This window comes from Schistocerca nitens, chromosome 9, assembly GCF_023898315.1.
Source record: "Schistocerca nitens isolate TAMUIC-IGC-003100 chromosome 9, iqSchNite1.1, whole genome shotgun sequence".
Lineage (NCBI taxonomy): Eukaryota > Metazoa > Arthropoda > Insecta > Orthoptera > Acrididae > Schistocerca > Schistocerca nitens.
In genome coordinates, this window is record NC_064622.1 from 4,193,751 (window position 1) to 4,257,380 (window position 63,630).

The window sequence follows — 63,630 nt, forward strand, 5'->3', positions numbered from 1 at the left end:
ACACAAGGCACAAAGTGTCAAGAAAGACATCTCTGTCATTCCAATATTCGGTATAAGATAATTAGTCCAGTCAACGAAGGAAAATTAGAGGAAGAAAATTTGTGGACTCGCAACTTGTTGTACAGCAATATACGCGTTGCAGGGGATGGAAAAATCGCGATCATTAACAATAATTTCTTAGTGGTATAAAATTAATGTTTATTGTTAAATGATGTGGTTTAAGAACAAAATCCACGGTTAAGTGAATTAGAGCCAAATTAAGGGATAAATTCTGTTCTGGGGTGGAGGGTGGAAGCCTGAGAGGTGGTAGTGTAATATTTCTGGCTATGCAGCCATCATATTCAGCTACTAGAAGCTCCTCTTAGAGCAGTTGAGAAGGTAAGAGTGGCAAGACGGCGTAATGAGGTGTGAGGCACCGATGACAAAAAAGGTTCTCAGCATTATGGGACTTACCATCTGAGGTCATCAGTCCCCTAGAACTTAGAACTACTTAAACCTAACTAAGCTAAGGACATCACACACATCCATTCCCGAGGCAGGATTCGAACCTGCAACCGTAGCGGTCGCGAGGTTCCAGACTGAAGCGCCTAGAACCGCTCGGCCACTCCGGCCGGCGGTACCGATGACAGCTGGTTCGTTAGGTACCAGTATCGCGAGAAGGACTGCCTAAATTGTGGTCCTTCTCCACGACTGATGCTGCGTTCGGAAGTTGCGCGCCAAAATGATAATCTACTATTGTTAATATTAGGAAAACTAAACAGCCTATTTACTTGCATTTCATATTACAGAATTTCTGAGAAGCGTGCCATCATTTCTTTATTTCACGAGCATTAATAACCAGCAGAATAATAAACAACTGCAAAACGAAAAGGCAGGCGAAGCACTTCGGTGGTCTTCGAATCGCGCCTAACTTGGATGGCGGGCGAAGTGGTTCGGCTGCAAGATCAGAGCTGGTTCGGCAACCTCGGAGGACAGACATGTCTGCCTCGGTCGGCATCAGGTTAAAACTTTATTAGCAATGTATGCTTATTTGGACATGTGATTGAGAACAGTGTGATAGCAATTACGGAAATACGCACTTCATTACTCTGTTGAAGAATGGAAATTATTTGTGACTCTAAATTGGAATGTAACTGTGCACTTTCTCGTGTTCTGCTAATAAAAAGCGAGTAGCATCCCGTATAAACCAAATAATTGAAAATATAATTATTCACACAGTATCAGTTGTTTCTTAATCTGCATATCTGCTTCATTAGATGAGAAAAAATGTTGCAGTTCAGCCATGATTCTGCCATTCACAGTATTGTCAATACACGCTGAACGTCTGAGTTCAAGCACTGATGGTTTGACAAAATTATGCATTCAGATGTTGACAGAGCTTCATGAAGCAGCCACACGACGTTAGCGTGCACTATTTATGTGCGTGTCATACCGTTGTTGTTGTTGTTGTTGTGGTCTTCAGTCCTGAGACTGGTTTGATGCAGCTCTCCATGCTACTCTATCCTGTGCAAGCTGCTTCATCTCCCAGTACCTACTGCAACCTACATCCTTCTGAATCTGCTTGGTGTATTCATCTCTTGGTCTCCCTCTATGATTTTTACCCTCCACGCTGCCCTCCAATACTAAACTGGTGATCCCTTGATGCCTCAGAACATGTCCTACTAACCGGTCCCTTCTTCTTGTCAAGTTGTGCCACAAACTCTTCTCCCCAATCCTATTCAACACCTCATTAGTTATGTCATCTACCCATCTAATCTTCAGCATTCTTCTGTAGCACCACATTTGGAAAGCTTCTGTTCTCTTCTTGTCCAAACTGGTTATCGTCCATGTTTCACTTCCATACATGGCTACACTCCATACAAATACTTTCAGAAACGACTTCCTGACACTTAAATCTATACTCGATGTTAACAAATTTCTTTTCTTCAGAAACGCATTCCTTGCCATTGCCAGTCTACATTTTATATCCTCTCTACTTCGACCATCATCAGTTATTTTACTCCCTAAATAGCAAAACTCCTTTACTACTTTAAATGTCTCATTTCCTAATCTAATTCCCTCAGCATCACCCGATTTAATTTGACTACGTTCCATTATCCTGTCATACCACAGAGTCGATTTTTCAAGTAGTTTTTTAAAAACAAAACCATTTTAATACGCCAGTTGAGGATGGTCAATGGAGGATTCTGTATGACGCTGTTTACTTAAATAATTTGAAAATATAGTATACGTTGGTGAATTCAACAGCTGTTGGGGGGAAAACCTTACCACCTCGAAAAATACGTAAGTATGATAACTGCAGGGAAAAGGGTCCAAGAAGAAAAGACAGTGCTTGTTTTCCCAAACTTTTAAGGAACAGTTTGAAGAGCTGAAAGAAAGGTTTAGACGTCATCACAAATACGCCAAATTAAGAGAACTTCACAACTGCACTGTGTAAAGCAAGTGAGGATGCTCCGGGTTCCCGGGTTCGATTCCCGGCGGGGTCAGGGATTTTCTCTGCCTCGTGATGACTGGGTGTTGTGTGCTGTCCTTAGGTTAGTTAGGTTTAAGTAGTTCTAAGTTCTAGGGGACTGATGACCATAGCTGTTAAGTCCGATAGTGCTCAGAGCCATTTTTTGAGGATGCTACTGAGCGACCCGAAACGCTGGCACTCGTTCGGAGACTCAGAGGAGCAGAGACGTTTTGAAATTAGCTGAAGGTAACGCTTTGTTTTGTTACTATTGACGATGGGTCTTTTTCTGACACAAGAATCCTGGTGTTCAGTTGTGAAGAAGCGGAGATAATCCAGTGTGAAAACTAAACTGTCCTTATGCACGGGACATTTGACAGTTTTTTGAAACAATTCGGACAACTGTGCGCCACTGCTATTGCTGCACAGAGGAAGAGACGAAGACATTTCCTGTTTTATTTATTTTCCTCCCTCCCAGGCGAAAGTCAAAATACACGCCAAACACTTTTCTCCCGACTGAAAAATAAGATGATTAGGTGGTCACCGAAGATTCGCTTTGAAATATCTACAATGAAAACAGTGTTCTTCGAAACTTCCCTATCTTGCTGCAGTTTTCACTTCAACCAATTGCTGTGGAAGAAATTAAAAGAACTAGGATTAACGGAGGAACACAGAGACAGAGCTGAAGTCCTATTGTTTCGCCGCATTTGCCAGCAGTGATGTATCATCCACCAAACAATGTTGATGAAAAGTGGATGGAAATATTGCAGAAAATGCTCAGTGGAGGAAAGTCATGAAATTTGCAGACTATACGGTCAATCAGTGGATGGAAAATCTTAGTATACCAACTGAAATGCGGAACGTAAAAACCAGCGGCACAGGACCACGAATTTTTGATGAGGATCGGCATAGAAAACTAAACTCATCCTTAAACCAAAAACACCCGAACGTATTCTTTCTGATAATTAATAATAAGGTCGAACTAATAAATGCTATGTTTGATATTAAGAAAGATTCCATTCCCCATTCCCCTTGAAAAATAACAAAATTAAACATCGTTCTTGACAAAAGGTTAAAAAGGCATAATATATAACGAGAAATTGAGTGAGAAATTGAAAGTCATAAAATAAGAATTTTAATTATTTGCGAAAGTAATGTTGCAGAAAGAAAAAAAAGACAAAAAGAAAGAAAGAAAGCAAAAATTTAAAGAGAGCATTTAAACGGGCCTTTGTACTATGTGCATAGCCACTCCTAAGCCCAGGTAAAATGCGAAGGGGCGTTCTTATCATAAAACAGTCGGCAAAGCCTCCCCACCAGTTCGGCTTCCTTTCAGGGGTGAGGCGATATGCGAGCCTGACGCCAAGGCCAGTGCCTTGGCCGATGTCTTTGCGGACAACTTCACTCCTGTAGAGGATCCCATTGATGAGGAGCACATTCGTCTAGTGCAGCAACGGCTCCCAGTCTTCCTCGAAAGTGATGCAGGAACAGACATAGAAGACTTCTCAGAGGAGGAAGTACACGCACAACTGAAGCAGTTAAACCCGAGGAAAGCGGGGGGGGGTGCGACCAGCTAGAAAATGCAATACTACTTCAGTTACCACAAGCAGCCATTCGCCCCATCACCGCGATCTTCAATCGAATCATGCAGACTGGCAACTTCCCCTCTGCATGGAAACATGCAGAGGTGGTTGCCATATCAAAACAGGGCAAAGACACCAGGCTTCCACAGAATTACAGGCCGATCAGCCTTTTACCAGCAATCTCTATGGTATTTGAGCGCCTGTACTCTAAAAGGCTAATGCTTCACGTAAACGCGGAGGAGCTGATCCCGCCGGAACAATTCGGCTTCCGACGTGGACATAGCACAGAGCAACAGCTGTTACGTCTTGTGGAGGATGCGATGGGTGCCCTGGAGAGTCGACAGTACGCCGGGGTAGTGCTGCTTGATGTCTCTGGGGCCTTCGATTGTCTACATCTACATTTATACTCCGCAAGCCACCCAACGGTGTGTGGCGGAGGGCACTTTACGTGCCACTGTCATTACCTCCCTTTCCTGTTCCAGTCGCGTATGGTTCGCGGGAAGAACGACTGTCTGAAAGCCTCCGTGCGCGCTCTAATCTCTCTAATTTTACATTCGTGATCTCCTCGGGAGGTATAAGTAGGGGGAAGCAATATACTCGATACCTCATCCAGAAAAGCACCCCCTCTAAACCTGGCGAGCAAGCTACACCGCGATGCAGAGCGCCTCTCTTGCAGAGTCTGCCACTTGAGTTTATTAAACATCTCCGTAACGCTATCACGGTTACCAAATAACCCTGTGACGAAACGCGCCGCTCTTCTTTGGATCTTCTCTATCTTCTCCGTCAACCCGATCTGGTACGGATCCCACACTGATGAGCAATACTCAAGTATAGGTCGAACGAGTGTTTTGTAAGCCACCTCCTTTGTTGATGGACTACATTTTCTAAGCACTCTCCCAATGAATCTCAACCTGGTACCCGCCTTACCAACAATTAATTTTATATGATCATTCCACTTCAAATCGTTCCGCACGCTTACTCCCAGATATTTTACAGAAGTAACTGCTACCAGTGTTTGTTCCGCTATCATATAATCATACAATAAAGGATCCTTCTTTCTATGTATTCGCAATACATTACATTTATCTATGTTAAGGGACAGTTGCCACTCCCTGCACCAAGTGCCTATCCGCTGCAGATCTTCCTGCATTTAGCTACAATTTTCTAATGCTGCAGCTTCTCTGTATACTACAGCATCATCCGCGAAAAGCCGCATGGAACTTCCGACACTATCTACTAGGTCATTTATATATATTGTGAAAAGCAATGGTCCCATAACACTCCCCTGTGGCACGCCAGAGGTTACTTTAACGTCTGTAGACGTCTCTCCATTGATAACAACATGCTGTGTTCTGTTTGCTCTAAAAACTCTTCAATCCAGCCACACAGCTGGTCTGATATTCCGTAGACTCTTACTTTGTTCATCAGGCGACAGTGCGGAACTGTATCGAACGCCTTCCGGAAGTCAAGGAAAATAGCATCTACCTGGGAGCCTGTCTCTAATATTTTCTGGGTCTCATGAACAAATAAAGCGAGTTGGACCTCACACGATCGCTGTTTCCGGAATCCATGTTGATTCCTACAGAGTAGATTCTCGGTTTCCAAGAACGACGTGATACTCGAGCAAAAAACATGTTCTAAAATTCTACAACAGATCGACGTCTATAGTTTTGCGCATCTGCTCGACGACCCTTCTTGAAGACTGGGACTACCTGTGCTCTTTTCCAATCATTTGGAACCCTCCGTTCCTCTAGAGACTTGCGGTACACGGCTGTTAGAAGGGCCTCCTCTGCAAACTGTTTGCAATGGGGGTACCTACGCCACACGTTCGACTCATCAAGTCTTACCTTAGTGGACGAACGTTCAATGTCCGTGCGGGAGCGGGTATATCCACAGCAAGGCCCATACAGGCGGGAGTGCCACAGGGTTCTGTCCTTGGCCCCCCGTTGTACTCCTTATATACCTCGGACACGCCAAAGGCTAACAGAGTCTCGATCGCATTGTACGCCGACGACACCGCGTTGTATACCAGAAGCGCGAACGTGAACCTCATGCGCCGCCGCCTGCAGACGGCATGTGAAGCTCTAGGTACATGGGCCAGCAAAAGCCAGGCAATCATCATTACGAGGAAAAGAATCCCCATCGACCTACAGCCGGTGCGGATCATGGGAGGCCCCATCACATGGACCCGCACTGCGAAATACCTTGGGGTGACCCTGGACAGGCGCCTCACGTGGGGACCACACATAAGGGACATTGTGGGTAAAGCCTATGGCAGATTGAGAGCGCTATACCCAATCCTGAACCCGAAGACAGCCCTACCCACACGCTGCGGCATTACGCTGTTTCTCGCCCTTATAAGGCCGGTGGTGGAGTATGCGGCAGTAGTGTGGGGCAACGCGGCAGACTGCCACATCCGGAGATTACAGGGCCTCCAGGGGAAAGTACTTAGGATGATCATGACACTCCCCCGTGAGTTTCCCACTAGGGAGTTGCATACCATCACTGGAGTGCAGCCAATAAAGGAAAGAATAAGACAGACCGCTCAATTTTTCTATGAGAAATCACAGCAGTCAGAGAACAGACTGGTCTCGAACCTCGGGAACCAAATACATAGAAGGGGCACCACAAGATGGCCCGACCGGCTACGGCAGTAAAAACCACTACAGTAACGATTATTAACTAACATAAAATGCTCATCACAAAATAGGACCAACACACACGATAGGCCCACTCAAAATACATATTAGGAAACGCAGGAATAGTGCAAAGCACTTAACTTGCTTAACCTAGAGATAGTCAGGCACTATCCAACTAGGTAAAGAGCGGTGCGCCGGCCCTGCTACTACAGTACAATGCACAATATGGGCTGTATAGTTAGTGCGAGATTCGTACGCATTGTTTTGTTGTCAGGAAGGTAATGTTCATACATACATATGCGAATACTTGCTACATCCAAATTTTTAGCTGATTTTGGCTTTTACGTCATAATCCGCAAGCCACCTAGTGGCGTGTGGCGTTGAGTACTTTTTGTGCCTGTAACTGAGCCCTTCGCTCTGTTCCACTCGCGAACAGCGCGTGAGAAGAATGACTGTCGGTAAGCCTCTGTACTGCCTCTAATTTCTCGTATTTTCCCCTCACGGTCATTACGCGAGACGTTTTTGGCGGAAGTAATATGTCGTCCAACTCTACCTGGAAACTGCTCTCTCGAAATTTCTATAGCAAATCTCTCCGTGATGCCTCTCTTGTAACGTCTGCCAATTGAGTTTCCTCAGCATCTCCCTAACGCTCTCGTGTCGACTAAAAGATTCCCGTGACGAAACGTCTCTCTCTTTGTTGGCACGTCTCTATCTCTTCCATCTGTCCTACCCGGTAAGGGTCACAGGTTGATGAGATGTACTCAAGAATCGGGCGAACAGGGCCCTTGCAAGCCACTTCTTTCGTGGATGAGCTACATTTCCTTCAGGTTCTTCCTATGAATCTGAGTCTGACATCTGCTTTTCCTACTATTTGTTTAATGTGGTCGTTCCACTTACGGCCGCTCTGGATAGTTACTCCTAGGTATTTTACGACGAACAGGCCTTCTGCTGCCAGGAGCTTTTCATTAGTATTGTAACTATACAGTAGTGGATTTCTTTTCTAATGTATGCACAATATGTTACATTTATTTACGTTCACTGTCAACTGCCAGACCCTACACCGTTCATCCATTCTCTGGAGGTCATTCAGCAAAATATTACCATATTCTCGCGTTGCTACTTTGTTATAGACAACCACATCATCTGCGAAGTCTTAAAGCCGCTACTTGGTCATTTATATACACACATCAAAAAAGTTTTGCATCACCCCGGTTCCCAGAAATCCTGAAGATAGACGTTGACTGTGGATATTGTATCATAGACACAGTCCCTTTCACTGTTCAGAGATGTCACTAAACCCGCCCAAAGACGTAAACAACCATACATGAGCAGCGCCTATTAGACGGAGGGTGTACGACAGCCGATCAGTTCCAGTCATCCCACAAGGAAGGCGGTACACGGTTCGTGTTGTCTGTCGTTCAACCATGCCTAGACGGTAAATACCGCGGATCGATCGCGTTCGCACTGTTACTTTGTGAGAGGAAGGGCTCTCAACAAGGGAAGTGTCCAGGCGTCTCGGAGGAAGCAAAGCGATGGTGTTCGGACGTGGAGGAGATACAGAGAGGCAGGAACTGTCGATGACATGCCTCGCTCGGGCCGCCCGAGGCCTACTACTGCAGTGGATGACCGCTATCTATGCATTATGGCTCGGAGGAACCCTGACAGCAACGCCACCATGTTGAATAATGCTTTTCGTGCAGCCACAGGACGTCCTGCTGCGTGTCAAAGTGTTGGTTGGTTGGTTTGTGGGATTAACGGGACCAGACTGCTACGTGTCAAAGTGTGCGCAATAGGCTGCCTGATGTTCAACTTCACTCCCGATGTCCATGGCGAGGTCCATCTTTGCAACGACACCTTGCAGCGTGGTACAGTCGGACCGCTCAGGATTAGCATCACGTTCTCTTCACCGATGCGTCCCGCATATGCCTTCAACCAGACAATCGTTGGAGACGTGTCTCGAGGCAATCCGGTCAGGCTCCACACCTCATCCACACTGTCCAGCGAGTGCAGCCACAACCAGGTGGAGCTTCCCCTTTGTTTTGGGGTGCCATTATGTGGGGTCTAAGTACGCCGCTGGTGGTCAAGTAAGGCACCGTAACGGCTGTACTTCACGTGAATGCCATCCTCCGACCGATAGTGCAACCATATCGGCAGCATATTGGCGAGGCATTCGTCTTCATGGACGACAATTCGCGCCCCTATCGTGCACATCTTGTGAATGACTTCCTTCAGGATAACGGCATCGTTCGGCTAGAGTGGCCAACATGTTCTCCAGACATGAACCCTATCGAACATGCCTGGGATAGACTGAAAACTGCTGTTTATGGACGACATGACCCACCAACCACTCTGAGGGATCTACGCCGAATCGCCGTTGAGGAGTGGGACAATCTGGACCAACAGTGCCTTGATGAACTTGTGGATAGTGTGCCACGATGAATACAGGTATGCATCAATGCCAGACGACGTGCTACTGGTTATCAGAGGTACCGGAGTGTACAGCAATCTGGACCACCGCCCGTGAATGTCTCACTGTACGAGATGCAATGTGTGGTTTTCATGAGCAATAAAAAGGGCGGAAACGATGTTTATGTTGGTCTCTATTCCAAATTTCTGTACAGGTTGCGGAACTCTCGTAACCGGGTGATGCAAACTTTTTTTGATGTGTGTATGTTATAAACATGTACCACGCTTCTTTGGGTACTCCGGAAATTACCTTCACGTCTGTCGATTTCGTTCCGTTAAGAGCGACGAGTTGAGTTCTGTCTGCAATGAAGTCTTGAATCCAGTCGCAAATCTGCTCCGATACTCTGTAAGTTCATTTTTTGTTCAGTAAACGGCAGTGCGGGACGGTGTCAAATGCCTTGCTGCAGTCAAGAAACACGATATCAACCTGAGCACCATTGTCTACGGCACTGTGGGTCTCATGGAGGAACAGAGCAAGCTGAGTTTCGCAGTAATCCGTGTTGATATTTATAGAGGAGATTTTCCTTCTCAGAGAACGTCATAATTTTTGAGCGTAAAACATGCATAATTCTAAGACATTGGCTGGTAACAAGAGAAATAACACCGCAATTTGAAGATACAAGGCTACCAGATGATTTGAGAATGCAGAGTTATCTGACGTTTTCTGTTGCCAAGAGTTTAGAGCAGGGCTTAACAACTGGCCGGTTCTGAGCGCGAGTACTCGCGTCTGCTCAGGCGCGTGCTCGCGAGCAGGTGCAAGGTTGCGGAGTAGGGAGGGAGGGGAAATGCGCGCGCACGTATGAAAAGGACCGCAGCGTGCCTATTGAATTCGCGCCGACTGTGTAACGTTAAAAGTACTACGATCAGCTCTAACAGTCACTTCGCTGGTTAAGAATCATGTGAAGTCGCCGTTGTGTAACCCCAACCATGCTTTCGCAGTTCAACCCCCATTGGGAGGAATTGTATCTGTTTACAGAAAAAGATAGTGTTGCAAAATGTTTAGTATGTCACAAAACGCCGAATTCTTTTAGGAAATTTAATTTGCAGCGACATTATATGTCATACCACGCGAAAGACTACGGAAGTGGAAAATGTGATGGACCAGATCATGCACAGGAAGTTATTAAACTTAAAAGGAAGCTATCCGAAGAAGATCTGGATGACGAAGAAAAATCAACTGAGGCAGCTCTCAGAGTGAGCTACAAAATTGCTTTGTTTTTAGCAAAATCCCTGCGCCCCTTCACTGATGGCGATTTAATAAAAGATGTTTGGTAGTTGCAGCGGAACATTTGTGTCCATCTCAAGTTGAACAGTCTCGGATTGTGCCATTATCTAACATGACCATTACGCGTCGCATACAGGACATGGCAGACGACGTCCAGAGCCAGCTTGCAAATATCTATAAAGATTTTATGGCGTATTCTCTAGCTCTGGACGAAAGTGTTGATATCACTGGAACAGCGCAGCTTTCCATATTTATTAGAGGTGTTAATAGAGATCTTCAGGTGAGGAAGGAGCTCCTCGATGTAGTAGCCATGAAGAACACTACAACCGGACGTGATATTTTAAGTAGTGTTGAAGAAAGTGTTGAAAATATAGGATTGCCGTGGAATTCTTTAGTTTCAGTGTCTACAGACGGTGCACCAGCGATGACAGGGAAAAAATTAGGTTTCGTTGCGCTGTTGAAGGAGAAAATGCAAAAACTGACCGTGCCGAATGAAATAAGGGGCGTTCACTGTGTGATCCACCAGGAAAACTTATGTGCAAAAAGTATCACTCTAAAAAATGTAATGAGTGTTGTTGTTCGTACAACCAATTATATAAGGAAGCATGGGCTACAACACAGGCAATTTAAAAACTTTCTTGAGGATGTAGAAAGCCAGTATGGTAGCCTGCCTTATTACAGCGAGGTCCGCTGGCTTAGTCGTGGCGAATTATTAAATCGAATTTTTGCCTATTAGATGAGATAAATATGTTCATGGAAATAAATAACATGTGTGTTCCTGAATTGAAAGAGCCTTCAAGGAAATGTGATCTCGCGTTCATAGCAGATTTAACTAGCCATCTGAATGCTTTGAACATTTCACAAGGTAAAGATCTGCTAATTACTCATTTCATAGATCGAATACGAGCTTTTAAAATGAAATTGACACTTTGGGTGAGTCAGCTGGAAACAGGAAATCTAGCTCATTTTCCTAAATTATCATGATGTTCACAAAGACTGTGAACGTTATTCACATAGTTTAGTTGCCCTTAAGGAAGAATTTGATCAACGCTTTCAAGATCTGACAGCTCTAGACAGTGATTCTGATCTGTTCTCCTCTCCATATTCAGCGAATATTGAAGAGATTCGTCCTGAGCTGCAACTAGAAATTATTGAGCTGCAGTGTGACAGAGAATACAGAGACACATTTCAGAACAAGAAAAACATTTTGGAATTTTACAGACACTTCCCTCAGGATAGATTTCCTCATTTGCACAATCTGGCGGCTGCAATAATATCAATGTTCGGTTCCATGTATGTTTGTGAATAACTGTTCTCTGCAATGGAATGTAACAAGACGCGCCTGAGAAACGCATTGTCTGATCGAAATTTAAACTGCACGCTGCGCCTACGATGCACAAGAACAATTACTCCGAACATAGACGCAATTGTAAAGGGCAAAAAGTACAAGATAACGGAGAATCCCACACTTCAGAGACACCTTTTATTGTGTAACAGTTCACAAATTAATACCAATGTAGAGGCATACACTAAGCTAATAAAATTATGTGGCACGTGTACATTCTCCTTTATTTGTTTCACTTGCCGCAGTAATAATTCGTGAGTGATATCCCTGCAGGTGGCCGCGGATTTACATTGACTGGCGGCAGGTGTTCCACGTGTCTCTCCCCACTCTCCGCTCTGGTCCGGTAGTGGGGGGTAGCGTGCTCGCGCTGCTCCGTGCTCGCGCCTTGCTGCTCACAGCTTGCTCCGCGAGCACGTATGTTGTGAAGCCCTGCTTTAGAGAGCACAGGAGAAACGACTCTCGGGAAGTTTGATACCAGTCAGCATCCGTTACATGTTGTGGCTTTCCTCAAACCGATACTGAGTTGAGAAGTCGGTGTGGCGGGAAACTATGCGAATTCGGTTTACGAAGATGACAATTTTTCCCGTGGATTGGGATAGGCGGGGCATGAGGAGGCCGGTAGTTGGTTTTCCCTGTCCCTCGCTGGATAATCCCTAGCGATCCACAAGCATATACAACACGGAAAGCAAATGGACGTAATATTTTGAACGCTGCCAGCCGCATTTGACGACAATTTGTAGCTGTCTGATAATTGCCATGACTTGTAGAATCGTCCCTTTCATTCAAGTGGATTTTTTAGTGAACTTGCCCTGAAATATGAATCCATAAACAGGTCTGGAAAAATTCTTGCGTCATGCCAAATTCTATCAGTACGACGAAGCACGCCACTTTAGTCGTACGACAGGGTGACCATGTGTATATAGGACGGCACATGTACAATAGTTACTGCGTGGGAGCGCTATAACAAACATATAAGAAAAGGCTGCTCGCAGAATCGCGGTTCGGGGCGTCTTGCTAGGTTCCTATTTGAGCTAGGAACATGGGGTGAAAAATTTTTGATTTAACCTGGAGTAGTGGCCATTTGTATAGTCATTCGAGTATGTGTCTTGCTATAGTTAAGTCACAGCATATTAAAGTGTGAACAACGAACTGGAGCTGGCGCACAGTTAAATTGCGCAAATCGATTAATTCCTTTCGCAAAAGATCAGTCCCCTAGAACTTAGAACTACTTAAACCTAACTAACCTAAGGACATCACACACATCCATGCCCCGAGGCAGGATTCGAACCTGCGACCGTAGCGGTCGCGCGGTTCCAGACTGAAGCGCCTAGAACAACTCGGCTGCACTGACCGGCGTTGAACAACATACTGAATTCATATGTGAGAGGTGCGAGTTCAAATTTCCGTTCAGACCCCCCTGAGTAGTGTTTTCCTCTATTTCACTAACTCACCTGAGGCGAATACCGGGATGGTTGCTTCAATCAGACGTCGTCTGATTTCTTTCCTCCGCCATATTCATGTGGGCCAGTGATCTGTCGCCAAAGCAATGAATTTGGTAATTGTTTTCAAAAATATTTCCGGCAACTACCGGGCGGCCGATGTTTGCATAATGCCGCAAACATGTGTCGAAACGTGGATATAACGTGGCAATGTCCCCACAAATCAGCTACTGTGTACTGCTATTGTATGGCTGTAGCTTACGTCTATATTTCGAGTTCTGCTGCCGTTTAGGTTTAGTGATCGTTGGTCGTATGCAGTAAAATGGAATGGACCACGCAAAAAAAAAAAACTGCCCAACTCTTATCTTTTTGCCTCTGAAACGCTAGGATTAAATACATTGCAGAATGTGGAAACCAAAAATAAATAAGACCCTGTATGAAACGGAATTGAACTTTTACAAAAATATGGATTCTTCAGTGTGTCCATGTGGCAGGGGCATAAAGGAGCACATAAACCCGTGCCATATTCACTACAATCAACATAGGCAGAGCCGAAATTGGAAGAAGTTATACTACTGAATTGTGTCAGCAGCGCTGTAAATTATAAAAAAAAACGATAAAATCGGTATTTTAACGACTTTATTTCATTCTGTTATTTTTTATTATTGTTCAGGCCTTCAAACAGTGCTTCGCAAACTTTAGATGTTTTTGTGGCATTGTTTGTTTAGAAATTTGAAATGAATATACAATCGCCCGTGAAAACGAATTGAGAGTAACAGCTAGTATTTGATTCATTAGAACTGATTTTTAGGCGGTTTTCCACATCCTGCTAGGTGAATACCGGGCTGGTCCCCACGTTCCACCTCAGTTACACGACTTACAGATTATGCTGTCGTATTCGCCAGACCAAAGCGGGAGGATGACATCCTAGTGAAGTTATGTAAACCAGCCAGTTTTTACATACTCAGCTCCGGTAGGTAGTTATTCCTGCCATTTCTTCTGCGGTACGTTCTCCGCTCTACAACAACGATTAGTCCTCTGCTCGTTTGCTTAAGGTTTTCAGTGCTGGAAGTGCAACGCCGCACATAAATGTATCACCATCGTCGCTAGATATCACGCGGCGAACGATGCGGAAAATCTGCGACAGCTAATATCGCAGAAGACGCGACTACACTATGAGAAATAGCGTTACAGAGCTTGCGAATGCAGTACGAGATGTGTTTACCGCCACTGTCACCATAGACCTGAAAACATGTTCCGGGTGGAAGGGTAGAAGGGCCTTCGAGACCGCAACGTCGACGAACCGTCAAAATAATCGTTCTTCTAGAACGTTGTTGACATTCTTCTATGCACTTAGTATCGCTGCTATCATCGATCTATTACTACTGCAAAGAGTTCGAGCAGGTGCGTCGATCGTTTGAAGTCGCGTGCTGGGGCGCAAGGGAACTTACAGAGCTGTCATGCGCGCCTGCAACAGAGCGGTGCCGAAATATTGTCGCTAGTCTGTTCTCTATCGCTTCCCCGTACAGCACTTGTTGAGCCCATTTGGCCGTGGGCAAGTAAGACCCGTGAAGGCTTCCTAATTATACATTCAGTTTATCTTTACTATATTACATTCTTTGGGGTTTATTTTTAGATTTACTGCGTAGCTCCTTGCATACGTTGGATTTAAATATAAGCAGCCGGCACGGTAGCTCAGCGTGTTCGGTCAGAGGGTTAGCAGCCCTCTGTAATAAAAAAAACTGAGTTGATTGATCAACAACGAACTTAAACGGACGTCTTACGACGTCCGCCCCGAGCAGATGCAACGACCAACAGTGAACAAAATGAGAATTAAAAAAAAAAAAAAAAAAAAAAAAAAAAAAAAAAAAAAAAAAAAGCGCTAATGCGCTGATTCCTGGACTCGGGCAGGCGCGCCGGCCCCTGATCGAATTCGCCCGGCGGATTAACGACGAGGGCCGCTATGTCAGCCAGCCTGGGTGTGGTTTTTAGGCGGTTTTCCACATCCTGCTAGGTGAATACCGGGCTGGTCCCCACGTTCCACCTCAGTTACACGACTTACAGACATTTGAACACGTTCGCACTGTTTTATGGCTTACACTAGACGCAGACAGCTGGGGTACACTACTTACTTCCTGGCGGGTTCGGGATGGCGGCAGGAAGGGCATGCGGCCACACTCTGCACGTAATACTGCCAAATCCGTAGTAACACGGCCGACCCCGCGTTGGCGCGGGACAAGGCGCACTGCTACGGTCGCAGGTTCGAATCCTGCCTCGGGCATGGCTGTGTGTGATGTCCTTAGGTTAGTTAGGTTTAAGTAGTTCTAAGTTCTAGGGGACTGATGACCACAGCAGTTGAGTCCCATAGTGCTCAGAGCCATTTGAACCATCTGACAAGGCGCAACGAGAGAAAGAAATGTACTTCACACATGCTACTGAAATATGTATAAAATATTGTAGGACTTCTTGCCGCGTCACTTCAGGACAAAACGTAGAGCTTACGATCATTGCGCTCAGTGACTGGCGAGCGAGGAGTCAATGTAGTCAGAGCGTGCCTCCGAGAGATCGCATACAAGTATGGAAAGCATCCCCCATTTACACTTACCGCGATGTCTGTGTCCACCGGACAATGTTAATGTCTTAAGCTGGTTTCGGTGTTCGTCAGCTGTGTGAGTCCGACGCGAGAGAGGCGTTATCAGTCATGATTTCGGAATGCGGAAAAATGCACGAAGATTACCAACCACTGACTTACCTGCGTTTTCGTATGAAATGAAAAAACAGACAGTATTTTACGGCGACCGTATTGAAACTGGAAGCAATGGCTAAATCTAGAGGCGTCTGTGAAATCGTGTGAATGCTGCTGCGGTGTGCATGGACAGTGGACATCGTAGGGAAATTTTCTGTACACACAAGAAATTTAGCCTTTAAAGTCTCCTCAGGTTTGCTGCCGGATCCTCAAACCAACGTGACTCAATATTTCGGCGATTCACCTGTCCTTCTTCAGGAGAACGCTGCTGTTGCTGACTCCCGCTGAAAACTCGTACCAAGGCTGCAGTTCATCGTCCTATATAGCCCTTAGTAGTGTAGACAGCGCATGCGCCGCCATCGCAGCTGCTGCCCTGCCAGACCGGGCTGGTGGCGCCGCCCTTCGTACAAGATCGGCGGCAACGATATACCGCACTTAGAGGGAGAGTCCCTGAACTTGATCACTGAAAAACTGAAAGAAGAGTTAGTCAAGCTTTGTCGTCATGTACTGAGATCCACGTATTTTTTGTTTAATGGCAACACTTTTAACAGAATGACGGAGTGGCTTTGGGGAGTCTTTTATGGCCCATATTAGCCAATTTATTTACGGAGGACCGCGAGGATGCGGCACTGAGGATTTCAGTTTTGCGACCAACGTGCTTCTGGAGATACGAAGATAACACCTTCGTCTGGCCTCGTGGACATGATACTCTCAACAGATTGTTGGGCCGTTGGGCCACTTCAACTGTCTTCATCCCAGGTCGAAAGTAATGGGAGGCTTCCAATTTTGGACGTTGTCGTTTAAACAAAAACCGTACTCTGGGACATAGTTTTCGCAGAAAGCCGACATACATCGATCGGTATCTGCACGCTAGGAGTTGCCATCCAAAGTACGAACGCAACGGCGCCTGGTGCGCAGAACATATACCATTTCCGACGCGGACAGTTTAAGCCAAGATCTTGCTCATTTGATGGCTGTTTTTAAGGAAAATGGAAACTCTGAGAAGCAGATTCGTCGGGTTACGCAGTTTGGACCATTCCCGGAGGTGCACGAAGAGGAGCAAATATTTGTGGTCTTCATTCCTTACACTAGGAGCTTATCGTTTAAGACTGGAAGAATTTTAAGTAGTTTTAACATTAAGAGCAATTCCTTCCACCTTCCAAGATCGGGGCACTACTCGGCTCTGTGAAAAAGATTTGGGGCTTAGGAAGTCTGGTATACATAAAAATCCTTGTCTCTGTCGGAAGCCATACAACAGTCGATCGATTCACTCAGTTCAGAAGAAGTGCGTGGAACATCGACGTCACACAAGGTTACAAAGCCGGACGAATCGGCGATAGCAGAACATTGCCTAAACCAGGGACAGGGAATGAAATCTGACGACACTGTGATAGTTGCAAACATTTCCGTTTTTTTGGTACAGTGTTTATAATGAGGCAACTGAAATTAGTTTGGCAGATAAGCTGATTGCTAGAGAGAATGGTTTTCCTCTTAGCAGGACGCGGAACCCTGTACTATGCCGCATCAAGACAGAACGTTCTTCGGTGCTGCCAGCCCGAGTGTTTGCAAATAGCCTTTAAGCGCGATATATCGTTGCCGCCGGTGTTCCGCCGACCCAGTCACGTGACGGCCGGCTCATGTGCCGTGTACGGTACGGAAGTCTCTGTTGGACGACCAATTGCAGCCTTGGCATCAGTTTTGAAGAGAGTTCAGCAGCAGCAGCAGCGTTCTGCTGAAGATGAAGCAGAGGCGGATACTGAATCACGTTTATTTCAGAATCCAGCAGCAACACCGAGGAGACTTTCAAGACTTATCAAGCCGGGAAAGCCTACAGAGTCACACAAGAAACGATGCCTTTCACACAAATTGTTCGCGATTTCAAGAAACCATTTCTCGTAATTTTTTGCCGTTATGGAGCTAGTTATGATCGGGAGGACGAAGAGGAGTGTCGTTTAGGTACACGTTTAACAACTGCACTGCTGCGATATGTTTACTTGAGACTAAGGCTACCCACCAGTGCTCTAAAATTAATAACTAGTCCGATGCCACACAAAATTACAGCAGCTAAAAGAATCCAACACTCAGAAGCAACTTTTAATGCAAATCACAGATGCCTTACAAAATACTGTGACCGGATTTGAACGTCGCTCCATCCCACTGCAAGTCCTGCGTCGAAATAACTGCAACGCAGGGCTCGATTCGCAGTCTTCTGCGCCATAATTGACTACAGTCAGGTCAAACCTGCTACGTCTTATTGACATCTACACTTTAGCTAATACCTTACCCCAAACCTCCCACAAAACCATTCGAATCCTTGTTTCCGAAACAGTTTATAAGATACACCGATTGTAGCGTGCCAGATGTACTAGTAGTAGCGTGACTGAACGCCATGAACAATTCAACAGGAACCTGTTGGTTTCCCGCGAACGCCTTCACCTCCTTAAAAAGCTGATTTCCTCTGATGTGGTACTTTTTATGTCCACTTCTAATGTTTGTCTGTTCTTAGTTAAGTGATACTATACTGAACTTTTAAACGTGCACATCTGGAAAAAATACGTGTACTACCTTTTCGGTGAAATGGAGCTAAATTAGACTTGTATTCGTGTGCTACGCCTGAGAACGAGTCTTTGCGACTGTCTAGTGAGTTTTACCGACGTCGTGACGTTGATATACAAAGTTGTTTCGCGTGCATGGCGACGAGAACTACCATAACACTTCTTGTACTTCTAGTACTTCTAGTACTTCAAACGTAGACAATACAACACAAAATTAACAGACACCTTTTTTTAACGTAGCAATGTAAAAATAATGCTGTAAGCAAGCAAAACGTTGACTGAGAAAATGTTATTTTTTTTTTCATTCTATGGCGCAAGAGTAGCAGCCTAAGCGAACAGATAAAGCAAGCAATGAAAAGTGGCAGCAAGATTAGGCGGGTCTAGGGGAAGCAATAAACAGGAGGGATAGATTTCTGACAAATGCTACGTCGGCACTAGAGGGATCAACAGTGAGATAAAACAGAAAGCGTTGAGCATAGTGGGAGATGAGACATGCGTACGAGACAAGAAGAGATGAAGGAGAGTGTCACACCAGTTAGAGCTGTTGGCTAAAACAAAAACTAAAAGGAATAAATAAAGATATGCCGGTGATAGACCAAGGATGACTAGGTTCCATGCAGCAGGGTCGGTCTGTGATGGGCATTGACGAGAACTCCTTTGTTCCTGCAGACCAACCTGGAATCTGCAATGCATCAGCAAACTATCAGCACAGCTGCAGACGCCGTAAGTCTCTTGACAAACTCTTTCACTTACTACAACAATTGTTTGTAATCTCAAACAAAAAGAACTTATACATATTATAAGCGTTCATATTATAAGAGAACTTCGCTAAAAGCAGAAGAGAGGTAAAGGAGTCATAAACTACGGAATGGAGGAGGAACAAAATATTTCGGTAACATGAAATTTTGACGCAAGTTTTATTTTTTTAATGCGTAAAACACTGTTGACTGCCTTTGATAGCTCAGTTTCTTTAGAGGCAGAGAAATGATGTCTATGTAAATAAAACTATTATTTTTCTACTGGATTAACCAAACTGCCGTTTGCACCGCTGTCGTTTCTATAGAATGGTGAGTCCTCTTGCTTCTATTTACAACCTGCTCGCTTTTTCGATTCATTAACTGCTGGGCCCAAAAAAAATCTTCCATTATAATTTTATAATATGACAGGAAATATGCTGAAGTGTAACACTTCAAACTGTTTACGATGAAATGAAAAAAAAAAATCTTCCTACAACGTTTATGTGGTAGAACATAGGGTCTACACATAAATTTCGATCAGCACAATCACTAAAAAGCTGAAACTATAATGTTTTAATTATTTCACGTCCATTCATCTGCATACTTCGCGTAGTCGGAGGAAGGGAGCAAGATTGGAGTTTAATGTCAAGTCCACAGTAGGATCATTACAGACGAAACCAAGATCGAATTACGAAAAGAGAGGGAATGGAATCGGCCGTGTCCCTTTCATGGAAACCATCTCGCCATATGCCTGGAGCGATTTAGGGAAAACACGACCACCTAACAACGGGCGGCCGGAAGGAGATTTGAACTGTCGGCCTCCCGAATGCGAGTCCACTGTGCTGACCACCGTGCCACCACGCTCTATTTGCCTAACCGATTAGAAGACACAAATTGTGCATGGATCGCATTAATTCTCTTTTATTAAGTATGCCACAGGATGCGAAATAATGTTATAGACTTACTGAATTAACGCACCACGAAAGGTGTTTCTTGCGAATTTGACGAACTTTCTATAAACAACAAGAATGACTACAGATCACCCATTTGCTATAACTTCAAACGAGTGGAACAAAAACAGCCACCTTAAGTAGTAACTTGTCACAACATTCGCCAGTACAAGCAAGCACGACCCGCGAGAAAAGTTGTACTCACTACTGTTCCAAATAAGATAGTCCCGAACAAGAAAAGGAAGAAATATAACGAAAGCAGCAGGCTATAAAACAAAATGTCACAATTTTCGTTACAATTATTAGACAATTTCATTTCACTTCGTACGTATTTTATTTATTTATTCGTCCATAGACCATTTAGTACAATAGTAACGGACATATCAGATACACTACGGAAATAATACATACATATAAAAAAAACACTTCAAAACACGATAGGATTATGTGAGGGTAGCACAGAAAGACGGCCATGGCGTCACCAAAGAAACCATCCCAGCATTCACATTAGCAACTTGGAGAATCCATGGAAAACCCAAGTCAGGATGGTCGGACTGGGTATAACTCCAGTCTTCCCGAATGCGAGTCCAGGACATTAACACTGACTTTGACACTCGCCAGTGCATGATTGGAAGGGGAAGCACACATACAGTAGTTAACTGCATCAGCATATACGAGAATGATGTGTCACGTTTGTATTAAGTTTTTATTCATGTAGCACTACACATGAAGTTTTACTACGTTGGACAGCATATCTGAAAATATTAGGGCTACGTCTAGATGAAGTAAAACATACAGGAATTAAAAAGGTAAGACTCCGCTAAGCAAGCAGATTCAATTGGAAATAGGTTGCAGTAGACAAAATAGACTAGCGTGGCGAGCTGCATGAAACCAGTCTTCCAACTGAAGAACACAACCCAGCTTTTAAGTCTTGACGCTGGTACGGCGCGCTGAAGCTAATTAAAGTCTCTGATGAATTAGTCTTTCAGAGTGGGCTTTGGTAAGTGACCTCTGTATCTCACAACGACCACAATGTAATTTCTAACTTCAGACACGCTACAGTTCGCCGGGACACAGTCTCTGCAAATATTTCGCGGCCGCTTCTCCGCGCTTGTCATAAATTCAGAACACAAGAAAGTAAACGCATTGCTGAGAACAGCAAACAGAGAATATGAGTACTGCTCTTGTTTCTATGCCCGTAAAATACGTTCGCTTTTTCTGGAGGCGACTGTCTTCTGCATTTAAGCTGCCAAGTAATGTTTAGCATTTTCGTTCCCCAGAAGTAATAACGAAAGAGGCTTTATGTAACCAACATTGAACAGTTGCTCAGTTCCGGATAAAGCTTCTGTAGAAGTGAGACTTGGCGAAAACACTTAAAAACCTACTGTCGCACTTTGGGGAGGGAAAATTAAGACATGAGTTACGCCTACCTGATACAATGAGGGCTTCGTTTGGTCCCACGGTGTAAATGTTTCCCATTTCTGTGATAATCCAATGAACACTTCACTTGACGAACTATATAACGATGTCTCGAGCACTACAGTTGCACGGCAAACCAGCTGCACATTCCACTTTACGCGAAAAATAACAACGCTGACAGATCCGCGCAGCCTTACCCGCAGTGATGCTTACCCGGCATGCAACGCTCGAACATAAGAAGCAAACCTATATCGATCGTTTGGTCGCAGTCTTCTGTTCGGTCCTTATTAACTAAATATAAATAACAAAGCCGTGATTGTTTTGAGCATTAATCTTTTCTAAAAATTCGCAAAACAATGTTTCTTCCTACCATAAAAGTTATAATCAATTGCGAGATGTGTAGTGGCAACCACTCGGAACGTAACGATATAGTAGGCTGTGACTTCGCAGCTTGGTAGTAAGTTTCCCGTAACAGCCAATCACCAAAGCATCGTTAATCATAGGAAGTTGGGGAATTTGTGGTAGTTCGAGAGAGTGAGGAGGGAGTTTTGTCATACTGAGTCCAGAACGAGGTAATTGTATAAATATCATTAACTTCTTTGTGTGAATACAGAGGTTTACTACACCGTTATGTGGTTCGTGTTTTCCAAGTAGTGAAATTGACACTTAGGCGAAAAGACAGGTTATGGTATGAAATTAACGCTATTTAACGATTTGTGTTCACTGTTCTTTTGTTCTTAAACTTTAAAAAGATGCCTTTCCATATTCAAGTTCGTTAAGTAATTAATATCATCATGGCACAACACAAACTGTTTCTCGCTAATATTTAAACTACCTGGTATTGTTTACATTGGTGTTGGCGCGTGCGTGTGTGTACAACCTACAGTGTCTGGTTATAGTTAAACAGTTGATGACACAATTATTCGTTTAAATTGTACACTGGACAACGAGAAAACTTTCAGGAATGATTTTCTAAGCGGAAGCGCAGTAACTTGTCCGATTTCTGCGTATGTTCGTATTTAGATAGCTACAGTATGTTAGAATACATATTAAACCGTAGTAATTGGTAGTGAAATCGAGTAAAGTTGAGACCTAAATTGTTTCGTGTTATTATTTGTGCCAGATCGAAATACGTCTCGAGAATGTACACAAAACGCCAAAGTAAGAGTTATTCGAAATGCACATTGAGATTTTCTTGTCTACCACATATAGTCAACTCTAAATAGCTAGTACGATGGCCGCAACAAGTTTTTAGAGTTCAGAGTTGAAGAAAGTTTATTACTTGGCACGTTTCTTCGTGGGTTGTCTAAAATCATATAATTTTGCGAGATTCATTTTCTTATTGCTTGACTCATCACTGGACTGCAAGAACTGAATTTTGAAGTTATTGATGCATGTATTACGAGGTTGGAGAACGTGTATGTTTGCTTTCATCCATTGCTTCATGTTTCTACAAAATGCTTTATTCAAGTTTTACAATGATTTGTTGATGTATGTTTAAATTTCACCTGATTACTTTTCCATAATTTACAATATGTTCTGCTAGCACACCATACTGTGTGTGTGTGTGTGTGTGTGGTATTTATATATGATTTATACACATTTAAAATTGTTTTTACTTTCTTAGTGTGTGTTTTTAGTGAGTGCCTAAAAGTCTCGTGTGGTGTTAGAGAAAAATGCTGAAAATGACATGAGAAGATCAAGCACTAATGAAGGGATACTGCATTGCTTTGGAGAGAAATAGCTTTATGATATAACTTACTTGGCCCAAAGAAGGGAGAGGTTGGACACACTCTAAAATATTAGAGAATAGTTAATTCTGTATGGAGGGAACTGTGTGGTGGATATAAGTTATAGAGGGAGACCACAGGTTGACTGCAGTAAGCAGTATCAACAGGGTTGCCACAAGTTCTGAAAATCGGGTAAATATCAGGGAATAGTAAACATTTCGGGGAAATTTGGGGGAAAAAGCTCTGGAAAATTCTTGTTTTTGTCTCAATAGATGAAATGGTCTGTTTACTGAGATGTCATGCATAATCGCTGGCTGGGCATAGCTGAGTACATGCGCCGCTTCCTACACCTTCATTCTTATTACTTCTCCCCACCACAACTCCCCTTAGCTTGCAGGCAGTGCTGCCACCACTTCTTGCCACTTGCCTAGCAGTTGCTGGCGAGAGGCAGGGAAGTGTGAGGAATCATTTGTTTGGATCTGATTCTCAGAGATTGTTGATGCAGCAGCTGGGGACGCTGGTCATGTGTGCACGAGTTCTGTCTGAGTGATTTTGTGCATGCGTGTGCGTGCGCGCTCTCATTTTCTGGCAAAAGCTGTGGCCGAAAATTTGGTCCAGGTCACTGTGCGCCACCTTTTATTGGATTGTGTTTTATTTTCTGACCAGTGGTCTGCGGCTGACTTGCTGCCCATGTTTTACGTAAATGGCCCCGCCAGTGACAATTTCCTGTGGCATCCTTGACATTACTTTCTCGTTTTCCTTAAGTTTTCTTTTCTTACACAGCATTTTGCATCTTTTCCCACTTTCTTTGCATGTATGCTTCCATTTTACTAAATTTGCCCACATTTGTTTCTTTTAATGTGTTTCAGGGCGCTGATGACATCGACGTTGAGTGCCCATAAGCCCCCCCCCCCCCCCCCACACACACACACACATGCGAGAATGTCATTGTCTTTTCTACATGCTTGTCTGTGGCTCAGTGATCATCTTTACATTGAGTTTCTATCTATCCTCATTAGTATTGATTCTCAGAGCATTTGCACAAGTTCTGTTGCATGGCTTGATCACTGCTGTCTCATTTCGTCAACATGGTGTCTGTGATACATGAATACATGAGTGGACTTCCCATGACAGACCAAAACCGTAGGCCGTTTCTGCAGGTATCTAACGGATCAGGCCTGCCGATCTGAAGCCTCTTCCCATTTAATCTTGTGTCACTGATCTGCCCGCAGGTCGGGTCTGCTTGTGTGTAGTGTAATGTGGAAGATTTTCGTCGTTTATCCATGGACCCAGAACTGCAGTGTTCCTCAGCAGGCCAGAGGCCAAGGGCGATTGTTTTTAGGTATTGCGACTGTCTCGCTGCAAATACATTGTACAGTGTGATCTTTTATGAACATTTTATTTATTCTCATAAATTTTGGCTCTACGAAAATAATTTATATATTTATTAGGAAGTATGGATGATAACAAGAACAAAATTGTGGCCATCATTGGAAGTTTGTAGGCTATGTACTCACATATTTTTCAAAAGAAAATTCACACAGTACCCATAAAATAATAGACACAACACAGTGGTTAATAACTGACAACAACAAACTTAGTAGAACTAACATTTTATTGGTGATCACATATAGTTTTGGTTTACGCAACTCTTCCCCGACTTCTTTCAAGAGGCCTACTTTTTTCTGAGGTTATTTCTGAAATCAGTGAACGTATTTTAAACCTGTTTTGCAACTCCAAGGAAATGCCTCTTTTTGTTTCCTTTTATTGAAATAAAATAACAACAGTGGTCTTAATGAAATATATATACCATTTGGCTTGCTTTCTCCATCTAAAAACAGTTCATTACAGAAGCCCTTACTTTGTCAACTCATATGTTTACTTACCCTTGACATCTCAAAATTTATGCTAAAATTTGTCTGGAAATCAGTGAAATTCGCTTGGGGAAAATTGTGGCAACCTTGCTCAAGTATACATGGGTTTCAGAAGCTATGCAGGTATGTTAACAGGATATTCTGAAGGGAAAGCTCATATCTTGAAGGGAAAGCTCATATCTGCATAGTTTAGAGGAGCTAGTGTACAAGGAAGTGCTCAAAATAGAGGGGGGGGGGGGGGAGAGAGAGAGAGAGAGAGAGAGAGAGAGAGAGAGAGAGAGAGAGAGAGAGAGAGAGAGTTTAAGTGTTTGGGAACTGCATAATAGAGTTTGCAGTTAGTTACAGGTTGATAATGACGGTTCATACAGGTAGATAATTGTTATAGCCATAGAACTCATTTATAACTGCCTATGTATGACATGGCCAACTGCACATCATGATGCTGGAAAGGGGAGATATTAAATTAAACAGGTTTTCGTTAGTGATTCAGATTATACATTAAAAAGTGTTTAATTATCATCTTCAGATCAGTTTATATGAATACTTTACACTGCACATAATTGAATTTATTTCTTATCTTTTATTATGTAAACCATTTTATCCTGTGAACAGAAGAGACTGATAGTTCTTGTTTGATTGTGAGCAGGGATGGGCTAGGATATTTCATGAGTTAGGTGGGTGATGGAATGATATTTTGTGTGATGACAGCTGATGTGTCTAGAACAATGAGGAGAGATAGTTGAGAAACTGAGTTTCCAAGGTCTGGATAGTATTTGGTTTTAAGTGAACTGGTTAATTACTGATTTCCAATGGTGATGTGTTTGTTGCCACCATAAGAAGAACAGGAAATATATATCAGGACTAGCTTGGCAGGATATTATCCATGTTTGTAAAAGCTCTAGCAAGGTTATGGGCATTTTTTGTTAACTCCTGCTTACCACTCCATATGGATTTAATAATTGGCTAATGTACTGAAGGATCAAAGTAAATAAGTGGCATGGTACTATAGAATGTGATATTGCATTACCAATGGCAATTTTATTTGGCCAGTTTTGCATGAACTTTATTATGTCCTCTGAAACAGTGTGAAATAGCAGATACTGACTTTGTCCTGTGACATGATGATGTTGTGTGTTTGTTTGCCCATACACACTCAAATGGAAAAATAACAGAAAACTGACCAGTTTTTGTGTGATCTTGATAGAGCACTTACTCACGAAAGACGAAGGTCCCGAGTTAGAGTCTGGGTCTGGCACACAGTTTTAATCTGCCAGGAAGTTTCAGTTTTTGTGTGTATATTATATTTTCAATCAGTCTATGCAATTCATGCAATTCGGCATTTGTCACATATGGTACATGAAATATTAGTAAAAATGAGTCACTTTGCCGTGGGTATGTATTGTCATTTGCATTTGAGAGATGGAGGTTCACATCACACTATGGCTATTTACATAAACTTTCACATTACAAATGCCAGTCATGGCAATTGTTACTTGAAAAAGATATGTGATGTCTTCTTCCCACTCTTTGCACTCAATCTGACCTTCTCTACCTCCAGTGATCTTGTCAATGAGATATTGCCCCCCCCCCCCCCCCCTAAACACACACACACACACAGTGTCACGCTAACATGTTTCGTGTATTTAAGTGTTCTCTATTATAGTGCTAAAATTTTGTCACTTCTGTGTGTTCTTGTGGCTATTATATTATCAACCACACCCACACTACTCTTATATTGTAGCAAGTTAGGACCTGATCTTCAGATAGTGGGATACCTTTTGTTGTGCTCCATCTGTAATTACATATTGCCAGTGGGACATTAAACCATAATTTTCTTTCCTTTTGAGTAAAATCAAACACTGGAAACTTCAGGCAGGAATATCAGCAATGTAGGAAAACATAGATTGCTGCCTACCGTAAAGAAGATGCAGTAAGTTGCAGACAGGCATAATTAAGGCACTTATTGGCCACAACCTTCCTCTCTGATGGTTCCATCTACACCTCTGTCAACATTAAATCCACCAGCCCTCAACAGTATCTGCATTTCGACAACTGTCGTCTCTTTCACACCAGAAAATCCCTCCCACACAGTCTGGACACCCGAGGATGGCAGATCTGTTGTGACAAGAATGCCCTTCTTGGTATGCTGAGGGGTCTCACCAAGGTCTTCACAGACCTACCCCCAGACCTAGTCCACAAACAGATCTCTCATACCATTTCCCCTCACACCACAAATCATCCCATCACCCCCAAGGGCCAGCCACAGAGGAGTGTCCACTTCGTCATGCAGTACGACCCGAAGTTGAACAACTGAACTACATCCTTCACCAGGACCTTGATTACCTATAATCTTGCCCTGAAATGGGGGACATCCTACCCGAGAAACTTTCCACACTTCCTAAAGTTGTGTTGCATCACCCATCCAACCTTTTCGATATCCTATTCACTCTTATGCCACTCGCAATCCCAGCCCCTTGCCATAAGCATCGTATCCCTGTGGAAGGCCCAGATGCAAAACCTGCCCAATCCATCCAGAACTTCCTATTCCAGTCCTGCCACACATTTATCCCACCCCTTCAGGGGCCAGGCCACGTGTGAAAGCAGCCAAGTCATTTACCAGCTCTGCTGCAGTAATTGCACAGCTTTTTTATATATGGTATGACTACCAACCAGCTGTCCACCAGGATGAACAGCCACCGCCAAACTGTGGCTCAAAGCAAAGTAGACAACCCTTGTGGCACAACATGCAGCTGAACATACCACACTTGATTTCAGTGACTGCTTGACCACCCAGGCCATCTGTATCCTTCCCTCCACCACCAGCTTTTTTGAACGTTGCAGATTGGAGTTACCTTTACAATGCATTCTCTGCTCCTGTAATTATCTCAGCCTGAACGTATGGTAACATGCTGTCCCCACACCCTTTACCCAACAGTTTCCACACGTTCTGTGCCGTATGTCTGATTCTGTTTATTTGCCACCCTATGCCAGTGCACGCACCAATCTTTTGCTGCTCCTCTCTTTTTTTGCTCCTTTTGTCTCCCAACTCCCTACCCTACAACCTCCTGATGCTGCACCTGTTGGCATTCTAGGCCCTACACACTCTACCAGAAAACATTCGTCAATCTCCCCACCCGTACGCTATATGTGCACGAGATGTGTTTGACTGTGTATGAATGGCGTGTGTTTCTCTTTCTGATGAAGGCTGTGGCTGAAAGCTTTATGTAAGCGTATTTTAATTGTGTCCGTCTGCAACTTAATGTGTCTTCTTTATGGTAAGTAGCAATCTGTCTTTTTCTCCGTTGGTGATATTCATTTTGAACAGATAATAGCTGAAGCAACTGGGTTTCTAAAGTCTGTCTTATTGCCTGTTTACGTTACTTTCTGGTGTCAGGGTAAGGGTACAAAAGTAACTGGGCCTTTTTCACTTCTTGAAGCAATTACTAGAGTTCCTAAGGTCTTTAACTTCAATCGGAATATTCATATTTTGTCGTGCATAGTGCTACCAATGGCGCACAAATCTACCAGAGCCACAAGAGTCAGTGCCTATGATCTGAGTGCTTCTAATTGTCAGATACTGGCATCATTCTTATCTTCTGCATCAGTATTATAATCATTATGCTGATCATGTACCAGCAGAGTCATCAGGTCAAGATTGTTATTTAGAAATCTGTTTGTGCATGGTTTGCCTTCAGATATGCCGCTCAAGAAATAAGAGCTTGAAGTGTGGACACACATATATAACACTGTTGTAGAGGATATTGATTTCGTGATTACTTGAGGTTACATTAAGTGCTTGCATGAACACCAACAGAACGTTGTTTATCTGTATGCTTCATGAACACAGGAAAGTTAGATTTCATTGTTACTCCTTCATTTTCTTACAGATAACTCTGTTGGAGACATGTCGGAGTCCAGTGATTTGGATCGTCAGATAGAGCAACTTAAGAAATGTGAAATAATAAAAGAATCGGAAGTGAAAGCACTTTGTGCCAAAGCCCGAGAAATCTTGGTGGAAGAAAGCAATGTTCAGAGAGTAGATTCCCCAGTAACAGTAAGAAAATTCACATTAAGAAATTTCTAATTATTTTTTTTAGCCTGTTGAAGTTGACTAGTCTAATTTTTACCATGTGCATGAAATATAAGATTATTCTTTGTATTGAGTTTTAATTGTAGCCTCCATGAGCTCTTGTTGTAAATTGTACTTTCTATTTTCCTTTCTATGTCACAGGTATGTGGTGATATACATGGACAGTTTTACGATCTGAAAGAACTATTTAAAGTTGGTGGTGATGTTCCTGAAACAAATTATCTTTTTATGGGTGACTTTGTTGATAGAGGTTTCTACAGTGTGGAGACATTCTTATTGCTTTTGGCATTGAAGGTAAACTATTTCTACATTGTTTCATATAAACAAAAAAATTTCTGCCGATGTAATTGTTTGATGACCTTACCAGAAAGACTTTGTTTGACTGATTAAGTTTGTTAAATTTGTTGCTTTACTACTAACAGACTGCAGTTTGCAGAAAAAATATTTTTACACTGGATATGGATGGTCAGGCAGGGTGATACATCTTGTGTCCAGGCGGAAGCAGTTCTGTAATCTGTCAGTAAACTGAAGTACAAACAGCAGTTGTGATGGGGGAAGATATTCCCGGAAGAATGCTTAAACTGCCTACAGTAAGACTAAGATCTAATTTGCTGTCTAGCAGTACAGTACAGTGCAGTGTGCTGTGATTTACATAGCTTCTGTTCATAAACATTTCGTTTTTTAAGTGTCTCATTTCCTAATCCAATACCCTCAACATCACCCGACTTAATTCGACTACATTCCATTATCCTCGTTTTGCTTTTGTTGATGTTCATCTTATATCCTCCCTTCAAGACACCATCCATTCCGTTCAACTGCTCTTCCAAGTCCTTTGCTGTCTCTGACAGAATTACAATGTCATCGGCGAACCTCAGAGTTTTTATTTCTTCTCCATGGATTTTAATACCTTCTCCGAATTTTTCTTTTGTTTCCTTTACTGCTTGCTCAATATACAGATTGAATAACATCGGGGAGAGGCTACAACCCTGTCTTACTCCCTTCCCAACCACTGCTTCCCTTTCATGTCCCTCGACTCTTATAACTGCCATCTGGCCGATGAGCACCATGGTCTCGTGGTTAGAGTGAGCAACTGTGGAACGAAAGGTCCTTGGTTCGAGTCCTCCCTCGAGTGAAAATTTTACTTTCTTTATTTTCGCAAAGTTACGATCTGTCCGTTCATTCATTGACATCTCTGTTCACTGTAATAAGTTTAGTGTCTGTGTTTTGCGACCGCACCGCAAAACCGTGCGATTTGTAGACGAAAGGACGTGCCTCTCCAATAGGAACCGAAAACATTTGATCGCAAGGTCATAGGTCAACCGATTCCTCCACAGGAAAACACGTCTGATATATTCTTTACGACACTGGTGACGGCATGTGCGTCACATGACAGGAATATGTTGTCGACCCACCTAACTTGCACACTTGGCGAATGGGTAAAAAGATTCTTCTACCTTGCCCGATTTAGGTATTCTTGTGGATGTGATAATCACTCCAAAAAAAGTGATGAAAACATGAGTTTGTCACATAAACTGCGTCAAATGAATGCTACAGTTTCAGAGTCGCACAGTTTCCACTGTGCTCTGTCAAAACATATGTTTTTTACGTTTTCAAATGTTTCCGTGCGTACACAGTCAAATTCTGTATATATCCAAGCAAATCTGAACAAGTCCTGGAATTTTGGAGAGCGAAGTTGATTATGTGTGAGTGCCTGAACTTTGATAATTATCTGAAAATAAAAAATTAAAATTTTCACCCGAGAGAAGATTTGAACCAAGGACCTGTCGTTTCACAGCTGCTAACGCTAACCACAGGACCACGGCGCTCGTAAGCCAACACTCTCCTTGATGTTGCCTACCTTGCGCATGGACTACTCAGTTTGTATATTTTGCTTATTTTTTTCATAGTTCCACACAACTTCTTCCTGTTTTCTCGATTGATCTGTGTTCAGTTTTTCAAGGCCTATCCCTGTGCCAACTTATAACTAAATCTGAGGGGGGTGCGATGGGGAGGTTCCCTTGTAAGATAAGTCGTAAGGTCAGTATTGCCTCACGTGTTCCAGTATTTCTACGGAATCCAAACTGATCTTCCCCGAAGTCGGCTTCTACTAGTTTTTCCATTTGTCTGTAAAGAATTCGTGTTAGTATTTTGCAGCTGTGGCTTATTAAACTGATTGTTCGGTAATTCTCACATCTGTCAACACCTGCTTTCTTTGGGATTGGAATTATTATATTCTTCTTGAAGTCTGAGGGTATTTCGGCTGTTTCACACATCTTGCTCACCAGATGGTAGAGTTTTGTCAGGACTGGCTCTCCCAAGGCCGTCAGTAGTTCCAATGGAATGTTGTCTACTCCGGGGGCCTTGTTTCGACTCAGGTCTTTCAGTGCTCTGTCAAACTCTTCACGCAGTATCGTATCTCCCATTTCATGTTCATCTACATCCTCTTCCATTTCCATAATATTGTCCTCAAGTACATCGCCCTTGTATAGACCCTCTATATACTCCTTCCACCTTTCTGCTTTCCCTTCTTTGCTTAGAACTGGGTTTCCATCTGAGCTCTTGATGTTCATAAAAGTGGTTCTCTTATCACCAAAGGTCTCTTTAATTTTCCTGTAGGCAGTATCTGTCTTACCCCTAGTGAGATAAGCCTCTACATCCTTACATTTGTCCTCTAGCCATCCCTGCTTAGCCATTTTGCACTTCCTGTCGATCTCATTTTTGAGACGTTTGTATTCCTTTTTGCCTGCTTCATTTACTGCATTTTTATATTTTCTCCTTTCATCAATTAAATTCAATATTTCTTCTGTTACCCAAGGATTTCTGCTAGCCCTCGTCTTTTTACCTACTTGATCCTCTGCTGCCTTCACTACTTCATTCCTCAAAGCTACCCATTCTTCTTCTACTGTATTTCTTTCCCCCATTCCTGTCAATTGTTCCCTTATGCTCTCCTGAAACTCTGTACAACTCCTGGTTCTTTCAGTTCATCCAGGTCCCATCTCCTTAAATTCCCACCTTTTTGCAGTTTCATCAGTTTTGATCTACAGGTCATAACCAATAGATTGTGGTCAGAGTCCACATCTGCCCCTGGAAATGTCTTACAATTTAAAACCTGGTTCCTAAATCTCTGTCTTACCATTATATAATCTATCTGATACCTTTTAGTATCTCCAGGGTTCTTCCATGTATACAACCTTCTTTCATGGTTCTTAAACCAAGTGTTAGCTATGATTATGTTGTGCTCTGTGCAAAATTCTACCAGGCGGCTTCCTCCTTCATTTCTTAGCCCCAATCCATATTCACCTACTATGTTTCCTTCTCTCCCTTTTCCTACACTCGAATTCCAGGCACCCATGACTATTAAATTTTCGTCTCCCTTCACTATCTGAATAATTTCTTTTATTTCATCATACATTTCTTCAATTTCTTCGTCATCTGCAGAGCTAGTTGGCATATAAACTTGTACTACTGTAGTAGGTGTGGGCTTTGTATCTATCTTGGCCATAATAATGCGTTCACTAAGCTGTTTGTAGTAGCTTACCCGCGTTACTATTTTCCTATTCATTATTAAACCTACTCCTGCATTACCCCTATTTGACTTTGTGTTTATAACCCTGTAGTCACCTGACCACAAGTCTAGTTCCTCCTGCCACCGAACTTCACTAATTCCCACTATATCTAACTTTAACATATCCATTTCCCTTTTCAAATTTTCTAACGTACCTTCCCGATTAAGGGACCTGACATTCCACGCTCCGATCCGTAGAACGCCAGTTTTCTTTCTCCTGATAACGACATCCTCTTGAGTAGTCCCCGCCCAGAGATCCGAATGGGGGACTATTTTACCTCCGGAATATTTTACCCAAGAGGACGCCATCATCATTTAATCATACAGTAAAGCTGCATGCCCTCGGGAAAAATTACGGCCGTAGTTTCCCCTTGCTTTCAGCCGTTCGCAGTACCAGCACAGCAAGGCCGTTTTGGTTATTGTTAAAAGGCCAGATCAGTCAATCGTCCAGACTGTTGCCCTTGCAACTACTGAAAAGGCTGCTGCCCCTCTTCAGGAACCACACGTTTGTCTGGCCTCTCAACAGATACCCCTCCGTTGTGGTTGTACCTACGGTACGGCTATCTGTATCGCTGAGGCACGCAAGCCTCCCCACCAACGGCAAGGTCCATGGTTCATGGGGGGGGGGGGGGGGGGGGGTTCAGTTTTAGACATTGCCTGAGCTGTGCACTGCAGAATGATTGTTATAATGTTGTAGAAGTTTGTAGATGCTCCTTGTCATGTAGCTAGGTAGGCAGAGTAAGGGAAATCACCTGCTCTCGCTTCAGTTTACAGACAGACTATAACACTGTGTGCTTACATGGCTTCTTACATTTATTATTATTATTATTATTATTATTATTATTATTATATGGCTGTAGCTGTCAGTAGAATAAAGGTTTTTAATTGATGTCATTTTTCTTTGATAGAGAAAAATATCACTTTACAATTTTTTACAGACTGTGGACTGCAGTTCAAAGAAATTATTCAAAAGTGATATTCAGGTCATTATTGATCCATCTATGGCACATCTTATGAATTAGGGCCATTTAGGATCACTCTATAGAGTGATTTGGTAATTATTGCAAACAGATGCTCTGAGTTTTCAGTGAATCTACATAACACGAGAGTTGTATGTACAAACATTTGTTGTGCACTCAAAATTTTGCTTTCAGTAGTAGGAAATCCACCTGTGCATTGTTACTTCTAACCAGGTGTTCAAACGTTTCTTGTATTGGTGCCATTTTAAGGCCCTTTAGTTTAGGTTGTGCTCTGATTAGTATAAAATTCTGCTCAATCAGTACCTCTCATTCAAAGATTGCTGAACTGGTCTAAATGGGTGCTGCTTGTTGCAGGAATAACTGCTACACGGTCAACAGATAAAACTTTTGATCATTTATCTGTGCTAGTCTGTTTCCTTTATATACATATCTTGAGTGGCTTAAATGACTGTTCTTACATTCACCAAAATAAACAGAAAAACAGGTGTTGACTCTGTATTCAATCATTCCATCTTTTAATGAAAAACTGGAATTGGATTTAGATGTAGCATATGAGTAAAACAAGCATTGTATGTAGTAACGGTGCACTCGCACAATAAATTTATTTGGTCGAGCGACATGCAGTTTGCTTAATGTTCCTCACACCCATACTCTTGCTCCTACAGTAAGTTGAAGCAGTGATAATTGTGTGCTGTAATGATTGTGTATAACATTCATGAATTCTGAAAGCAAAGTTCGTAAGTTTGTTACCATTTGACTTCCACTGGACAGTCAAAGTAAGCCTTTCATATAACTCATAAATGGAGTCCACATAACTCCACACTCCATGCAACACAGTTTGTTCACCTTCTGTTAGACAGATTAATATTAGTCTCATCAGTTATTCAATTTTTCAAATCCACACTCCATCTACTTTCTGTCACTTCGTGATCGTGGTTCTTTCTCTCTTCTTCTTTATGGATAATCTTCACCCAAAAATTAATTCCTTCTTTTCTTGTCCTGTCAATAGATATGCCTCTTCTCTTCTTGAGCTGTCTCCAAAGAATATTTTGCATGCTTTATGTTCAGTTAGATATTGCCAATACATCCCGCAAAGATGCCATTGCTCAGCCCCTCTGACAAAATTCTTTGTTGTGTCTGGAAGTATTCCAAAACCGCTCCACTTTTTCTTCTTGTTACAGTAACCTCAACACTAAAACCAATCCTCCATTAACATATTTACATTACTTACACCATATTTCCACCCCACGTGAACTGTCTCCACTGTTGTTTAATTACATAGATGTCAATTTTTGTCCTGCTGGACATAGTACTTCATATGCATACACACACAAAAGTTCTGTTAATAATTCACAAAAGCTACAACAAGCATACACATTTACAAATAAGATTACACATATTTAAATATACGTGCTCAATTTTAACATTTTTATGAAAGAAAAGCCAATAAAGCATCAATCAAATCGACATTAAAACCATAGACAATAAATGAGGCAAAGAATACTATTCAAATCAAACTACGTTTGCTACAGAGGAGAAAATATCAAGGACATGTATTTTTAGTGTAGTAAACTATATGAAAAATGGATCTGTGGCCCAAAATCTTTTGTTATTATGTCATGTTTATATAGCTGCATAAATGTTAAAGTACAGTTGCCTAGTCATAAGCAGATTAATGCATTTATGATTCTTGTTTCTATCTCACTACAGGTTAGATATCCTGATCGCATAACCCTCATTCGAGGTAATCATGAATCAAGGCAGATCACTCAAGTTTATGGATTCTATGACGAATGCTTAAGAAAATATGGAAGTGTGACTGTCTGGAGATACTGCACTGAAATATTTGACTATTTAAGCCTTTCTGCTATTATTGATGGGAAGGTAAGCAGTTAAAGTTTGCTGTGGAATCCATCTTTAGAATGTTCACAGGTTTTAGTATTAAAGTGTTTCCTGATAAGTGTTCTGTAAATATGCATACAAATTAATGTAATTGATAGTAGGCTGTTCCAGCCAAGGGCCAATTGGCATAGGGATGGGTGAACAGTAACACACAGTCATCAGGTGACGAGGTTGTAGCATATGCCACCATAGTGCACTGGACGAGTGCAGGGGTGGCCAGGTGGCTCCTGCATGCACAGAATGCTTCCAGAAGGGCCATCTGATGGGTGGCCTCTACCAGCTGCATCTGTCAGAGAGCGAGCAGAGGGGTGCTTGTGCCGTGTGGAGCACCTTAAGGGCAGGCTAAATTGAAGTCGTATGTTGCTGCATAGAACCCACGGTAATAAGATGCTTGAAGTTCACTGATGTGGTAGCTCTGATTCGTATATATCATGCTTTGAGGCAGTGAGTTGTGAAGCATAGTAAAGACGGATGTCTGTAGAAGTTTAAATGCAGTATTGTAAATGTGTGTTACTGTTTGCACAACCACCTGAGTCAAGATTCGTGTCAAAGTTCTGTAACATTTGAGCAAATTGTGTGTCTTGGTAAAGGCACACTGTTGCAGTTGAAGAAACTAAGAGAATAACTTTAAAAGTGGCTAGATAATCCTTAGTTTTCATACTTGGGAAGGTACACGACAGTAACACACAATTTATTGTATTGTTAAAATACAGTGTACTCCCAATTGTTAAGGATAATTTTGGGAGAAGATGCACAGATAACTGAAAAACATGAATAACAGATATTCAAACCTGTATTCTTTGTTCAAAAGCTTATCCAAGTTTTGTGCATAGTTACTGTAAGCCAGTTTTTCTTATAATAGAGAGTGATGGTCTGCTTCTGTGAGAAGTTGACATTTTTTTCTCACAACATTTTGAATTTGTCATTGTACTGAATACCCCTCTGGCCCATATGATCTATAAGAGTGTCAACACATTTCAATGCATTACAGTGACTGATAAGGTCACTGTCTTGAGCCCCACTTTCACATTTACTGTCCACTTTGTTTTGTTGTGAAGAAGTGCTGAAAATTTTGGCATCACTCATGTACTGGAAGCTGGGTTCACATAGATCGATCTGGAGCTGCTCATTAAATTTTCTTCATTGACATCTTCAAAACCGTTTAAGCCCTTTGCCAAATGCATTATTTGTGCAGTTGTTACTTCATCATCACTGAAACCCTGAAAATTATTTTCTTCTATACCTGGAAGAATTTTCCTACAGGATCAAACTAGTGAATGTGGTTTGACTTCCTGCCAGGCATCATAAATCTTGTGTATGGCATCTAGCACTGCCAACTACTTCCAGAACGCCACCAAATCATCCTCATCAACTATCATTCTTAGAAGATCAACCCAGAGGTACTGTTTCACCGATGGGATTATGCTGTGCCCCACTAACTGTATAATGGCAGTCATGTTAGGTGGTAAAAACTTAGTTACGATGAGATTATCATCAGATACGGGAATGCTCTCATTGATATGGGAAGGGGCACTATCAGGCAATAGAATAGCCTTCTGTAACAATCCTTTCTCGTCTAGAGGTCACTGAACTTATGGTACAAAATGGATGTGAACCAGTTTTTTAAAATTTTGCTATCCATCCATGCTCATTTTTGGTTGTAAGAATGGACAAGAAGATCCTTAGTTGTGATATTGTTGAATGCCCTTTTTTTCCTCCCGGACATAAGTAGTTTCACTCTGTGGCTCCCAGAAGCATTAATTGTGCACAGAATTACGATGTGTTCTTTAGTCGACTTATATCCAGGACCAAGCAGGTCACTCTTAAAAGCATGGATTCTGGTTGCCAGACCACTTTCATCTGCACTATAAATTCAGTCTAGGGTCAAATTTCTTCTTTCATACATTTCTGAAACTCTTCACAGAAGAAATCGGCTGCCATGACATTTGGACCTAGCCATTCTCCATGCATTGTAGGTTTCTGAATCCTGTGACATTTTTTGAAACTGGTTAACAATCGAGATAAGGCATTAAATTCTCCCTCAAACCCTAGAGCTTCATGAACAAATTTATCTTTTTCAGCACACATCATGCCTAAAACAGTTACACCTTCTGCTCGTTTTTGGTGAAACCATTTGCAAAAGAGTAGAATCTAATTTGTCAGATGTAGGCCTCTTCATGTTTTTTTGTGCAGTTGGTCAAGAACTAAATTGCATTTCCTGACAAAATCGTTTCTGCTTATTCTTTTTAATGTCGTGCACAGTCTGCATTCCGATCAGCACCTGTACAGAAATTTCCCCCTTGTCAAATCTTTCAATTAATTCTAATTTTTGTTTTAATGTCGACACATGTTTCTTCCATTTCTTCATCATATCTATTAAAAATTTCTTTTAACTAGCTTCTTTGACTCTTTCATGGCGATTAACATCAGTAAACTGAGATTGTTTTCAATTTACACAGGACGGGCTGGCCACTAACAATATGAAAAGTAATGTCGTCACACAGTGGTCATTTTAACAGTGAAAATACCATTTACTGACACTCAGTGGATTGCTTATTTCCATTTGGTAGAGAAGAATATTGCACATCTTTCTTTCTTATGCATGAATAATCCTCAGAACAGATAATCTGCACACGAATAATCAAGGGAGTACACTGTATTGTGCAGTCAATTATGCAGTCATAGGCCATTGATACAATCCAAAAAGTAATGGGTGGAATTCATACAAGGAAAGGAGAGGAACATTTCATCACTTTTTTTCCTTTCTTTCTTTCTTTAAAGAGAGTTTAAGAGCAGGATAAGTAACTACGTCATTGATGTTAGCAGTTTTTCATTTTTGCCTTTGCATGATATGCTGAAGATTAGATGGGTAGTTCATATAACTAATGAGGAGGCATTGAATAGGATTGGGGAGAAGAGAAGTTTGTGGCACAACTTGACTAGAAGAAGGGATCGGTTGATAAGACATGTTCTGAGGCATCGAGGGATCACCAATTTTGTATTGGAGGGCAGCGTGGAGGGTAAAAATCGTAGAGGGAGACCAAGAGATGAATACACTAAGCAGATTCAGAAGGATGTAGGTTGCAGTAGCTACTGGGAGATGAAGAAGCTTGCACAGGATAGAGTAGCATAGAGAGCTGCATCCAACCAGTCTCAGGACTGAAGACCACAACAACAACATGATATTCATAACCTTATAGTAGTTTTAGTGGTTTTGTTGGTGCAGTGAACTCCGTTGAGAGAAGAATTTGTTGTACTAAAGCTCGTTGCACACTTTTAATAGGACTCTGCCTGATCTTCAAACAATGAAGTTGGCTGTTAATTATCATGGAGAAACTAGTGTGTACGATTGCCTGTGTTTACCTCTAGTGCCCAGATAGTAGCTGTGTCACAAGGTAGTGAAGACAAGTCATTGGGTGGACTGCTGAGTTTAGTGCAAAGTAATCCACTTCTTACTTTCGTTTCTGTGTCATCTGCTGTAATTGATGGTGATTTTGGCTCAGCCAATGCCAAATCACTTCCTTGTGCATTGCTGTGCTTTGAAGCATTCAGCTGTGTGATGTACTCTCTCTCTCTCTCTCTCTCTCTCTCTCTCTCTCTCTCTCTCTCTCTCCCTCCCTCCCTCCCTCCCTCCCTCCCTCCCCTTTTACCCCTCTTCCTCCCCCTTCATCCCTTCTGTCAGGAGGAGCCACTGCCTCCAAAAGATCACAGATTTCAATATTTTTATGTGTGTTTCCTCCTGACCATGCTTGGTGAGAGATTTATTTTTATCTACCCAGTCATATTAAATTTTAAAAAACTGATTATTTTCATGGCTATCTATAAAGTGTAATATGATTAAAAATACGCCTATATATTTTGTATTGAACCAGAGGCTCTCATCAGATATTTGTGTTACAAGAAATTGAAAATAGGTTTTTATCATTTGCATTCATGTATGTTTAGATTTTCTGTGTGCATGGAGGACTTTCACCATCAATACAGACCCTTGACCAAATAAGGACAATAGATAGGAAACAAGAAGTACCTCATGATGGGCCTATGTGTGATTTGCTGTGGTCAGACCCAGAAGGTAAGATGTTAGTTCTTGCTGTTTTCCGTACATTTTATTGTAAGACTCACTTGTTAAATATATATATATATATATATAACACACACAAAACTCATTTTTGTGCACATCCACAAAAATATTTTCATCTTCAAAATCCTCCTTTTCAGAACCAATTAAATTTTCAACTTCTTGATCTTCAACATGCTTGAAAACTACAAAGCCTCTAGGATAGCAAAGGGTGTTCGAACATGTGATTTATTTGCATCTGATGTTTATGACTTTGTAAAACAAATTGTTGCTCTATTTGTCTCTATTATGACCTGGTGGAAGCATATTTAGTTGATGCGAATTGGGCAGTTCAGGTGTCAGGTGCACATAATATACTTTAAAGCCAATGAAAACCTCTTAGCACAATGAAACGAGTGCGTACAGCATGCTATATGTGTTAAACAGAGAGTTAGCAATATTGCCAATGATATGCTGTGCTCAGACTTGTGGTTCAAAGCACTGAAGAGTCTAAGGTGACAAAATAAATTCTACACACAGATACAGAATATTTTGGAATAGTGGTATTCTTCCAGTTGTTCTATGCTGTTAATGTTCCCATTTAATGCACAATATTTTAATGACGTCAACCATCTTCTTCAGGTGCTGTGTTTTTGCTGTAACATGTCATTGCTGCTTGGACTCAGATTAGAATATGAACTATTATAGGTCTCGAACTATTATAGGTCTCACGCCACTATTCCTAGCCGAGTTCAACTCCCGCTCCTTGATGCTCTTCTGTGTTTTGGAGCTTGCAATGATATTCCATGAAACATACATTTTCTCAGCATTTTCCAGCTATGGTGGATGTGATGACAGCGTAATATGTGGAGTAGCAGCCCTTTTTTTCGGAGGAAACCTCATTCCCTGTTTATTAAGTTTCCCCACATCTTTATTTTGATTAACTCATTAATTACGCTGTCCCAGAAACTTGGCCTTTGAACCATGATAGTGATCTCAACGTATTTCTTTTCATGGTTATATTGTAAGCAGTACTTGGCAACAGCTTATGTGCTCAATTGTATTGGTCAGGTGTGTCACTGATGATGTTCCTGGCATCTCTCATTGACTGCCCTGATAATCCATTCCATGTATGCCACTTTCGCATTGAATGCCATAGACTTGGCTTTTGGAGAGGTCGATTATCTTCAACATCACAAAGAAAACTTGTTATCTTTATTGACGGGAGCGAAGTACACTGGATGCCGTGTGTGTGTGTGTGTGTGTGTGTGTGTGTGTGTGTGTGTGTGTGTGTGTGTGTGTGTGTGTGTGTGTGTGTGTTATAATGTAGATAAGGAATTCTTGGCTTGTCTTCCACAGGCGTTTTTTTATTTTTGACTGCAACCCCTGTCCACTTTGCCAGTCTGAGTACCCATTTCTTTGGATCACTATTCCTGGGTGTTGAAATTCTTCAGTGGGGCTCCTCTTGTCTGAAAGTGTTCTAGCTCAGCAAACCAGGGTCTTCAGCACTGGATTCCTTTGTGGCTGATGGTGATGGCTAGAAGTGTGGAGATAGGTAAGTGTGTGTAGGTTTTCTATGTGCACTTTCACTCACTGATCAGATTGTTCTCCTCTTAACTAATTCATTGAAAGGTAGCTGGCCCTCTTTTTCAAGCTTCATCATGAATTTTCTATTTAAAATCTGTCCATCATAATATAAAATTCCTGATAGAACTTAAAAAAAAAGCTAACTATCTTACCTTTACATGCTATTAAGAGAACGGCCAGATTCCTGTATACAGTGTCTGTACACTGAAGAGCCAAAGCAACTGATATAGGCATGCATATTCAAATACAAACAGGCAGAATGCAGCGCTGCAGTCGGCAGCGCCTCTATAAGACAAGTGTCTGGCTCAGTTGTTAGATCGGTCACTGCTTTTAAAATGACAGGTTATCAAGATTTGACCGAGTTTCAATGTGGTGTTATAGTCAGCACATGAGTGATGAGACACAAGATCTCAGAGATAGTGATAAAGTGGGGATTTTCCCATATGACCATTTTACGAGTGTACCGTGAATATCAGGAATCTGGTAAAACATCAAATTCAGTCATCGCTGCGGCCGGAAAAAGATCCTGCAAGAACAGAATCAACTGTGACTGAAGAGAACCATCCAGTGTGACAGAAGTGCAACCCTTCCGCAAATTGCTGCAGATTTCAAAAATAGTTAAAATGGCTCTGAGCACTATGGGACTTAACGTCTGAGGTCATCAGTCCCCTAGAACTTAGAACTACTTAAACCTAACGAACCTAAGGACATCACACACATCCATGCCTGAGACAGGATTCGAACGTGTGACCGTAGAGGTCACGCGGTTCCAGACTGAAGCACCTAACACCGCTCAGCCACAGTGGCCAGCTGCTGCAGATTTCAATGCTGGGCCATCGGCAAGTGTCAGTGTGTGAACCATTCAACGAAACATCAGTATATTCCGATGGAGTTGAGCAATCCCATCATGACAGTGCAACACCCCACATGTCCAGAATTGCTAGAGTGGCTCCAGGAACACACTTCTGAATGTAAACACTTCGTCTGGCCAACAAACTCACTAGACATGAACACTATTGAGCATATCTGGGAAACCTTGCAACATGTTGTTCAGGAGAGATCTCTACCCCTTTGTACTCTTACGGTTTTATGGACAGCTCTGCAAGATTCATGTTTTCAATTCCCTCCAGCACTAATTCAGACATTAGCAGAGTCCATGCCACGTCATGTTGCGGCACTTCTGCGTGCTCGTGGGGGCCCTACATGATATTTGCCAGATGTACCAGTTTCTTTGGCTCTTCAGTGTAGAAAACATATACACACTGAGCTCCACCTCCAGGCCTCACGTCATCACCATCTGTCACAAAGAAATTCAGTGAGAAAGGCTAGTTGTAGAACTGGAACTCTTTCAGACAAGGAGAACTTCACCTTAGAATTATAACACCTGGTTGCTGTATAAGTGGCAAATAACATTTTACTCCCTATATTTTATCGATTCTGCCTTCCGAATTTGTTTCAAAATTGTCAAGAACTTTCCATAAATCTACAAATACTATAAACTTAGCTTTGCCCTTTTTTAACCTGTCTTCTACAATAAGTCGTAAGGTTAGTATTGCATTACATTTTCCTAAACAAATCCCCAGAACTCAGTTTCCCCCAAGTTTGACATCTAACAGTGTCTCCAATCTTCTGTGAAGAGTTTGTGATGGTACTTCGCAAGCAAGTGCTGTTAAATTGGTGGTTCTATAACATTCACACCTGTCAGCACATGCCTGTTAGGGAATTGAAATTATCAGTCTTAGTTTGCTAGTATTTCACCAGTTTCAGACAACTTCTCCATCAGGTGGAGCAGTTTTGTCATGACCGGCTCTCCCAGGAATCTCAGTAATTCTAAATGAACGTCATCTACTCCAGAGGCCTTGTTTCAACTCGGTACAGTTCTCACTGAGGCAATATAATATGCAATAAGACACATTGCAATAAAGGTCATGCTGTGTGATACTTATCTGTTCAACAATCGTGTTCCCAGTGGGGCGAAACAATATGCAATATGATACATGGTGTGAGTCAATATATGACAAGCAACAATACAAAATGAATCACTTTTTTACCTCACGTCCGATCATGAGCTGTTCTGAAGAGGACATTATTATTGCTATTTTTACTTACCATTATGTAAAGCTCAAAAAACTGAAAAAAAGTAAAGGAAATATTGGATGCACCTATACAGTGCTGTTAATGTCAAACAAAGTTTGGGTGTAGTTTCCTGTGACACATCTCAGGATGAACACAAATTCCACCGTATGAGTCCAGATGAGGCACAGCATATAATTAAAGGCTTTGAGGCAGAGCCAATCTAAAATATATATTAAAATAAATTTCTGAGTAACGTATTATGGAATTTAAATTATCATAACATATTTCACATATTTCCTATGATGTTGTTGTTGTTGTTGTTGTTGTTGTTGTGGTCTTCAGTCCTGAGACTGGTTTGATGCAGCTCTCTATGCTACTCTATCGTATTTCCTATACGGATTTAAATATTGCTGATCATATATATATATATTTTTTAAACTGTTTATATGTGATGTCACTTGATATTTTTCGAACTGGTAGTAGCCTATCTTAAGGCTGTCCCCTTGAAATACGATTAGCTTTATGTAGCAAAGGTTTAGGGGTGTGGTTTCCTCGAACTACACCTTGTATGGGTGCCCCCGAAGACTGTGGTGGTTCAGCCTAAGGGTGTCCTACCATCCTGCAAACAGTTTCATTTTCCACCGCTTACGTCAAAACGGAATAAGAACTTTTCTGAAAGTTTACTGTTGAGTCCTTGTCTCTGTGTATCTCTGTTGTAGTATGATGTGCCTATAATAATTGTTTATTATATTGTTTTGATAGTGTTAGAGACACTTTTTGTTTCTGCCATTGGCTGTTTGATCGACCACTAGAATGAGTTTGCAAATGTCTAGCCAGAGTGCACTAGAGTACAGTAACATAAGTGTCACCACCTAGCAAGTGTTTCATGGATGATTAGAAGAAAAAGTGCATGAAATATACCCCTTACAAGAAATATGTCCCAGTTTCTTTGCTTGCTGACTGTGGGTAATGTTTGTTATTAGCAAGTTTCTTTTTGTGACTTCATTATGCATGAGTTTAGTGAGTTTTACTTTCTTGCAAATAACAGCAGCATATGAGTAATTCAAGAATATGAATTCATTGTGCAATTTATCAGGTAAAATTTTGGAACTTGCAGTTAGGATGAAAATGAAGTAAGCTGGTGCACTCAGATTCAGTGTAAACATGTATTAAGAACAAAAACAGTGTAAATCCAGGTAAGGGTATACACACAATTGTAACAGAGCAATATCAGGGTTGTCACAAGTTCTGGAAATGGGGGAATATCGAGGAATTTCAAATGTGTCATGGAAATTTGAAAATAATCCTGGAAAAATCTTGTTTGTCTCAGTAGATGAAATGGTTTGTTTACTAAGATTTCATGCGTCATCACTGGCTGGTTACAGCTGAGCACGTGCGCCACTTCCCTACTCCCTCATTCTTACTGTTTCTCCTATTTCTACCACTACCCTCAGCTTGCAGTCAGTGTTGCCATCGCTTTTTGCCTCCAGTCTAGCAACTGCCAATGACAGGCAGGGAGGCATGGGAAGTGGTTTGTTTGTATCTGATTCTCAGGGACTGTTGACACAGTGGCCGTAGACAGTGGTCTCGTATGTATGAGTTGTGTCTGAGTAATAGTGTGAATTTGTGTCTGAGTGATTGTGTGAATCTGCGTGTACTCTAGTTTGCTCACAAAGGCTATGGCCAAAAATTTAGTTGTGAGAGTGGGATTGTCTTTCCTACCTGCCTGCGGCTCATCAATCATCTTTACAGCAAGTTGCTACCCATCGTCATTAGTATTGATTCTCAGAGTATTCGTGCAAGTTATCTGTTGGATAGATTGATCCACCATTGTCTCATTTCATCAACATGGTGTCTGTTACACATGAATCACTGGCCAAATTAGTGGGCTTCCATGATAAGCCAAAACCAACCACTTCCATGAAAGGCCAAAACCACAGGCCATTTCTGTAGGTATCTCTAATGGATAGAGCCTGCCAATCTGAAGCCCATCGTGTCCCACTAACGTGCGTGCCCTGCCCGTCAGGTCTAGTCTCACTGATCTGCCTGCAGGCCAGATCTGTTTGTGTGTGGTGTAATGTGTCGGATTTTCTTGGTTTATCCGTGGACCCAGGACTGCGGTGCTCCTCGGCAGGTCAGAGACCGTGGGCGATGGATTTCAGGAATTACAACTCTCACATCAAAAGTGCTTTGTATAATGCGGCATTTTATAGACATTAATTCCAGTACATTTTGGCACTTCAAAAGTAGTTTATATATTAGAAAGTATGGACAATAAGAAGAAAATTGTGGCAGTTGCTGGCAGTTTGTGCACTATGTACTCATGTGTTTCTTGGAAGAAAAATCACACAATACCTGTAAAATAATAGACATAACACAGTGGGTAATAGCCAACAATAACGAATATAGTAGAACCAACATTTTATTGTCAGTCACCTATAGAGTTAAACTCTTCCCCGCCTTATACACTTCTTTCATGAGGCCTACTTTCTTGTAAGGTTATTTCTGAAAGCAGTGAAGGTATTTTAAATCTGTCTTAAGACTCCAATGAAATGCATATTTTTGTCAACAAATGTATTTCATCTTATTGAAATAAAAATACATCAGTAGTCTCAATGAAACATATATACCATTGATGTGTATGGCAACTGTAAATTTGTATGCTTCTGATTCGAGAATAAAAAACCATTTGGCTTGCTTTCTCCATCTAAAAGAGTTCATTACAAAAGATGTTGATGTTAGTATTAGAGTTGCACTCACACATTTAAAAATACAGAAGTCCTTAGATTTTTTGTCAACTTGTGTCTTCACTTACCCTTGAGATCTCAAAATTTGTCAGGGAAAAATGCTAAAACTTGTCTGGAAATATCAGGGAATTTCACTTGAGGAAACTTGTGGCAACCCTGAATGTACAGTGCAGCTGAGGGGTTGTGTGCCCTATATCACTTAAAATGCATATTTTTGTATAATACACAAGTCGAAATATGACAAATATGGTCTGTACACTTCCATGATGGTTGCTCATGTTACTTATGTCAGCTAATCACAGCACAAGATCCAGGATATCATCGACACAACACTGTTTCATCATGTGAACTCAAAAACTGCAGTTTGATTGCACAAAACATTAAATGTCTGAAGTTTAGAAGCTAAAATACCAAAAACTATAAGCATGCAATGGAGGTAACATACATCACATAAAGATCCCTCCAATACACATCTTTTACAATAATTTGTTGTGGTAAACTGTCAGGAAATGTGACATTGGGGGTTAAACAAGCTACCTATAGATTTTATCTTGGACTTAGCTTTTGATGTTATTAAGTAGTTGATTATGAAGCAGAAAGAAGATACAGTATGTAAATGTCTGACTAGAGTGAGATATTTCCCCCCTCCTGAAACCCTGGTTGTGGTGACAGACTGATCTGTAGCGTAGCCTGAGGTGTAGGTTACTTCCGATAATGTTGCAGCCTTCCCCAGTATGGAAACTGTGAGCTGCACCTGGCCCAGACAGTTTCAGCTTTTTGGAGCATCTAGTATCAGCTACTCTGACAAAGCAGGACACAAATTTTTTACTTGTTGTTTCTCCTGATGAGAAACTACTCTTTCCAATAAGGTAAGTTTGTGAAAGTGTTAGAATGCTGCATGAATTATTAAGTTTTAGTACGGCAACCTAATGTGATACTTCATTCAGTGAAGTACATATACAGTTAATGGTTACAAGTTTAAAAGGTAGAACTGATTAGTATTTTAGTGTAGTATCTTAATGATTCAGCTTCATATGTAGTCACAAGAAATGTTGAGGGATTTGAAGTTATATGAGACACCATCGATGTTGTAGCTGTGTGGAGTTAGAAAAGGTTTGAAATGTAAGAAGCTCATGATGATCAGGAAAATTCCATCTCCTCCTCTGTTTCATCCAGCTGTTCATTCAGAAGCAACAGGAATTTTGCATTTTAGAGTTCTTAGATTCCTGTTACTAAATTTCTCGGACTCTGGAAGCATGGACTGAAAGATTGGGGGGGGGGGGGGGGGGGGGAACGGTCACCATCATCAGCTGATGACTCCTGATTTTTTTTTTTTTTTCCATTTCATTAAAAAGTTCATTTCCAGTCAGTTGGTAAATGCTTTTTTGGCATCACTCTTGCTGGCTTCAGCTTTTCTGTTTAAGGAAGGCAGTTGTAGTACCATGTCACATTCAATCACATCATGTGTTTCTCCTGACATTTGACAACTCTCCACATTCTGAGGGCCTGTGATAGACCGTGTTGCACTTGAAGCTACTGTGCTGTCCCCATTTTCCTCGAGTGGAGAGACATTCCCAGAAAGGGAGACCTCTTCATGTATTGGCAAAGAAATGAGTGGGGGAGGGGGGGGAGGGGTGGCGCAAGTGATGTTTCATTGACTTTAACGAATCCTGATTTTGGAGGTTTCAGAAATCTTTCAAAAGTAGTGCAGGTGCTTTCCAGTGATCACAGCAAATCTGTTCCGAAAATGAAGGCAAAATAAAGTATATACGAAGTAGCAATATGTTTAAAACTATGTTTCTACGCTTCGAAACCACCTGACAGTTTTATAGACAAATGATAACTTATTTGTATGTAAGATGTAGGTATTATGTGTATTTTTCAATATTTTTTATTGAAATATTTAATTTCTAATGCTGCATTAGAAATGTCCCTTCAACTATTCTTGCAGGGAGCAACTTTCAATACTTAGACCTATAGTTACATAAATGAAAAGGTACCGTTAGTAACATTGTTCGACCAACATGTGAAGCTTCTTGGACTCATCTGCAACCCCCATTTATGCCTGTCCTAGATAAAAATATGTAGGAAGTTATTGGACATTGATAAGCTGAGCTGTGGAATCTGCCAAACTGTCTGTGTCATTGACAGCAAACACATGTGGGTAATTGAAACACAAATTACAAAGGCTATTTTTCAACTGTGCTGATGGCTATTGCTGATGCAAATGGCAGATTTACACCGATTGAGTTGGTGATCCTGGAGGGAACGCCAGTGGAATGGTATTTTGCTACTCTTTATTGATAGACAGTCAAAAGTATGCAAACTGAATGTCCCAGATCCTTCTTGTGTGCCAGGAGATTCAGATGATAAGCTGTTCCTTTACTGCTTTCACTTTAATTCAGTACCTAATCTGAACGTTGCCAAAAAGCATGTTGAATGATGTGAAAAGAATTTTCTGTTTTTATGCCATCATTGCATACAACAATTACTCTTGAACTGTATCGTCAACTGTTCATTGAATCCGCTACAGGCAAGCTGCATGTTTGAATGTACTGATACTGGGGCTTGTTCAGTCTGTATACCAACAATTAATGTTTTCAGAACCTTAAGTGGGCTTCACCAATTAGTTACAAATGAAGTAATTTTAGAATACAATTAACATTTCACAGTGACAGACCAAAAACATAGATTTGTTATCTGAACAAGGAACTGCAACACCAAAAATAGGGAGTTAAAAACAATTGTGCAGATTTCACAGCAGTTTCTTACCTGTTGTTTCATTTCTATTGCTATCTTCCTCCATGCTAAGCTGGTCACATCTGCCCTTGAATATGATTCCACTGTGTAATTCTGTATATAAGGTCTTTTTCTCAACAAGCTGGACAAAAATGATCATCTTTGATCAATCCTTGTGCGTGAGTGACACGTTCACTAAGTACACCACAGAAGGAAGTGCACAGGTCAAGACATCTTTCGAGCCTGAAAGCATGTATACAAGAAATTATTTCTGTATGTATTGTCAACATACAAAAGAGAAACATGAGAGAGCTCTGCCATAGCAAACAGCAATACCTTCACATTTGGCATGTCATGGAAAATGTACAATATGTATTGCATACTTCCTCAAGACTGGAAAGGGTCACGGCTCTCCTTCCAGCATTAAAAACAATTTCAGAATGTTAGCTATACTTTGTACTGAGCAGTGTATGCTCTAAAATGCATCAAACATAAACTGACCAGCAACCACAATTTTCAAACTTTTCAAAATATGTGCAATGTTTTACTTTATCTTGAAGTATCACAGTGGCTATGGGCAGTAGCAAAATTAAAACCAGTTCATTATCGAATTGTCATGTCAGAGTATAAAATGCAGAAAAATCTACTTTGTTAACAAATAGTTTCTTTGAAATTGAACGTCAAAGACTGCATAGTGAACATGTGTGAATCCCAAAACAGTAGTTTGTAATGTTTTGCTCAAAAAATAAATGTTCTTCTAAGAAACTAATTACAGGGATGGGTATAGGTTTGCTACATCGACATGAAACAATTTTTTAGGTACATTTGATGATTTGAAATTTGTTGCCTTGTATATTGAAAGACACAAGTTGCGTCGAGCAGTCAGCACTTTGTGATGCGCTGGGCAATATGACAGAGGTACGTATCAGTGTTGTATTGTTGTTGTCCCAGTGTGAACCAATTAAATCAATTGCACTGTGTTTCTAAGCATTTCACTGATGTCGGTCGCTTCCGTGTTGTATTGCAAGTATCGTATCGCATCAGTGGGAACCATGCTTTAGACCTTTCAGACCAGCCAGATTCTTGTTCATTTATTTTTTCTTCCCTCTATAGTATTATCTTAAAGTTCATTTCCCACTGTGTAGCCTTTCTACATTTTAATTTTTATGTTTTTTTTATGTATTCCTTCCATCTTGAGTTTTCCATTCTTTTCCTACTACTGCCTTGCCATCTGAGATCTTGATATTCATGTGGATGTTTCTCTTTTCTCCAAAGGTATTTTTAGTTTTCTGAGTTGTAATAGCTCTCTCCCATAGTCATAGATCCATCTGCAACCTCGAATTTGTTCTCTAATCATTTGTGCTTTGCAATTTGCACATTCTGTCAGTCTCATTGTGTAGATTTTTTCTTTTTCTTTTGCCTGTTTTATTGTGCCGCATTTGTATATTTTATCCTTTCATCAGCTAAATGTAATTTATCGTATGTTATCCAAGGATTTGTACTAGATGTTGCCTTCTTGCGTATTTGATACTCTGCTGCTTCAGTGTTTCATTTCTCAAAGCTACTCATTTGTCTTCTGGTACATTTCTTTCCCAAATAGTCGATAGTTGCCCAATGCTTCCGTTTGAACTATTATCAATTTCTTGTTCTTTGAATTTATCATGTCCCATCCTCTTCTTCATTTTCTTACCTTTCTCTGATTTTTTTTTCAGATTAAATCTGCCGTTCATAACTAATAAATTATTGTGTTTTCAAGTTTAAAATCTGGTTTTGAAATCTCTGCCTCAAAATTATATTATCCATCTGAAACAGTCAAGTGTCTCCAGGCTCTTTTCCCTTGTACAGCAGTCTTTCGTGACTCTTGAACTTGTCTTAAACAGCTGGTGAAGGCAATTTGGATTCCAGCGATGAGAAGGCGGGAAGGACACTCACATAAAGCAGTCCAGCACATGGTAGTTGTGTCATCTGGACAGAACATAAACAAGAAAGTTCCTTCCAGAAAAGTGTATCTCCCTGGGCTCCATACTCTTCTATTTCAGAACATTGTTCAGTTAGCAAAGGAAAAAGGACTAGAATCAAGATTAAGAATCTACAGTTAGTTGAATTCATTAATGTGGCCATAGCAATCCTCCTTTTATTAGCTGTTGTGAAAATGTAACATTAACTCAGTGCACCTGCTGCACTTCACTTAGATATAGTGTGTTACTGTGATGAGTACCTGAAATTGCTTGTGGCTTACTACCTTAATTTTTATGCTGATGTATTTGGCAAAGCTGGCTTTGTAATATTCCGAAATACTGCTATTTTAAAAATGAGTCAATTTGTTTCAGATACGCAGGGATGGGGAGTAAGCCCACGAGGTGCAGGATATCTGTTTGGATCTGATGTAGTGTCACAGTTCAATGCTTCTAATAACATTGACATGATATGTCGAGCACATCAACTTGTCATGGAAGGGTATAAGTGGCATTTCAATGAGACAGTTCTGACTGTGTGGTCAGCTCCAAACTACTGTTATCGGTAAGTAGTACTTAATAGTGATAGTAATTCTACTCTGTATGTTTGTCACTAGCATTACTTAGTGAAGCATCACAAGGATATCTTGAGGGTTTATTAAGTTGCACGCAAATGGTGTCATTGCATATGCTGATACACTTTTCAACTCAAATTTTAAAATTAAAATCTGAGTTGACAGTTAGAAGCCAAATATATTACCTGTGAGCCAATAGGAATTGGAAACATTAATTGTATATTGGTGGAAGAGATTAAAACTACCCCAAATGGAATCAGACGCAAGCACACCTTTTACTGGAAAACTTCAATGTAATTGCAATATAGCTACCTTTTGAGTAATCTGCCTATTTTTCATTTTGTAACCTACCTTAGTTGTGAATAACAATGTGTGAATAGTTAAATTATTTTTATAGAAGCAAGTCACAGTGGTAGAAAATTGTACCAAAAAGTAGACATACCATCAGAGGATCAATGTTTGGTACAGGGATTTGCAGTTGACCCTCAACATACACAAATGTAACATATTATACAGCAAAAGACCCATTATGGATTGGTTATACAATTGCAGAACAATCCCTGGAAACAGTCACATCCATAAAATATCCAGGAGTATGCAGATAAGTGATCTGAAGTGGAATGTCCACATAAATCTTATCGCGGGTAAGGCAGATACCAGGGAGATTCACTGGAAGAAACCTTAGGAAGTGTAGTCCACCTAGAAAGAAAGTAGCTTACAAAACTCTTGCTCGACCAGTACTTAAATATTGCTTGCCACTCTGGGATCTGTATCAGATAAATTGATAAAGCAAATAGTGGAGATCCGAAGAATACCAGCATGTTTCATTAAAGGTTCATTTAGTAAGCACAAAAGCATCATGGCGATGCTCAGCCATCTCCAGTGGCAGATACTAGGAGATTCATTCTGCATCACAGTGAGGTTTGCTGTTAAAATTCTGAGTGTCTAAATTCCCAGAAGAGGCAACCAATATATTGCTTTCTACTGCTTATGTTGTGAACAGACTGTGAAAAAAGAGATTCAGGCTCACATGGAGGCTTATCAACAATTGTTCTTCCCACAAACCATTCGTGACTGGTGCAGGAAATGGGTGAAGTGGCAGTCATACATGGAGTAGTCCCTGCCACACACCGTTTTGCAGCCTTCTGATTATAGATATGTCTTTCATTCGGCTTTGGTAAATTTGGAGTGTGCTTCATAGTAACTTTTATTTTTGATGTTCGTAGTGTTTGTCTCATGTTTCATCTCAAACTATGTCTAGCATGATGAATGGAACATGCCGAACTTGCAAAGTGAATTGGAGGGGGGAAAATGGTTTACATTAGCCAAGCTTACTAATTTGTGTTTTGAGTGGGGGAGTGTGTGTGTGTGTGTGTGTGTGTGTGTGTGTGTGTGTGGAGAGAGAGAGAGAGAGAGAGAGAGAGAGAGAGAGAGAGAGAGAGAGAGAGAGAGAGCGCTAGCTCTTATTTCCTGTTGCTTGTGATGCTTATGCAAAAACACTGTTGTAGTGATGGGGAGAGAACATTACACTGTAGATTATGATGATAGGGGCACAACAGAACTGTAGGCACCTGGAAAGAAGTGCCCAAGCAAGAAGCAAGTAACAGCCTTGGATGATTTCCAGAAAGGCTCCATTTGTTTTAATATGTTTAACTACTATAAGAAAAAGGAACACACAGTACTTCCAAAACTGCTAATGTTGCCTTTGAAAAGATATCTTTGTAAATGCAGTAAATTTTCATAGAGTGCAGTGCTGAAAGATTCAGTTGTTCATGGGTGAAAAATATTAATGGGAAGGACAGATGTTGTTGAGTATCAGTGCAGAATCCTGTGGAAGGTTATGAGTGTAATTTTTGATAATAATGTGTGGTTAGAGGAGACAGTGGTGTTATCTGTTGTAGAAAGATGATACACTACTGTTAGATGATACACTACCGTTATATGCAAGTAGAAACAGGCAAAGTGAACTTCAGTCAGGGTGGCAATACTGTCATGTTTACACTGGAGAAAAGAGGAGGTAGTAATAGCCTACACTCCAGTACTTTTACAAGTGGAGCACCATCACATGCTACACATCTGTATGCCAGTGCCCTGCATAGCACAGAAGTTGGATGTGTATAGGCACTTTTGTTTGACAGTACTCCTCAGGCACTATAACTTCCCTGGCTTTTATTCACAACGTAATATTTATGAATCCACATTTTGTTTAAATAAACCATTGGTCACTTTTTATGTTTCATTTTTTCATGAAAATCTAATATTTCCTTTCTTCTTTAACTGCTGTCTTGTTTGTTCAGGATAATTCCTTTATTTTGGCACCTTTTATAAACAAATTTCAAGACAGAACACTTTTTCTCACAAGGGGAGGCACAGGTTTGGGAATGGGGACTGGAGACCATACTGAATAGTGATGTAGGTTGAAGTACCACCTACCTCACACTAAAGTCTGGAACCACCGTGGGTCATCATACAGGAGATATCTTCAAAAATCAAACGAGATAAATTTACTTACCACCCACTAAAATGGCTTCATAGCGCTCAGACAGCCGAGCGGGTATGATGGTAGATTGGCACACTTGGGGTCAGTATAAGTCATACGATAATTTCATTTCTTTAAATTTTTGTTGAGTATCAAATTATGTTGACATATTTGATGAAAAATAGGGAGAAAACCACTGAATTTGGTTATACTGGAACCTGTCACTGTGACACAGTGTCCGCCTTACACTGTTCATGGTGCAAAAACAGTTCTTTTATTTATTTATTTATTTATTTATTTATTCATTCATTCCATGTGATCTGATGGTACACAGTGTGTTGCAGTTAGCGGAAAATATCAGTTAACATTGTTACCAGTGTTTCTATGATGGGTATCACTCGTAAAAATCATAAGCTGCAACCTAACAAACAGAGATGTATACTCCTTCTGCCTATTAAAAATGAAACCAGTTGTATTTTAACTCTTTGTCATGTATTTTGTTAGCAATGTAATAATGACAGTTATTGTCTATTCTCAAAATTAAAAGTAGAGAGAAGAAATACAAATGAATAGGGTCAGGACCAAACCCAAGTCCCTCATCATATTAGAATAGGCCCTTACACATGTGGCTATCCACATGCATTCACATCCATCCACACAGATACTCCGCAGGCAGTCACATGGTGTGTATATGGAGGGTACCCTGCACCACCTCCAGGGGTTCCCCATTTGAGTTGCTGAAGCATCTCCATAATATGTGTTGTTCGAACCTACCGGTAGCAAATCTAGGAGCCCATCTGTGAATTTCTTCAATATCTTCCTCCAGTCTGACTGACATGGTACGTATCCCAAACACTTGAGCAGTACTCAAGAATAGGTTGCACCAGTGTCCTATATGCAGTCTCCTTTACATGTGAACCACTCTTTCCCAAAATTCTGTCAATAAACCAAAGTTGACTGTTCAGCTTCCCTACCATAGGTCTCACAAGCTCGTTCCAGTTTATATTGCTTTGCAGCATTATGCTCAGATATTTAAACAACTCGACTGTCTCAAGCAGGACACCAGTAATAATGTATCCAAGAATTACAGATTTGTTCTTCCAACTCAGCCTTATTAACTTAAATTTTTCCACAGTTATCTGCCATTTGTCCCACCAACTAGAAATTGTGTCTAAGTTGTCTTGTATCTTCATACAGTGACTCAAGTTAGACACCTTACCATACATCATAGCTTCATCAGCAAGCAACTGCAGATTGTTGCCAACCCTGTCTGCCAAATCATGTATCTATATAGAGTACAACACCGGTTCTATCACGTTTCCCTGGGGCACTCCTGACGATACCCTTGTCTGTGACGAACACTCGCTATCAAGGACAACATACTGGGTTCTGTTACTTAACAAGTCTTCGAAACACTCACATATCTGTGAACTTATTCCATATTCTCATACCTTTGTTGGCAGCTTGTGTGTCAAATGCCTTCCAGAAATCTAGAAATATGTGTCTGTCTGTTGCCCTTAATTCATAGTTCACAGTATATCGTGAGAAAAGGACAAGCTGAGTTTCGCATGAGCGGTGATTTCTAAAACCGTGCTGATTCTTGGACATAAGCTTCTTAGTCTCAAGAAGCTTCATTATATTTGAACTGAGAATATGTTCAAGGATTCTGCAGCAAACCAAAGTTGGGGATATTGGTCTGTAATTTTGTGGATCCATTCTTACATACTCACCTGCGCTTGTGCTCAGCGAGATATTCATGATAGTCAGGCTAGATAAGGAGCTAATGACATAGAGTACTCATCGTAAAATCAAATTGGGATTCCACCCAGACTGAAGATTTGGTTGCTTTCAAATCTTTCAGTTGGTTCACTATGCCAGGGTTGCTTATTATGTTGCCCATATGGGAGTCCATCTGATTGTAAATTGATGGTATGTTTGTACATTTCTCCTGTGTGAACGGCTTTTTGAACGTGAAATTTAAAACTTTGGCTTTTGTTTTGCTATCTTTGTGTCACACCAGACTGGTCAACAAGGGAATGAGTGGAAGACTTATATCTACGTAGCAATTTTACATAGGCCCAGAATTTTCCCGGACACTCTGCCAGACCTTTTACTAAGGTGTGACGGTGGTAGCTGTTGTACGATTCACACATACATCTTTTCGCAGATGCATAAATCTCTACTAACCTTCGCTTCTTGTTGTTGTTTGTGCATTCTCATTTGAACTGAGAGTTCAGCAGCTTCTGCTTCCTGAACATCTCCCGAATTTCATAATTAAACCATGATGACTCTTTTCCATCCTTTATATACGCACTAAGCACACAACTCTAGACTATGATTTACATTCTGCTTGAACTTCATCCTTAATTCCTCTACATCCATCTTACTAAAACTAAGTGATGTCAGTTCACTGTCTAAATAACCATTGTTGCTATGATGACATTATGATCACTAGTCTTTGCTTTATACTGACATTTTTGATAAGGTCCAGCCTATTTATAGCTAAAAGGTCTAAGATATTTCCGTGGCTTGTGGGATTCAAGCTAGTTGCTAAAGACAGTTTTCAGAAAATGTTGTCAGAAATATTTCACATGACTCTCCGTCTGTATTCCCCCACAATGAATCCATAGACATCGCAGTCTATGCTCGGTATGTTAGTTGCCTCCCACCAGTATTGCTGATCTGAGTGTTTACACGCTATTGACCATAGACTTTCTTCAAATGACTCTAGAACTGTCGCAGGGGAATCGTGTGGCCAGTAAAAACATCCAACAATTAACTTGGATTCACCTACCCCTGTTATACGTAACCAGGTAACTTCACTGCCCCTCTCAACGTCGACCTCAATGAAGAGACTATTTTTGTGAACTGCAATGAACACTCCTCCACCCCACCCCCTCCACCCCACCCCATATGGCCTCTAATCTGTCTTTCTGATACGCGTTACACCACGACACGCTAAATATCTCGGAACTTTCCACTTTGGATGTCAGCCAGCTCTCGGTCCCAAGAATAATTTTAGTGTGAGAACTTTCCCGGAGGGCAGTAAATTCGGGAACTTTATTACAAATACTTCAATAGACTACTGATAAAATTTTGACATCCCACGTGTCTTTACTCAATGCCATCTGACTTCCCTGACTGCCAATCGACTGGCGAGTGTTCATCAAAGCTGCTCAAACTACTGCACATCAGTGTTCAGCACTATTCTGACAACTGGCACCATAGTAACATGTCGTAAATTCATATCGATTGCTTTCAGAGCTACTTTAGTGTGAGGTACCTGGCACCAAAAATTGTCACCATTCAATCTGTCAGTGTTTCTTTGCTGCCTGGAAGTGACGTAATCTGTGTACATTCTCACAAAATTGGGTTTCAGCTACATTGGCAACTTAGTTTAAAAAAAAAAAAAAAAAAAAAAAAATATGTCCTTGGATTCAGGATATATAAGATACAGTGTCACTATTGCAGTACACACTATTTATGCTTATCCATTACGGATATTTTAGAACCGTGACTGTATATTAATGTAAATAAATTATACACAACTGCAACCAGTCACTTTTTTCCTTAGTAATGCTGTCGCAGTAAGTAAAAACTAAATTCACACCCATATCGACAGATAATCTATAGTCATGGCGATACATTAAAGTGTGACCCATATTTCTGCCATAGAACCAGCACCCAGCATTATGCTACTACCAATAATGATGTAGCTTCCCGGATTCTCCCGAAATCATCTGAAGATGAACCTGAAAGGGTTCGAAAACCGGTTAATGTAATAAAGCATTACTAAGGAAAAAAGTGACTGGTTGCAGTTGTGTATAATTTATTTACAGTACACACTATGTTTGTCAAACTGAATGAATCTCTGTTGCCTGGTGTAAGGAATATTCATTTACGGTCAGAATGAGTGCTTTCAGAGTTGATGTGGGTACCAAAAAGATGTAGCAGGAGACACCCAAAATGAACTTAAGATTTTAGATATTCTGCCAACATGACTGGTCGAATTCACTTGAGGAAATAGAAACTTTTTGCCAGTAAACAAAAGAACCTGAATGTTCACTTCACAAGCAGTGAGTATTTAACTAATTACATGTTTCAATACAGTTACACTAGCGGAGCACATTGCTGGCTGGGGTTTGTGATGCCCAAATACAAGGGACAGTCAAATTAGATAAGGCGGGGGGGGGGGGGGGGGGGAGTAGGTAAACTGTTCATTATTACAGAAGTAATCACCATAAATGTTAATACACTTGTCCCACTGTGAGGCAAGATGGTCAGTGCCTTCATGGAAGAATGTGGGCAGGCCAACATGTTGCCAAGGTTGTTTCAACTCTGTTGCCAAAGTTTCACTGGAAAGCCCTTACAAATCTTCCATACAATCCCAATCTTTCCCCATGTGATTTCCATATTTTTGGAGCCATGAAGAAAGACATTTGTGGCCGTTGATTTGCTTTGTTTTGGACAAAGAGGTGCCTGCATGGATACAATCGTGGTTCAGTAGGAAACTGCAAACATTTTTCCATGGAGGCTTAACAATCTTGTCTCACAGTGGGACAAATGCATTACCAGTTGTGGTAATTACTTTTGAAATAACAAAAAATGTACTTAATTGGCACTGGTTGCTTGTGTGCTTTTAAAAAATGTACTTACTTTTTCCATGACTGCATCTTATATGGAGTCTCTTTCATCAGAGTCATAAGGTGCAAATTCTCTCGTGTATTGACAGATATTTGCAATTTTGCATTTATGACATGCAGCTGGAGTCAGTGCAAACAAATGCTGGTCATCATGTCATGGATGTGACATCCAGCATTGATGGAAAGTGTCAGTGTGCATCCTGTTAGAAGTAAAATTACTTTTAAACCGGAATTTTACATGCTCATTCGAGAGTGCGGTCACAAATCAGTCTAGTACAATATTCATTTTACCAATGTGTATTAAGGACAGTAGTACGCTAAGAATAACGAGTACTCCAGCAGTGACAGCACCGCCCGGCCCGCGCGGACTCCATCACCATGCAGGAGCCTGCTGCTCATTTGCTGCTGGAGCACCAGTTATTTCTCCTGTTTTGCTGTTCCTGATAGTATATATCGGTAAAAGACTATTGCACTAGAGTAATCTGGTAGTGCTCTTATCGAATGGACACACAAAATTCCAATTTAAAACTTTGTGTGTGTGTGTGTGTGTGTGTGTGTGTGTGTGTGTGTGTGTGTAATGAGAAACAAACTGATGTATTGTTAGTGCTGAGCACATCCAATGAGCAGTATTTGTTTGGGCTGACACGAGCTATACATTGCAAAAACGAAGTTGCAGGTATTCGTGAAAACACCAGAAAAAATGTGTCCGACAACTCTCAGGAGACACACCCAGTATATAGCAATAATAATTACTCCACAAGAAAATAGCAGAGGAAGGCATAAGACACTCACACTTGCGCGTGCGCATACAAACATTAAGTGTTTTAAAATTTGTTTGAGTTAGTAAATGGCGTAGTGCTACACTGAGCATAGTCTTGTTGTACGTGGTATGCCATTTCTGTCTGATCTTTCAGTTAACTTCCCCATCCAGTCACTGGGGGGCAACCTAGATTTTAGCTTGGGACTCCAAATGGCGGTACAGCTCAGCATTTTTCATATTAGCAAATTGTTATCAGAATTGAAAGAAACAATAAGTGACAGAAAAAAATATTAGAACAGGGAATAGAAAACCAAACCTTTTGATTTGTAGCCTGGCCCTTCTCTATTTAGTCACTGAGCAAACCTCGAGACAAATGGCAGGTATAAGTACAGTACCAATGTCTAATAAGAGAGTAACTGTGACAAAACGCGTCTGTCTTCATTAATGAGTAGGTCACATTTCTGACAGAATGGTTGAAATTTATACAGAAAATGCGCTTTTCTGATCACGTGCTTACTTCAGTAAGCATTAACATAACAAGCAGAGTGGACGAACGGATGTGCAGGGACACACACACACACACTCACACTCTCTCTCTCTCTCTCTCTCTCTCTCTCTCTCTCTCTCTCTCTCTCTCTCTCTCATCCCCTGTTTGTATGTCAGATAGCCCACAGTTGGTACACATATTGTTTGAAGGTAATATCCTTGCATTGTGAAGTTATAAACACTGTATTACAACACAAAACTCTCATCATGATTAGGCCCATTCGTCATGTGTTGTGGCCTAGTTGGCACTGGGATGCCTTTATGCTTTCCCTTTTAATTTATGCATAGAAAATATTTATTTTCATTCTACTGTAGTTAATTTGACATAACTTTTCCATACAATTACATTACCGCATAGCATTAACAGTAGGTGTTAGCATAACAATTTTTTTCTATATCGTATCTGTCAGAAAGCCCTTGTCAATACCAGCAACATGGCTTGTGCTGCTGATCGTGTCACTGTTTAGAGAAGTGTTCACTTATTTGCAGAGTTCTCACATTATTATTGCTTTTTCAGATGTGGGAATGTTGCAGCAATTTTGGAACTCAGTGAGCATCTACAAAGAGACTTCACAATTTTTGAGGCTGCACCACAGGAAAGTAGAGGAATACCATCAAAGAAACCACAAGCTGACTACTTCCTCTGAGGTGTTTTAGTGTTTAAGTTCATTCATGTGTGCATGATGTCAGTTTGAGATTGGGACGTAAGTCATTTCATCTGTGTACTTGATATGTAAAGAAATAGTATGAATGTGGATTATTTTATTAAATATCATCTTCAGAATAAATGTGATTTCTGGCTTTTGTTATAAATTTTTTAAAAATAAATATTTGTTTTCATTTTTATGTAAGATGTTTTTGAGATGAAGTTTGATAATAAGGCTGATAAAGTTATGTTCTAAATAACAAATGTGAAATTTTTCCATCTGTAAAAAATTAAGACAAATCATTTCCAAAACTTGATCATTGTCTTTTGTTCATGCATTTAAAATTAAAATATGATTGCAACAAGATGTAATGTACTTTTGCTCACTATCATACACCATAGTGAAAGAACAGGTTTCTTTGGAGGATCTCTGGACTGGTTCATTTTCAGTAACATCAAGAAGCTGCCCTATTGCCCACTTCTTTCCAGACTTTACTGTTCCTTGTCTCTGTTGTAGATAACTCATGTACATATTTTACCATACTCTGAAGATGTTCCAGACATCAGGACATTCAATAAAAAAAAAATTGTGCCCTGTCCAGTAATTCATGTGAATTGCAAGAACCCAAATTGTATTTGTGTTGCTAAAGCTACTGATATCAAGTTTTTTTGTTTTTACTCCACTTTATAGTAGTTACCAAAGTTTTTTTCAGACATAAATGGTTATAAAAACACTTTTCACAGGTTAAGTGTGAACTATATTGCAGTGTGGCATGGTGTCGTAAATATATTGATTATATAAAATGCTGTTTTTCATTATAGTCCTTCCACCAACATAACTTACGTACATTCTGTAATTAGACTAAGGTGCTGAAAGCAGCAACAGTGCTTCTACCAGTACATTTAACTTAATGTCCCTTTTTTATTTAAAAAATATCACTTCCGTTAATCGTGTTAAATGACACTAAGTAGTCTTAACAATCTGATTTGCAGCTGAGACTGTTCAGCATTGTTTCATATCTCTTGAAACTGCGGAATCGGGCAGGCAAGCTAGTGTACAGTGCATGCAAAATGCTGTGGTCGCTAGATGTGTAGTCGATTAGGGAAGTGTGGGGAGAGCGGCAGTGGCGAGGGCTTGCTCAGAGCACTGTAGGAGATACGTCAAGTGTCGGAGGGGAACACGCCATTCTAAACTGAAGCCTGTGCTCACGTTGTTTGCAAATTTTAAGTGAGCCCCATCAATGCCCGCACTTGCATGGTGACCATTCAAAAAGACCTACTGTCACCCCTGCTTTCGTTAGTATCTAAAAAGAATTCTGCCGAAAATGCAGCAATTTATTTTCGCCTGCCTTATTAAACATTTGTAACTTTCAGAGAAGCATCACGAGTTGTGAATTTTGAGTGAAACTTACATATTTCTCTGGTTGCCATGTCAAAATTTGCTTCTTGTGCCTAAACACAGCAGAGTTTACACTGTCTGACCTCACTAATATGTTGTGCAGACACAATTGCCAAAATCTCATTTCGATATCTGAAACCATTTATGAAATATGAGGAATGTTGTCGATATTTCACTCTGGCTTTATTGCGCGATTGCAAATGAGCGCTACATCGGAACACTTTCCTCAAGATTGGTGACGGGCAGATACCTCTAACACCAAGTCTAAAGAAAAATTCAATATGTTACCTAAATTTCAGATACAACAACATATTATGTAATATCCAACAAATGCAGAATCATTGTGACCTCCATTTTTCATTGCACACTTCCCCAAATTTCGCGCAGTGTCTTAATTTCGTGTAAATATCACAATAACAATGACTATTAAAGAAATGGGTACAATGTCACGAACCTGACATATAAAGCTTAAGTGAAGCAAAAATGAAATTATTTTTATCGATTAGTTTCCGTAAAATTGTTTGAGAAAGACTGCAGACTGTGCGCCTCGATTCTGTCATCCGTGACCCGCCGAAAGGTGGAAAACGATTATGGGCTTCCCCCTTCCGAGCAAACGAATGAACTCACCCAGCACTTTGGATGAAAACTGGTCACTGCACATCAGCCACCATGACCTCTACAATGCGAAGGGTTGTCGAAGATCTTGGTGCCACGTGAGAGTCAGAAACCAGTCTCTTCTACTGCTTTTTATTTAGAACATTAAATGGCAGAATTAGGATTTGAAGATAGGGTAATGCAATTACAACATTCATTACTCAACATCAGGTAGGCTGTAGTAATGTTACTAAATTAAAATCTTGTACTACAGGAAAACGAGCAGGTGGGAAATTGGGTGTGGGTTTTATTGTAAGTGGAAATATTAAAAACAGTATTGTGGATGTATGAGAGCGTGCGTGCTGAAAAGTAATGCATCCAAATTTTTTATGTAAACTCTTAAAGCTTTTAAGCATCACAAACGTTATTATTAACATCTTATGTCTTTATTCTTCATGTCTACATATTTATTTGTCAACATAATCACTCGCAATGGACATGTTTCTCCTAATGAGACCACTTTGTTGATAGCCTGTAATAAAACATGGAGAAAAAACAATGTTCAGTCACTATCTAATTATTTTAAAACACATTACCAGCATTCAGATAACCCTCCACGAGTTTGTTGGTTGGTTCTTTTTTACTGATTTAACAGCAAAATATCAAAAATTAAACAAAGTTCAAGTAGGCTGGTATAAATTTTGCAAGTAATTATATGTATCTACTGTAGTCCGGGGTGCTGCTGCTTGATGCTGCTGTAGGTTCATTTTGATGTTACTACATCGTCACATGGATATTATGAAATGGTCGAAATAAGTTTTAGTAGAATATTTTCTTGTTTACGAAGGTTTTTATTTCGCATGCTAGATGCTCAGTGGTGAACATGTTGTACATTGTAGAATTTCCATCTTCCAGTTATAAAACAATTTACACTATGACTGAAGAAAGTCTCATTACATGCTATCAAAATTCGGCCTAAGACTGAAGTATGATGGTGTACAAATCGCCTATATTTATATGGTTTTAAACAATTGCTATCATTGTTACATATTGAATTTTACATAACAATTAAAGTTTTTACATACATCTTGCCAAATTACATAGAATAAAAGAGAATAATTCCATACAAAGACAGG

General features: G+C 40.9%; 1 protein-coding gene across 1 annotated transcript; it reads left to right on the forward strand.

The window, feature by feature from the left end:
- Positions 1 to 21,968: 21,968 nt before the first annotated feature.
- On the forward strand, positions 21,969 to 60,701 carry LOC126203258 (serine/threonine-protein phosphatase 4 catalytic subunit). The gene is made up of 7 exons (XM_049937512.1): positions 21,969 to 22,122; positions 29,042 to 29,208; positions 29,386 to 29,538; positions 35,500 to 35,673; positions 39,637 to 39,763; positions 51,228 to 51,417; positions 60,373 to 60,701. The coding sequence occupies exons 2-7, from the start codon at positions 29,059 to 29,061 to the stop codon at positions 60,500 to 60,502; spliced, it is 924 nt and encodes a 307-aa protein (XP_049793469.1). The 5' UTR covers positions 21,969 to 22,122; positions 29,042 to 29,058; the 3' UTR covers positions 60,503 to 60,701.
- Positions 60,702 to 63,630: the final 2,929 nt, after the last annotated feature.

Bases quoted from the DNA above. Each gene is read 5' to 3' on its own strand.
- LOC126203258 (XM_049937512.1), top strand. From the start codon at position 29,059: ATGTCGGAGTCCAGTGATTTGGATCGTCAGATAGAGCAACTTAAGAAA. The intron at 29,209-29,385 runs GTAAGAAAATTC...TCTATGTCACAG, and splicing joins GAGTAGATTCCCCAGTAACA to GTATGTGGTGATATACATGG. The intron at 51,418-60,372 runs GTAAGTAGTACT...TTGCTTTTTCAG, and splicing joins GCTCCAAACTACTGTTATCG to ATGTGGGAATGTTGCAGCAA.